This window comes from Barbus barbus, assembly GCF_936440315.1.
Source record: "Barbus barbus genome assembly, chromosome: 50".
NCBI classification, from domain to species: Eukaryota; Metazoa; Chordata; class Actinopteri; order Cypriniformes; family Cyprinidae; genus Barbus; species Barbus barbus.
Genome location: NC_136728.1, coordinates 16797710 through 16869798, shown reverse-complemented (window position 1 = coordinate 16869798; position 72089 = coordinate 16797710). Strand labels below are relative to the sequence as shown.

Genomic DNA, 72089 nt, shown 5'->3' with positions numbered 1-72089 from the left:
CACCTGAGTCAACAGAAACTACACCTGTGACTAGTACGAGTACAACAACTACTCCTATGCCACCTGAGTCAACAGAAACGCCACCTGTAACTAGTACAAGTACTAGCACAACACCTTCGACATTTACAACCACCTCCACTACTACAACTACTCCCATGCCACCTGAGTCAACAGAAACACCACCTGTAACTAGTACAAGTACTAGCACAACACCTTTGACATTTACAACCACCTCCACTACTACAACTACTCCTATGCCACCTAAGTCAACAGAAACGCAACCTGTAACTAGTACAAGTACAACAACTACTCCTATACCACCTGAGTCAACAGAAACGCCACCTGTAACTAGTACAAGTACTAGCACAACACCTTCGACATTTACAACCACCTCCACTACTACAACTACTCCCATGCCACCTGAGTCAACAGAAACACCACCTGTAACTAGTACAAGTACTAGCACAACACCTTCGACATTTACTACCACCTCCACTACTACAACTACTCCCATGCCACCTGAGTCAACAGAAACACCACCTGTAACTAGTACAAGTACTAGCACAACACCATTGACATTTACAACCTCCTCCACTACTACAACTACTCCTATGCCGCCTGTGTCAACAGAAACGCCACCTGTAACTAGTACAAGTACTAGCACAACACCTGTGATATTTACAACCACCTCCACTACTACAACTACTCCTATGCCACCTGTGTCAACAGAAACGCCACCTGTAACTGGTACAAGTACTAGCACAACACCTTCAACATTTACAACCACCTCCACTACTACAACTACTCCTACGCCACCTGAGTCAACAGAAACTCCACCTGTGACTAGTACGAGTACAACAACTACTCCTATGCCACCTGAGTCAACAGAAACGCCACCTGTAACTAGTACAAGTACTAGCACAACACCTTCGACATTTACAACCACCTCCACTACTACAACTACTCCTATGCCACCTGTGTCAACAGAAACGCCGCCTGTTACAAGTACAAGCACAACACCTTCGACATTTACAACCTCCTCCACTACTACAACTACTCCTATGCCATCTGTGTCAACAGAAACACCCCCTGTAACTAGTACAAGTACTAGCTCAACACCTTCAACATTTACAAACACTTCCACTACTACAAAACCTCCCCCTTTGGAATATCAAAAAGTTAAAACAACTGTTCCTACACCATTTGTACCTACACCTATAAGTACTCCACTATGTTTTTGTGTAGTTCAAGGAAGACAATATAAGCCTGGTTAGTAACTGTACATTGAACTTATCAAACCATTAATATTTTCTACAATTGTCTGAAATTCTCCAACAGTTCTGTTGCAGAAGTATTTTGATTACTTTCCCTTTTTTATAGGAGAGTCAATATTGGATCAGAAGCCCATTGGCTCAGGGATTTGTCTGACCATGATCTGCTCCATAAGCTGTGCAATTCAGAACAGCACTGAGCCATGTCCGTCACCTATATCACCTAGACCTGCTCCACAATATGACTGTCCTAAATGGAACAAAAATGTAAAATATACATATACATTTAACATATATATTCATTTTGTTTTGATTACACAAATATGGTGTAATTTCATAGTATACTGTAAAAAATGTTAACCTGCAATTATTACGTTAATGAACTATTCCTATCTGATCTTAGCCTTAAATGTAGTTTTGCTGGTGTAACCTAATATATTTAGGTTGATTCAGTTACTACATGAAGCACATTTTTAGGTTATCTTTTTTTCAGTGTAAGAATTTATAAGTACAAAGTATGATGTATTTACAAGAATAATTTTTATGAATGTTATTCATGGCAATTTTGAAATACCCCAAGGTATCAACAAATGAATACAATTCAATTTGCCTTTAATCAGATTATCTAATTCTAGTACTTTCTCCAATGTTTCCAGACTAACGAGACCTTCAGCATATCTGACTGCTCTATGGCAAAGTGCATAAAGGGAGACGTCATCGAGATTGTACCATTGCAATGTCCTCTGCTCCAGAACATCACCTGTGAAAATCATCAGCCGACAGTACTGGTCTATGATAAGTGTTGCCAGAAATATGCCTGTGATTGTAAGTAAACTGTTCCTTCTCTAGTTCTAACTTTGAGGTTGTCATCAGGAGTCACTGAAATGTATAATAATGTTTTATTTTATGGCTCATTGTATGCATGTATACTGTACATAAGGTGAAGTGGATGCTATTTATGCCACCAAAGCATACACTATTCACTACTCCACCAAAGGGTCTGCTCAGTCCTATGGTATTCCATTCTAAATTTTGTTACTATTCTAATCTAACTCAACTGATGATATCTGGAACTGTAAATGTACTTTTCAACCAAATTCAAGACCCTGATCCTGCATTGACAGCAAGACAAAACATTATAAACATTGTAAGAAATATAATTATACTGTGCTAATGGTAGTGCTAGAGGGTTTGATTGTGAAACCTCAGATGGGTCTGAGGACAAGTGTTCGGTTCATAACCTGTTTTATTTTTCACCCTCTCCTAATTGTAGGTTTTTGTCAAGGCTGGGGTAACTCACATTACATCACATTTGATGGACTCTTCTACAGTTATCAAGGAAATTGCACTTATATATTAATGGAGGAAATTAGGCCTCGATACCATTTGAAGATCTACATTGACAATATCTATTGTGACATTGGTGAGCGTGCGTCTTGTCCCAAATCCATTACTGTGTCTTACAATGATCAAGTCATCACACTTAGGAATCACGTTGGAGGTGCAGATTTAGAGGTGAGACCTAAAGTAAGATTGCAAAAAGACTTTCAGTGTGTGTTTGGTCTGCACTGTATTGAAAATGTGTTGGTTTTCTGTGTGGTTGCCTGTTTTTCTATAAGGCTCTGAAGGACAATGTTAAGCTAACACTGCCATATGCTCACAATGGTGTGAAAGTAACAAGCTCAGGACTAGATGACTTGTTCCTGAGTATTCCTGAGCTGAATGTTGATTTAACATTCAGAGCCCTTGGCTTTAGCATCAATCTGCCATTCCAGCATTTTGGAAACAACACACAAGGCCACTGTGGTAAGTCAGCACATTAAAAAAATGTTTAAAGGGTCAAGGTGGTCATATCAGGAAGATGTTTGTTTTTGTGCATTATTAATCAAAATTATTCCAAATAATTCTCACTAAGGAACATGCAACAACAACCAGGCTGATGACTGCATGATTCCTGGAGGGATCTTAGTCAATGACTGTGAAGTGATGGCGGATTACTGGCCAGCCAGTGGTGTGAATGGCAAAAATTGCCAACCAACTCCAAAACCCCCAATCTTTAATATATCCCCACCCACGCCAAAGACACCATGCCCAGCACAATCCGAATGCAAACTTCTCGAAAGCAAGTGAGTACATGCTATGAGGTGTAATTTAAAAAAAGTGCAACAAACTTTGCGTGATTGCTTCTATAGTAATATTTGTACTTCCTCAGGCTGTTCGAAGCGTGCCATTCCCACGTGCCCCCTAAAAACTTCTTTTTAGCTTGCCAGTTGGATAGTTGTAATATGAACAACCCCACCGTGATGTGTGACACTCTTCAGAGCTACGCAAGTGCTTGCTCCCAGGTCGGAGTCTGCATACACTGGAGAAACTACACTAAACATTGCAGTAAGTTCATTGCTATACCAATCTGATTTAACTGAATCTGTATAAATATATTTTATCAAATGAAATACGTTTTGATTAAAGACTAAAGTGAAATATTGTGTAGGAGCTATAGAGATTTGAATTAAGAAATTTTAACTTTTCTTCCTCAGACATTAAATGTCCAGAAGATAAAATATTTTTACCTTGTGGTCCATCTGAACCACCAACGTGTAGAGATGGGTATGTCCCTTTTTCATAATTCTGAAATAATTTAGACCATTGTGGAAAAACACAATTCAGTGCTGATTAATGACAAATATACATGGGTAGGAGATAGGAGCACTATTGTACAGTTTAAGAGCTAAACAAGCCTTTTTTTTAAAGCCAGATTTGTTCTAAAAAAATCTGCTGAAATTGTTTGCTACTTCTTAATGTTTACTTCTCATGAACATGGCAAAATATTTTACACATTATGCATGTAATTTAGTTTAGGTGAGTCAAAAGTTTCAATGAGTGCTTAAAAATACTGACACCCTCCTTGGACTGCAGTGTTAAAATAGCCTAGAATGCAATTTTAATATAATAAAAATATACTGTGTGTAATAAGCTGTAAATAATATTTGAATTCCAGGCCTATGCAGAGCACCAAAACAGTGCCCACAGAAGGCTGCTTCTGCCCTGAGAACACAATACTCTTCAACAAGGAGTCAGGATTATGTGTGCCAAAATGTGGTGAGAGGCCATTACAGTGTGTGTGTGTGTGTGCGCGCGCGCGTTTTTGAGACAAATGAGGACATAAATTTGTATAATGACACAGGTATGACATATGTATTACTAGGTGAAGGTTACTTTTCAGGACATTGACCCATGTCCCTTATTTTTCAAAACGCTTATAAATCATACAGAGTGAGTTTTTTCATCTATGGGATGTACCCACTTTTCACAAAATAAACCCGTGTGTGTGTGTGTGTCAGGTGGAGCCTTGGTCTTAATACTGTACCTGCATCAAACACATCAACATGCATGTCATAACCATTTTTTTAGAAAGTTTCTGTTTTTGATCTTTTCTTGTAGGATGCTTGGACCCGTCTGGGACACCACGTGAGGTACAGAAAGGTTTAAACTGTTCATTTAATAGCCACTTGTTGAAGACGCATACCATGGCTGTTCATTTTTGGTTTCTGTTGCAGTATGATGAGCGTTTTAGGTACAACTGTGAGGACTGTGTCTGTGATAGGGCAAGCCAATCAGTGTTCTGTAAACCCAAGAAGTGTCCTGATGTAAATCCTGAGATCTGCACTAAGCCCGGCTTTGTGCTGGTCAACGTCACTGATCCCTCAGACCCATGCTGCAGGAAACAATTTTGCCGTAAGATTACTTTGTTTCTTTTTTCAAATAGGTTTTCCTTCAAGATTGCAGTGCCGTTTTTTTTAAGTCCCCTCTCACTGTTGTAGATTGTGCCATTGACATGTGCCCAAGTGGATCATGTACACCGGGGTCCTGCATTTATGATGCACCAGACAAAACCAAACATATTCTCAAGGTACATTTGAAAACATTCTCTATCTTTTCAATTCACCAGACAAAGAATCTGCTCTGTTCCTCAATCTTCATGCAGTCTGGTTATCTTTTTGTAGGGTGGAGAGGAGTACAAGTACAAATGTGAAACTGTTACCTGCCGTCAAATGAATGGCTCATTTGTGATTGAGAAGAGCAACACAGAATGTCCTTACTTCAGTTCAAAGGACTGTGGGCCTGTAAGTAGAATCTCTAGCCTCGACTGCACATACAAAACACTAGTTCTGGATGTATTTTGGTTGTTGCTTATTTCAGAAAATGTTTGCACATTTTTCCATCTATTATGAAAGTTTACACAGCTTTTTTGTTGTTGTTTGTTTATTAGGATAAGATTAAGTACAATATTTAGAAGCAAAGTATGAGAGAAAGGGGGACGAGATCAGAAAGGAATTTTAAAAATAAATATTGTATATTTTTACATCTCATTTTTAACATCATTTGTAAAGTATTAGCCTACTTAAAACATCTGAAAATGCAATAAAAGGTGCCACTGGATTATTAAAACCACCGTATACAATTATTTATCACTCCAAGGGGTTTAAATACGAGGAAAAAAACGGAGAGTGCTGTGGAACATGTACACAAGTTGCCTGTATTTATGATGCACCAGACAAAACCAGACATGTTCTCAAGGTGAAACTGTTACCTGTCGTAAATTTAATGGCTCGTTTGTGACTGAGAAGACCAAAACAGAATGTCCTTACTTGAGTTCATTTGATTGTGGGCCTGTAAGTAGAATCTCTAGCTTCTACTCCGCATCAGACACTTCAGGATGTTTTTGGTTGTTGCTTTTTTGAAAGTTTTGCACATTTTTCCAACTATTGAGGATGTTTGTACAGCCTCAGTGCAGCATTGTGTGCAGTATTAAAACTATCATGTTAACTTGTTTGTTTCAAGGGGTTTGAATATGTGAAAAAAGAAGGAGAGTGCTGTGGATCATGTAAACAAGTGGCGTGTATTTATGATGCACCAGACAAAACCAGACATGTTCTCAAGGTACATTTTAAAATATTCTCAAACTTTTCTTCATTATTTCAGTTCATCGTCTGCTCTGTTCTTCAGTCTTCATGTTTCAGTCTTCTTTTTGTTTAGGATGGAAAGGAGTACAATTTTAAATGCATGAATGCTACCTGTCTGAAAAGGAATGGCATGTTTATGACAATGGAGAGCTATAAGCAATGCCCGCTCTTTAATCCAGATGACTGTGTGCCTGTAAGTACAACATCTGAACTCGAGGAGCACAGATTACATCCTTGTTCTGCTTGTTTTAATATGTCTGGCATCATTTACTCACCTCCATATTGTTCCAAGCAATGAAAGTGGACTAAAATGGCTCAAAAATTGACAAAAAATGCCCTACAAAAATTCATAGAAGTAGTTTTCTAGATTCTTTGTGTAAGGGATACAATCTCAGTTATTCACTAAAAATAAAAAAGCCACTTTGACATTCTTCTGCAGTATAAATAACTCATTTTGTCAAAAAGTTGAACAAAAAAGTCTAAATGGCAGTGTTAACCATTTGAACCTTGGATTAGAGAGTTGCATAGTAGTGTTTAAAGAAAATAAAACATGCAAATTGTAGTAAATCAATGAAAATGTACAATATGTTAGGAAAAGTAATTTTGTTCAAATGTATGTGATTATTGTTTTGTATGGAATCCTGTTTCGGCCCCAGGTAGAAGACGTTAAAAAATATAATTGTGACTTTTTATCTCACAATTCAGACAGAATTTCACCATACTACAAAATTCTAAGCAATGGTTTCCTTTCTATTTTTTTGTGTTCTTATAGGGAACAGTGCGATTTGACAAAGACGGATGCTGCCAGATCTGTAAGATATTGTTTCCTTAAAGTCTGTCAAAAATGTTTTAATTGTTTTTTCCACCCTATTATATTTATGCAGATCATTTAATTGATGTTAAGTAAATTTAAAAATAACATGCTGGGTACAACATAAAATGTATAGCATATGTTGTTCACAAGAGTTAAGGCTTACCAGCCTCTGTTATCTCTCAGGTGAAACCAGCAACTGTGTTCTTGAGAAGAACGTCATCCGTTTGGATGTGAAAGACTGCACTTCCATCGAGGATGTAGAAGTGGCATCCTGCACTGGCCACTGTGACGATGGATCCAAGTGAGAGCATTGCACACCTATTTATGACACATAATTATTTTTTCTTTCGAATTCTCAGAAGAACCGTAAATGTCTTAGTTACAGAGAAACTTTAATGACAAAAAAAAAAAAAAAACAGTTATAGAAAGGTGCAATAAAATGAAGGCAGCTCATTTGTTAGGTATTTTATCATGTATTCATCAAAATTCACACATTCTTAAGTGCGCCTTTATGTATTATTAGGATAATCTCACATCCAGCTATACTGTAGCCATCTGACTGGTGTTTTCTTGTAAATCCGAGCAGGTATTCGATGGAAAAGAATATCATGATGCACAACTGTTCCTGCTGCCAGGAGGAGAAATTCAGCCAACGACAGGTGATGCTGAAATGTGCCAACAGCAGCGAGATCCTTCATAACTACATTTATGTTGAGAGCTGCAGATGCACTCCTACCAAGTGTGAAGAAGACACTGAAAAAAAGAACCCTGTACAGTCCCTGGAACACTTCTGGGAACATCCGAATTTGAGAGAAAAGATAGCAATACCGTACCATGAAGAATACCATTCAAGGGGAAAATTTAGGGGACGGCACTAAAATGATGGTAAAATCTGTTCATTTCATTAACTGACATAATGCTAATATTCCACCTAAAGTAATGCAATCTATTTTGTACCTGTGTAATATACTGATAGCCACAATAATGATACAGGTAACAGGCAAAATGCAAGTTATGGGAATGTCAGTTTATGGTTTTTCACTGTAAATGATAAAAAGACCATAGTTTTCACATACATTTAAAGTATTTTACTGTAAAAAAAAAAAAAGATGATCCAGTACAGTTTTTCGCCATTTATAGTAAAGAAACATTTATCAATTACCTGGTTTTACCATATCATTTTACCATATCTCACCAAGAAAGCAAAAAATTTAAAATATATAACCAAAATTGACAATGATGATTTATGATGATTGTTGTAGCGCATTAATGGCTTTTGTTTTCTCTCTTTTTACATTTTTTTTTATTGGCAAATATTGCACTGTGGATTGATTTAGGGTTATAGTTATGATAATCAATGTATTTATTTCTTAAAGGGGCCATTAAAAATATTTAGACTTTTTAGTAATGCATGATATAAAGTATTTTTCCTTTCAATGAAATGAATTAAAATCACAATAAAGCATAATAAAGAGCATCAATTACAGTCTCCTGGATTCCCACCGACCCCCCCCCCCCCCCCCCCCTGTTTTTCTGTGAGGAACTCATTTTGACTGTGCATATTTTACGTAAGGTATTTTTCATTGGTATCGTAATTTATAATTTTCAACTATTTAGAATAGCATACATAAATGTAATCTCCAGCATCAGTAGCGTCATCCTCTGAAGTACCTACATCTCGCCATAAGAAGTCACTGTAATAAACCTAATGAAAGGTAGTTTTCCTCAGTCATTCTGTTGACACGCAGTTCTCATGAAACAAATCCATGCATGTTCTTAGTATTACAGAAAATGTAATATATATAAAATGTGTGCCATGTAATGAAACAAATTAAATTTTCATGTCCAAGAGCTGTGTAATTAGGTACATTATTTAAAAATAAAACCCCTTTAAACTTTACATTATTCCTTAATTAAAATATTATTTATTTTTCAGGTTACATTTATTAAAGTACAACAAAACATTGATGTTTTGGTTCTCTATCGATTGCATAAAGACTTACCACTTTCTTAACATTTATGTAGATTTATGAAAATTGAACACGACTCTCACTTCAAAATCTCCAGCCAGACATTTTGATCCATATCACATTTCTCAAGCTTGTAAGTGTGAATGCTGACGTCAAACCAACAGAATCTCTGGAGGCTTCTTCTACTGCTTGAAGAAGACTCACTTTGTCCGAGGTCATGCTTTCATCATGGAGACAACATCCATCCTCAAAAGCAGAGCAGTCTGAGCACTTGTTCTTTTATAGTGTCTTTGAGGCAATGCAGTCTGAGCAGAAGGTGGAAACCAGGCTTAATCTTTCAGTCTAATCAACATAATGTTCTAGGGGTGTTTGAGAATAAACAGGATTAATAGAATTCCTGATGGGGAAAAAACTTTGTTACGCACATTCATCGCAGATATCATCTCTAACCAAACAAGGATGTGAGTTCTGAGAAAACTGTGATGAGAAGATACACGCTACAGAATGACGCACTAAGCCAAAAGTTACACTCTAAATGTGTACTTTGGTCGTATGAATTTAAGATTGGCAAAATAAGTCATTTTACCCAAAATAAAAATTAATTCATTCATCCTCAAGTTGAATATATGTGAATCTATACATACATACACACACCCATATATACACACAATCATTCAGGATCTTCTAGAGGCGACAGCAAACAAAGATTATCAAACATTTGAGCGTTTAAACATCTTTCTTTATAACTGATGGAATTTCGATAGCTTATTTTTTAGATTTGTATTTCCTGAAGGAAGTACTGTACCTTCTCGGAAGGCAGAAAATATTTGTATTTAATAATCTTTGTAGGTTTTTGTGCCATAAATGCATGGTACTTTTGTCTACTTTGTAGCTTTTAAATAATTATAAAAAATCTTTCCCTTTTGCTTGAACCTACAGTATAGGTAGGCCTACACTGTCTTTTAAATGTAATTTAATTGTTATATGCATTCAGAGAGTATCAGAATTTAATCCCCTTACATCACTTTAAATATAAGTAGCACGCTGACAGAGAATCAACAAGGTAATGGTAAAGAAATGTTTAAATATTTAAACGTCTCAACTGGAGGCAATGACAAACAAAGATTATATCCTCAATCAATCATAACAGGTTTCAAGCATGTCAAACAGACCGAGACGAGGGTTTATAGTGTGCATACCTCTGCTGTGCTAGTGGATCAAATGATGGTCCTATAAATGTTTGGGTAGCTTATAGAAGTTTTTGTATTGATGGCTTATATTGTAGCCTAGCTTATATTTTGAAGTAATCAAATAGCCCCTGTTCAAACTTTCCTACAATAGCATTTATTTGACTTTCCAAAAGAGGAATAAAATATTGAAAGATTTATTACAGGTAAGAGAGAAAAGGTCAGAAGAGAAAGATGTCAAATTTGTCATCACTCCCTCAACACACACATCAGCGTTAACCAGTTTTCTGTCATTTAATGCCAAAGTTATAAAACACAAATTATTATAAATATACATTATATTGAAAAAATCAAGAAAATAATAGCACCCTTTTTTTGCCAGTCATGTAACCAAAAAGCACACAATGCTTGTGATGTGAAACAAGAATATTTGCTTAACACTTACTCACCCTCAGGCCAACCAAGATATACAGTGGTGTGAAAAAGTGTTGGCCCCCTTCCTGATTTTTTTTTTTTTTTTGCATGTTTGTCACACTTTAATGTTTCAGATCATCAAACAAATTTACATATTAATCAAAGATAACACAAGTAAACACAACATGCAGTTTTTGAATGAAGTTTTTTATTATGAAGGGAAAACAATCCAAACCCACATGGCTCTGTGTGAAAAAGTGCTTGCCCCCTAAACCTAATAACTGGTTGGGCCACCCTTAGCCAACAACTGCAATCAAGCGTTTGCGATAACTTGCAATGAGTCTATTACAGCGCTGTGGAGGAATTTTGGCCCACTCATCTTGGCAGAATTGTTGAATTGGAGGGTTTGAGCATGAACCGGCTTTTTAAGGCCATGCCACAGCATCTCAATAGGATTCAGGTCAGGACTTTGACTAGGCCACTCCAAAGTCTTAATTTTGTTTTTCTTCAGCCATTCAAAGGTGGATTTGCTGGTGTGTTCTAGATCATTGTCCTGCTGAAGAACCCAAGTTCGCTTCAGTTTGAGGTCACGAACAGATGGCCGGACATTGTCCTTCAGGATTTTTTGGTAGACAGCTGAATTCATGGTTCCATTTATCACAGCAAGGTCCTAAAGCAGCAAAACAGCCCCAGACCATCACACTACCACCATCCACAGAGTGGATGTCCACAGAGTATTTTCCCAAAAGTCTTGGGGATCATCAAGATGTTTTCTGGCAAAACTGAGATGAGCCTTTATGTTCTTTTTGCTCAGCAGCGGTTTTCATCTTGGAACTCTGCCATGCAGGCCATGCATGCCCAGTCTCTTTCTTATGGTGGAGTCATGAACACTGACTTTAACTGAGGCAAGTGAGGCCTGCAGTTCTTTAGATGTCGTTGTGGGGTCTTTTGTGACCTCTTGGATGAGTCGTCGCTGCGCTCTTGGGGTAATTTTGGTCGGCCTGGGAAGGTTCACCACTGTTTCATGTTTTTGCCATTTGTGGATAATGGCTCTCACAGCTTTAGAAATGGCTTTATAACCTTTTCCAGACTGATAGATCTCAATTACTTTCTTTCTCATTTGTTCCTGAATTTCTTTGGATCTCAACATGATGTGTCGCTTTTGAGGATCTTTTGGTCTACTTCACTTTGTCAGGCAGGTCCTATTTAAGTGATTTCTTGAATGTGGCTAGAGAAACTGAACTCAGGTGTGATAAGCCACAGTTATGTTTTAACGTGGGGTGGGGGGGTTAGGCAGTCTAGAGGCAATTGGTTCCATAGACGAGGGGCATTGACTGAAAAGGCTCTGTCGCCCTTGGTTTTCAAATGGGAACGAGGGACAGATAAAAGAGCCCTGTCTGTGGATCTTAAATGTCTGGTAGTTGACAAAGGGATAAGAAGAACTTTAGGATAAGACGGAGCTTGATTGTTAAGAGCTTTGAAGACAAACAGCAGAATCTTAAACTGAAATCTAAAATGGACCGGAAGCCAGTGTAGTGAGGCTACAAATGGAGTGACGTGGTCATATTTCTTTGCCCCAGTCAGCAGTCTTGCAGCTGCATTTTGTACCAACTGGAGACGTTAAAGCGATGACTGAGGAAGACCTGAGTACAGAGAATTACAGTAATCTAAACGTGAGGTAATAAAAGCATGAAGAACTTTCTCCAAATCTTGAAAAGACAAAAACGATTTAAGTTTGGAAATGACCCGTAATTGATAAAAAACGGTTCCTAACGACCGAATTAACTTGTTTGGATAAACATAATTCTGAGTCTATAATAACACCCAGGTTTCTAACCTGTGAGGAAATGAAGGCGAAATGGTTGCCCAGCTCCTCAATGATATTCATTCTCATTTTTTGGGGACAAAAAACAATAATTTCTCTTTTGTTCACATTTAGTTGGAGAAAGTTATTCGAAAACCATTTTTTAATATCTGAGATACATTCCAGCAATGGTTGAATGGACTCACCAACTTTTAGTGGGAGGTGCAACTGTGTATCATCAGCATACAGATGAAAAGAAACATTGTGCTTCCTGATAATATCCCCCAGAGGGTGCATGTATAAGTTAAAAAGAAGTGGTCCCAAAATAGAGCCACGAGGTACTCCACTAATAATTGGGGCAGGTGATGAGGAAAACTTGCCTAGCTCTACAGAAAAAGACCTGTCTTTGAGATAAGAGTTGAACCATTGTAAAGCTGTACCCCTGATACCGATCAGATGTTCTAACCGCCCAATAAGAACATTATGATCCACGGTATCAAAGGCAGCTGTAAGATCAAGTAGAATCAGTACCGCATTTTTAACGGCATCTACTGCAACCAAAATATCATTGAACACTTTAAGCAAAGCAGACTCCATACTGTGATAAGCAGTGAAACCAGATTGAAAAGGTTCTAATAAATTAGCTGTATTTAAGAATGCAATCAACTGTAATTGGACAACTTTTTCTAAAAGCTTTGACAAAAAGGATAATTTCAAGACAGGTCGAAAATTGTAAAAACAACCTTCATCCAAACCTTGCTTCATAAGCAAAGGCTGAACAACTACATGCTTAAAGAAATTAGCAACCACACCAGTATCCAAGGATGAGTTAACCAACACTTGGATACTGGGTCCAATTACTGGAAAGGCTGCTTTTATGATCTCAGGGTGAGGAGTTAGTAGTCTTCATTTTGTTGATGAGATCAGAGAGTTCGATTAAAGAGACATGTTGAAAATGAGAAAAGAAAAATGGACTAGCAGGCAAATTTAAAGACAGGTCTGAGAGCTGTGAAGTAAAAGATAAGCGAATGTCACTCACTTTATCAACAAAAAAACTTAAAAGATTTCTCACAGAGTTTTAGTTTTAGTTTTAAAGGTTAACACAGAAAAGCTACGAAAATATTATTATTATTTTTGAAGTAATAAAGTTGATAAAACATTGAAGCCACTTGGTGTTAATAAATATATTTTTAATATATACATATTAGATATAGACATAAATATTTAAAAATATAGAATAGGTTGCTTGTTGGTGCAGTGTAAGTTTTCCATCAAAGTATCTCTTTAAAAAATAAATAATAAATAAAACACGCAGATAACATTAAAACCTATACAAGATCTCTCGGTAACACTTTAGAATACTGATCCTTTGTTAATGAATAACTACACAGGGACAAGTCACTAATGCACTATTAACATTGTAGTAACTACTAGTAACTAACAAGAAACTCTGATTAATTCATTAGTAAGTAATAGTGCTTAGTATTATTTTTTCATACCTCCCTAAGAACTACTAAGAACTACTTTATACAGGTTCATAATTAATATGAATAATACATAATGTATAATTAATTCTAAAGTAAAGATCATGGTAACCCACTAGTAATGACTCAAGTATTACCAAATTCTTCTAAAGGAATTGCTAATTATTTGGATCAGTATTCTAAAGTGAAGATCATGATAACTCCCTAGTAATGACTGAAATCATTGTAAGCTTTTGAGAGTTTTGTAAAGTATTGGAAGATAGTAACTATTCAGGTGGTACTACATCCTTCTAAAGGAATTATTAATTATTTGGATCAGTATTCTAAAGTGAAGATCGTGATAACTCCCTAGTAATTACTGACGTTATTGTAAACTTTTGAGGTTTTTGTAAGGTTCTGGTTAGTAATTAATTTTGCTAACACTTAAATCATTACTAGTGGATTACCGTGATCTTCACTTTAGAATACTGATCCAAATAATTAGTAGTTTCTTCAGAAGGATGTAGTAACACTTTAGTCATTACTATCCAAAACCTTACATATATCTCAAAAGCTTAAAATTATGTCAGTCAATATTAGGGAGTTATGATGCTTTTCACTTTAGAATACTGATCCAAGTAATTATTAGTTCTTAGAAGATCTATTTGATCATTCTTGAGTCATTACTAGTGAGTTACCATGATCTTCGTTTTAGAATTAATTATACATTATGTATAATTCACATTAATTATGAACCTGTATACAGTAGTTCTTAGTAGTTCTCCAGGATATATATAAAAAATAGTAGTTATTGATTAGCTAATAGTGAACTACCAGTTTCAACTGAGCGCTATTACTTACTAAATCAATAATCATAGTTTCTTGTTAGGTAATAGTAGTTACCACAATGTTAATAGTGCATTAGTGACTTCTTCCTGTCTAGTTATTCATTAACAAAGGATCAGTATTATAAAGTGTTACCGATCTCTCAAATGCTTGAATTGAATGCTTGAAAAAAAAAAAAAAAAAAAAAAAAAGATCATCGAGGTAAACATTTAGGGTGTGGATTTTACAGCATGTCGTGTAAATTCTATACATGTTAGTTGAACCTCCAAGTTAGGATCAAATCAACCATCACATCCTTGTTTACATTGAGATGATAACAGAGATAGAAAACATATATTTTTTTTTCTCAAGATTTGCATAAACCGTGTTTAATCTTCAAACACAGCTAGACTAAATGTAAAAATAACAATAATGCATAAGCCAGGGATCCACCTTCTGACCACAGAATAGATGGTCCAAAAGCAAACTAAGATCTAGTATAAAAGAGCAAGTCATGACAGATAGCTCACATTAGTTCTTGAGGATGGCTGTTGCTTCCATGGGGGCTGTGAAGATGTCCCAAATGTGGATGCTGAGATGGGTCGTCCTGCTGATGGGGCTACAGCTGATACAAGCAGGTTAGAAAAATAAAAATGATCAATAACTGCAAGAAACACACAGTACCAGCTACACAATATGACTATATCTGTCTTTCTATGTTTATAGACTTCATGAATGATTTTGCAGTAATGGATGAAATTTGGCCGACAACAACAGGTGAATATGTTAATGTGTTTATGGATTATACTTTATAGTTTCTTTGTGAATCAATATGATTAGTACATCTCATGAAGTAACAAATTTATTAACAGATGTCAAGTAAAACTACTGTTTTATGTATTTCAAAATGGAACTTTAAACATATGTTCAGGTTTTGATCGGTTAATTATTCAAACAGCCAAATCATTACAATTTTACAAAGATTTTTATTTTTTTTAATTAGATTTACAAAGAGTATTGTAGAATTATTCTAAGCTATCAGTAAACATGTAGCCAACTTTATTTCTATTTTAAAGTATGTGGCAAAAATAATGATAGGTCTGTCTTTTTCTGTTCTCAGCATTCTCTTTGACAAATGTGCCAGTAACTACGGGTATGAAGCTTCTTTTTTTCTTCTTTTTAATGTTACATACATTTAATGTTTCATTTTTTTTAATGTTGAAACTAAAATTTTACACTTCAGCGGATTTAAAGATGAAGCGTGTAAGTCTTTACACTATAAATTAACTGTAAATTATTCATAAATTTATTCCCCCCAAAAGTATAAACACTATGGCTCTGTGGTGCAATCAAAACATTGCTTAGTATGTTTGAGCAACTGTTTGCTCAAATGAAGTATTTAATACATATCACATGTTTATAACCTTATAACCTTTCTATCTTGGTTTAGTTGTACCGAATCCTGATCATCAGTCCACGATCTGCAGCACATGGGGAAATTTCCACTTCAAGACCTTTGATGGACATTTCTTTCAAGCGCCAGACACGTGCAACTATGTTATGGCAGTGATGTGTGACATCTCCACATCTGATTTTAACATCCAAATGCAAAGAGAGACTGTGAATGGTTCAATCACTTTTAGCACAGTCACAATAAAGCTGGAAGGAACAATCATCAAAATCACTAATGGAGACATCACCATGGAGGAAGAAAAGTGAGTTTTTACACTGCAGCAAATGTCCATCCTTAAAAACAATATTTTTTTTATATTTTTTCTTTGGCTTTCCTGTTTTAATAAAATATATTTATTTAAGATGAATTTGAAAAGAAAAAAGTGCAAGATATTGTTTTTTTTTTTCTAATTTTAGCATAAATCTATTTTTATTTTTTTTTCGAGAGTTTATGCTTTTAAACAATTGAAATATTCAAACAGTGGGGTTACGAAAATAAACCTAATAAAATATTTATTATTACATAGTTGCACTATGTTTTCAACCAAATTTATTTTAGTTTAATGAAATATCTGACTGAAAAACAAGAAAAATCAGAAAATGTTTTCTTTTCTTTTTTTTCATTAATGTTGACTTTTTTTTTTTTTTTTTAATTGCTCTAACAGGGTGTCTGTTCCGAGTTATATGAATGGAATTAAAATTGAGGGAAGTACAACAAGTGTGAAGATCTCTAACAAACATGGAGTGACTGTCTTCTGGGAAGAAGACAACTCTCTAACAGTATGATTCAATATTATCTCTGAGCACACATTATTTCATCTTGGAGCTTGATCTCTGACTTCTGATTAGACTTCTGATCAGTGCTGCATATCATAAGACAAACATGTAATATGCCTAAATAAGCAACAGTGAATCAACCAGTTTTTTTAAGTCAAATAAATAAACAAACGGATGGATGGGTGGATGGGTGGATGGATGGGTGGATGGGTGGATGGATGGCTGGATGGATGGATGGATGGATGGATGGATGGATGGATGGATGGATGGATGGATGGATGGATGGATGGATGGATGGATGGATGGATGGATGGATGGATGGATGGATGGATGGATGGATGGATGGATGGATGGATGGATGGATGGATGGATGGATGGATGGATAGATAGATAGATAGATAGATAGATAGATAGATAGATAGATAGATAGATAGATAGATAGATAGATGGATAGATAGATAGATAGATAGATAGATAGATAGATAGATAGATAAAAAAGTGTTTTAGATTAAAAAAGTGATTTAAAAGCATGTCTGTCTCTCCTCTGATATTATTATTTTGTTATATGATGTTCCCCAGATTGAACTTCCTGAGAAGTACAAAGGTCTGACCTGTGGACTCTGTGGAGACTTTAATGGCAACAAGCATGACGATGTCACTGTTAGCGGTAAACATGATGTTTTTAACTCATTAATGATTAGATTTTCATTTAAGATTGAAATACAGCAAGTGGAGTGACCTCTCGACACATACTGATTTTAATCACTCAGGTTCAGTGTAATATGTTTATCTGAATCCTTCTTAGGTCCAGCCACATGGAAAGTTTCAACACCAACTGAAACCTGTGAGGACGTTACACTTCCTCCCATCGATCAGTGCGACCAGGTAGAGTATGAGACTAAATCTAATTTTGGGGGCACTCTTGAAATAAAACAATGAGAAATGTTTAATTAAATTGCTTAATCTTGTCGACAGATTGTTTCCAATGAGACAATCCTCTTAAATAATCTATTTATTCCACCCTAGACAAGTGTTTGCCAGCAGTATCTCAGCAGTCCGGGGTTTAGTGACTGTTACAGGGTGATGGACATGAGTTCATTTGAAAAAGCCTGTGTAGACGACCTGTGTCAGTGTTACGGCAATCACGACTGTCTCTGCAACACACTCACAGAGATTTCACGACAGTGCACTCATGCTGGAGGAATACCAGGAACATGGAGAACAAAACAGCTCTGTCGTGAGTATCAGAAATGATGGCGAGAAAAAAATTAAAGGGGTCCTATTACACTCTTTTACAAAGTCTTGATTTTGTTTTGGGGGTGTACTAGAACATGCTCTCATGCTTGGTGGTTCGAAAATCGCATTATTTTTCACATAATTTACATTATTACAATACCTTTCTCCCCAGCCTGACACAAACAACTCGATTAGTTCCGGGTTTCATGAAGGCCCGCCTTCCGAAAAACAAAATGTGTTGTAATTGGTTAGCTGTCCCAGTGCGTTGTGATTGGTAAACAGCTTAGACGGCGTTTCAGTATTGCCCCTCCCCTTGCCAGAACAGCAAGTTCGTCAATATTGCTATATCAGTTTAGACCCCGAGAATATTGAACAAGAGGATCGTGCATAACCTTTGCATGCACGGATATTGCAAGACATATTAAAGCAGTAATGTTATAGTTGTTGTTTTTTTTTTTTTTTTGCTAAATCACGTTTTAGATGGGATGTCAACAACATGTTAAAAATAACTGCATTGAGTATGTACAGATAAGTGCAACGGTAATATGTAGCTCAACCAAGCGTTCTTCCCCAGACCCCCCAACCATTCAAATTTCTGTAGGCGGGATTTACAATTTGTGATGTCATAAATACAAGGAAACAACTTTGTAGTCCAAACGAGCCGTTCGTTGTAGTTCTTGAAAAGGGATTTTTTTTAAACGAAATATCTCCCTTTGGAGTGGACTTTGAGATTTGTAACTTTTTAGATCGTTTTATACCCAAACATACGCACTACACACTGACTAAAATTCAAAAAGTGAAAAAGCATAATAGGACCCCTTTAACTTTTTCTAACTCCCATGATGTTGCAATATACTGTACGAATCTACAGTTTTAGAAGAATTGCTACGCAGCTGTTGCCATACGAAGTTCATAGTGTCAAGGTCCGAAGAAGACAAATAAATACTAAAAAATTACCCAAATATTTTACCCATAACCTACATTAATACAGTAAATAAATAAAGATTTTGAAAACACAGTCATCTAAAACTACCAACAATCAACACTTACTATTTTAAAAGGACCACTGTGAAGAAAATACGATGCAGTAGTATTGATACATTTGTGACATGCAATGTCTTGTTTTGTGGAGCAGCAAAGACATGTCCTCCGAACTTGCAATACATGGAGTGTGGGAGTCCATGCAAGAACACCTGCTCAGATCCAGATGCAAATTTAATGTGTAAAGAACACTGTGTGGATGGCTGTTTCTGCCCTAACGGTAATTTCACGCAATATCCAAAGTCAAGTGCTTGCATATTTAAATCTGTTCAATTAAAGCCTTTTTTTTTTTATTAAATGGTATCATGCCTACTTTTTCTAAAGGCACTGTGGAAAATGACATTGGTCAGAGTGGCTGTGTTTCCGTGAGCGAGTGCCCTTGTGTGCATGACGGCACAGTATATCAATCAGGAGAGTCTTACAAACAAGCTTGCAAAAAATGGTAACTTTTTTTATTATTATTTTATATTTAAATTAACCTTCCCCATGCTAACACTGCTGCTGTACTGTGTCAGTGTGTGCGCTGCGGGACACTGGACTTGTACATACCTGGAATGTCCCGGAATCTGCTCTGTTGTTGGAGGGTCTCACATCACCACTTATGATGGAAAGACCTTCACCTTCAGTGGCAACTGTGACTACATCCTCACTAAGGTCTGTCAGTACAGCAGATGATTCAGATGTTTTCTGTCAGGAATTTGGAGGTTCTTACAATCTTTTTTTTCCAGCACTCTAATGACAGTGATATTGCAGTTGTGGGAAATCTGGCAAAGTGTGATCCGGCCCGAACAGACACGTGTCTAAATTCAGTTACCCTTGTCATCTCAGGGACCACTGTAAGCGCTAGGTTTAAATAATTGTATTATTTTATGATTATTAATAATAATAATACTTATACTGACTACTACTACTAAGATAATCATATTAATAGTAATGTCTTTTTGTTGATGTTTTCCTTATAAAACAGATTAGTTTTTCCTCGGGTGGATCTGTGGCAGTGAATGGAATCAGTCCATATGTGCTTCCTTTCACCACAGGTTTGTTGTCAAATATAAGAAACTTTTGTTTATTTTTTTCATTATTATTACATTTAAAAAAATATGGTAATTTCCTTTTTCAAAAATTTAATTGTCCCAGGTCCTGTGAGCATCTTCCAGCCCACTTCCTCTTTCATCATCGCTGATATGAAGAGTCTTCGTCTAGAGATCCAGTTGGCTCCAGTCATGCAGTTGTATATTGTAGCCAGCACTGAAGAGAAAGGGAAGATGAGTGGTGAGTTTATAAAAACTTTAAATAGTGTGGAATTTTTTGTTTTGTTTTGTTTTTGTAGCACATATATGCTAAAAGTTAATTGTTATGGTCTAAAATCCACACAATTTAGATTTTATGGGTATTGATTGAATCACTTTTTACCTTGCTTCTCTCAGGTCTATGTGGGAACTATAACGATGTCCAATCAGATGACTTTAAAACAGCATCGGGTATCATAGAGGGCACACCAACATCCTTTGTCAACTTTTGGAAACAAAATTGCCCAGATCTTGAAATCACATTTGACAACCCCTGCAGCTTGAATATAGAAACAGGTACCTAACATGCTCACAATATCCATGTTCTTGACTTGAAATGACTTGATGCGCTAAACAAAGTAAGCAAGCAAATCTCCTATGATTTTTGTCCTCATAGAGCAACTTGCAAAAGACTGGTGTTCCCGTCTCACTAACCCAAATGGCAGCTTTGCTGCATGTCACTCAGAAATATGTCCTGAGATGTACTACCAAGTAAGTCTTTTTGCAGAAAACACTCAATTGAGCTGACCATTTTTTATGATATATTGCAGTATTTATTATAGATGATATATCGGTGCATAATCTATCTTTTAAATCCATGTGTCCTTAATCAAAGGCTAAGTTCACACTGTCAGTGTTTGGGATTGACAACTGCATTTACTTATACACTCACCGGACAGTTTATTAGGTACACATATTCAACTGCTTGTTAAGACTGCTAGATATGAAATACTCTAGGCTTGCCAGACCGACTAGTCTGAAGTATTTTATAAACTGCTGGTCTGCTGGGATTTTCATGTACAACCATGTCTAGTGTTTGCAGAGAATAGTCTGAAAAGAAAAAAAATATATAAAGTGAGGGGCAGTTCTTAGGGGGCTAAAATGCCTTGTTGAACCCAGAAGTCAAGGGAGAATGGCAAGACTGGTTTGAGCTGATTGAAAGGCAACAGTAACTCAGATAACCACTCATTACAACAGAGGTTTGCAGAAGAGCATCTCTGAAAGCACAACACATCAAACCTTGAAGCAGATGGGCTACAGCAGCAGAAGACCATACCGGTGCCATTCCTGTCAGCTAAGAACAGAAAACTGAAGCTACAATTTGCACAGACTCACTAAAACTGGACTATTGAAGATTGGAAAAAGGTTGCCCAGGCTAATGAGTCTCGATTTCTGCTGCAAAATTTGGATGGTCAGAATTTGGCGTAAACAACATGAAAGCATGGATCCATCATGCCTTGTATCAATGGATCAGGCAATCAGTTCACTATACTCAAATGGCGTACAGAGTCACCAGATCTCATTCCAATTGAGCACCTTTGGGATTTGGTGAAACGGGTGATTCGCATTATCGATGTGTATCCAAAAATCTGCAGTAACGGCATCATTTTATTGTATCAATATAGACCAAATCTCTGAGGAATGTTTGAATAGCACCTTGTTGAATCTATGTCACAAAGAATTAAGGCAGTTCTGAAGGTAAAAGGACATTCAACCTGTTACTATCAAGGAGTTTCTAATAAAGAGGCCGGTAAGTGTAGGTGTGAGTCTCGAAATGTCCAGTTCACAGAAGCTTATGATAAAAGCTCAAATAGTCTCTGCATGAATGTGCAACTGAAGTACAGCCTATATTCTATATGTGACTGCCACAATGTGATATTATAAAACTTAGTCAAAAGATGATAAATGTTATACATCAGTAAAGAGTTGAGAATTTTGATTTGTGCATGGACAAGAGATGTGACCAGTACTGGTAGAGGACAGTGACTAGATCTAGAACTTCAGATGATACAATCAGTTCCTGATGGACAAAATCAAGTCCTGCCCTACATTTTTCCTTGTTCGAATAGCTGCTTAACTCAGGATTCAATCTGTTTTCTCTGCAGTGGTGTGTCTATGACACATGCAAATGTGCAGATATTAGGAAGTGTATGTGTGCGGCCGTGTCCAACTATGCCCATGCCTGTGCTGCCAGAGGAGTCATTCTCCAGGGCTGGATGGATTCTGACCCCTGTGGTGAGAACTTTATAAAGTACACATACAAACAAATAGTTATACTGTATGTGCACTCTGATACAAATCTGCCTCTGTCTGTCTCTGGCTACACAGACACAATTTCGAAGTGTACAGGCAACATGAAGTACTCCTATGGTGTGACCAGCTGTGGCAGCAATTGCCGCTCACTCAGTGAACAAGACAACACCTGCCAAGGGTCCTTCACACCTGTAGATGGTTGCACCTGTTCTGAGGGAACCTACCACAATGAAGGCGGTAGCTGTGTACATGCTGACCAGTGTCCTTGTTACTATGGCAACCAGGTCATAGAGCCATCAGCAGTGTTCCACAAAGATGGTGCTAAATGGTATAAAGTGCAGCTTAACATATGGGTAGTTGATGCACAATGTATCTATTAAGTTTTTTCTAAACCATTTTTAACATTTTTTTTTCAATAGCTCTTCACTGCCAACTGGCAAACAATTTAACAATACTTACATGCATTGTTAATGCATTGTTAACTATTAATAGTAGATTTAGTAATTATTTGCACTGTTTTGTCGAATTACAGCACCTGTAACCTTGGCAAACTGCACTGCTCCAATCAAAAAGGTGATCTGCAACTAGCTTTTCCACAATACTACCTATTAAATTCAAACTTGAATCACCACTGTTATGATGTGTGCTAATTTTCTCCACCTCATTCCATGTGCCTTTTGTGTTTTCAGACTGTGTGGCTCCAATGACATTTTTTAAATGCTCAAATCATGGAGAAAAAGGAACGGAGTGTCAGAGGACATGTGAGAAACAAGACCCAAACAACTGTGTAAGTTGGAAAGAATGGATAGTTGAATGGAATACATGAATAACTGAGTGAATGAAATGATCAGTTACAGCAATTTTATGCATTTCATAAAATCCCTTTTGCTTACTCAATTTAAAATGCAACAATTCAGAAGCAATCTGATGCCAGTTCTAAATCACGCCCACCCCTGATACATGCAATAAAAATCTGAAAGATGAAAATAGAAAGATACTGAAGAAGTTTGCAGGGAAATGCTGGCTTACCAATTTTTTCTTGGCAATAGGTGAGCATGGGGTGTGTATCAGGGTGTATATGTCCAGATGACCTTCTGGCTGATGGAAAAGGTGGTTGTGTGAAGAGGGAAAAATGTTCATGTACCCATAATGGAGTCACCTATTCACCTGGAGAGCAAGTTCTACAGGACTGTAACACCTGGTGAGCTACTCACAGTTGTTATAAACCATGTTATCCCATGCCATCGTTGTACTATCATTTAACATCTCCACTACTAGTCAAACATTTGAACATACTTGAGGCACATGTCTTCAACTATAGAGTAAAGATGTGGATGTACAATTATTTTAAATTTACAGAAAACAGATTATATATGAAATAATTATTATACATGAAAGTTTAGGCCCATGCCAACCTTCAGCAACAAGTAAAAAATCTGGTTGTAGTCTTTTATTTTGTTAATTTACTCTATATTTCAGCACATGCACAAATGGGATATGGACTTGTACTGCAAAGGCCTGCTATGGCACCTGTACCATCTACGGAGAAGGTCATTTCAGGACTTTTGATGGCAGAAGATATTCGTTCCACGGAGACTGTGAACACACTATAGCCCATGTATGTTTGCCTGTCCCAATGGGAAAAAGAAAAAAGTCAATATACAGATATCTGACACATACCTGTCACTATTATGTCTGCAAAAGCACCAAACACTTCAATAAATGGGCTTGCAATTTTTTTTTGAAAAACATATTTTATATAGGAGGTTTTAGGAGTTAATTATCTGGGGCATTATAATCTGGAATATCTCTGATGTGTGTAACCCCTCTAGGATTTTTGCGATGCGAACCCCAGTCCCTCCTTCCGCCTCGTCACTGAGAACATCCCCTGTGCCACAACCAGCTCCATTTGCTCCAAGTCCATCAATCTGTTCTTTGGGGTGAGGTTATTTCATAGCTCAGAGTCAGCACAGGTGCATTAGTAAAGCTAAAATGTGCAATACACAACGTGTTATGCCACTTTTTATATCCCACAGAAATACGAGATGATTTTATCTGAGAAGGAAGATGTGAAGGTTGTTGAAAGCAACGGCACGGAGTACAGATATCAAATCAGTACTGCAGGCATATATGTCGTCATAGAGGTTGAAGGTCTTTTGAACTTAATTTGGGATAAAAAAACAAGTGTGATGTTCCAACTCAACCACAAATTAAAGGTATGCATTCCTTAAAGTTACACCCATAGACAAGAATTTTGTTCATCTCACCTAAACATCTACATGATCTCTATGGCAGGGCAAGGTCTGTGGACTGTGTGGAAACTTTGATGGTAATGCGAACAATGACTTTATGAAGCACAATGGAGAAGTGGTAACAGATTCAGAAGATTTTGGGAATAGTTGGAAGGTGAATCCCAGCTGCCCTGATGTGACAAATGTGATGCATCCTTGTGACGCAAAACCACATCGACGTGCCTGGGCTATCAGACAATGCCAAAACATCATAAACCCTGTATTTACAGACTGCCATTCGCTTGTAAGCAATATGATCATTTAGCAACTTTTGTCCACAAATTGAGAATACAATTATCAATCATCACTGAAATGGAATGAATGTGCGTTGTTTAATACGTTACAATTGAATGCATGGTAACCCTTACAGTCATGTGTCTGATTTTCCTGTCTCTAGGTGGATTCTGGTCCATACTATGATGCCTGTGTAAGGGACACCTGTGCATGTGACAGTGGGGGTGACTGTGATTGTCTCTGTACTGCAGTGGCAGCTTACGCTGCTGAATGCCGTAAAAGAGGAGCTTGTGTGGCATGGCGAAGACCAGACTTTTGCCGTGAGTCCTAATATTTATATGGTTTATTTTGCCTATGAACTGCAACTAATTAACTTGGGTGAGGAATGCATTTATTGTACTCCACTGAATTATGATCACAATCACATGTCATGTCATCCACTATAAATGTTTTTTTTTACTATGGGTACCTTTGACCCTTCTAGAAAATGGCAGAGCCTTTGGTTTTGCAAAGGCTAATTTCATAGCTACCTCTGTATCTAAATATACAAATAAGTAATAATTTGAAATTATTGACACTTTATTTTCCTTTTTTTTTGATATTGTGCAGTGCTTTGACACAATTTGCATTGTAAAAAGCGCTATATAAGTAAAGGTGACTTGACTTGACTTGACACACACACACACACACATATATATATATATATATATATATATATATATATATATATATATATATATATATATATATATATAGTACCTTGCAAAAGTATTCAAAGCCCTTAATTTTTTTCACGTTTTGTTGTTGCAACCTTATGTTAACCTGCTTTGATGTGAGAGAAAAAATAAGTAATTTAATCTACAGTACACTCCATACACCATAATGGCAAAGCAAAATCAGAACTGTCAGAACTTTGTAAATTTATAAAAAATAATAATAATAATAATAAAATGAAATAAGTACATTGCATAAGTATTCAAACCCTTAACTCAGTACTTAGCTGAAGAACCTTTATGGCCTCAAGTATTTTGGGGTATGATGCGACAAGCTTTGCACATCAGCATTTGGCAATTATCTGCCATTCTTTGAACATCAGCTTCTTGTTCACCACTGTAACCAAAGCCCTTCTCCATCAATTGCTCAGTTTGGCCTGGAGGCCAGCTCAAGAATAGTCCTGGTTGTTCCAAACGTCTTCCATTATGGATAATGGAGGCTACATGCTTCTGGTGTATGGAGACTGATATGGGGGGGGGGGGGGGGGGGGGGGGGGTCATTTAAAGCAGTTTAACAATAGACTGCCCCGTGTGAAAAAGAAGTGCACTTAAGTATACTTTTATAAAGTGGACTTATTGCAGAAATAACATACTTTAAAAGAACACACATAAGTACAAATTAAATGTTATTTTCAACGCTTAAATACATTTTATTTGTAATTAACTTCAAATGTATCACATTTTAAAATGATATTAAATGCTATAAGTTGAACTTTTGAGTGATTTTTTTAAACCACTTAAGTGGGACGTTTTAGTACATCTTTATATGTACTTTCATAATTGTTTCTAGTGTCTTTAAAATATGGTTAAAGTGTACTACTAATGTACTAACAAGCAATTAATGTTAACTAAAATATACTTTAATGTCAGTTAACAATACACTTAACCATGAATTAAATCTAATATTTTCGACCACCTAAATGCATGTTATTTCTAATTGATTGCAAATATATTACAGTTTAAATTTACATTAAATGCAATTAGTTGAACTTTTGAGTGATATTTTTCAACCACTTAAGTGGGACTTTAGTATATTTTATATGTACTTTGAAATATGGTAAATATGTACTTCTCAATAAGCAATTAATGTGAACTAAAATATACTTAAATGTCATTTCAATGTACTTCAATGTTATATATCTCTGGCAATGAAGTTGAATTTTAGTATAGGCTATTTAAAATTTTATTTTAAAAAATCTCTTAATTAACTAGTTACACAAACACAAACACAAAATGAAAACCCACTACATTTATTGACAAAACAATCCCTAAAACATATACACAAACATGCGTTTTGCTGATCCACAAGAAAAACCCAATACTATACACAGCTGCAACACTTTAACTCACTTATTAGAAAGAGTCTGGAGAACAATGCAAAATCACTTACATACAAAAGTACCTAATCTCACCATCATAGAAAACATAATTCTGTATGATGTATAAGAATTTGATGCATATATATATATATATATGGGTATGTATGGGTATATAGAGGGATGTATGGGTGTATATAATATATATATACTGTATATATATATGGGTGTAATGGTATTCGAAAATTTACGGAACGGGTCTTTCGGTTCTGTACGCATGTGTAACAAACAAGTCATTAAATTTTTTCAGGAGATTCAGACAATGCATGCTGTTTTGGCCCTCTTTGATGTGGCATGCTGTAAATGCCTCAGTTCTGACGGCAGCAGACTTCCTCTTTACTTCTTGTTTTAACACACAACAAACATGAATTAACATCTCAAGCCTCATGTAATCGCATGTTTCACTCACAGAAAGATGTGATTAAAATGTCTTGTAAACAAAATGTCATGTAGGCTAGCATTTCATTTACCTTAAGTCATCAGTGTCCACAGCTCGTCAGTTCACCAAGTCAAGTCACCTTTATTTATATAGGCTAGCGCGTTTAACAATACAGGTTAAGCAGCTTTACAAAATCAAATAGGAAAATAGTGTGTTGGTAATGCAAAAAGACAGTCATAAACATTCAATTTTCAGAGAACTTTTCATTTCTCACCAGAGAAATTTCGCGAAATATTAGACTATAGGCTATACTCATTATATTTTACTTTTACCTGTTAGTGATGTCTAAATTATTTAATGTAGGCTATATTTAAAAAAAAAATTTATGAAACAAGTTATGACAGCCACTGTGTAAATGATTATATTTAAACAACAAAAGAAGCATAGGCTAATTTAGAAGTTAATTTAATAACTGCGTTGAGTGCAATTTACATGTTTGCATACCTTTTTTTATTTGAGTGTTTATTATTATTCTAGTTAAAAATAAATAGTAATTAAATTTAAGTTTGGGCTCTGCTAACTGTAACCTTAAAGTAGGCCTAATGTAAAAGGGCTCCCTATTGTTTAGAGCAGAGGTAGATTTTTATAGCTTTTTTTAAAAGGATTTAAAGAAAATTCTAATTGAATTTATTTAAAGAAAGAGCAATTGTTCAGTAAAACATAGTTTAATTAAATAAATTTTAAAATAGTATTTTTTCCACCTGCTGTACCGAAACCTACCAAAGCCCATAAAATGACCATGGTGGTGGAAAAAAATTTGGAATGGGAGGAAAAAATATTTTTCAGATTCTTTGCGTTCTCTAGCAGAACTTTTGCGTTCCCTCGCAAAACTCTTGCGTTCTCTCGCAAAGATATTTGCGTTCCCTCAAAAAACATTTGCGTTTTCTCGCAAAACCAGTTGAGTTCGGACAAAAACGTCTCAGGTTACGCATGTAACCATGGTTCCCCAAAGGGAACTCAAGCTGCGTCGGAAAACGCTATGGGAATGCCTCCAGTGTGACTGCGCTCTGAATCATGTGTGTAATCTTTCCAATGGATGGGCGAGACGTCACCTGATCCACCACATAGCATAAGCCTGCTGGCCGGAGGCCTCAGCCTCTGGAGGAAACATGTAACTAGGGGGTGTCTACCCACTGAAAAGCCACCGAGAGACGTAGATCCTCAGGGTGAAGTGGATTATCCCTGCGGAGGAACAGGCCTGCACAAACTCCAAAACCAATCAGGCAGTTGGCTGGGTCGAGCTGGCAACCTCCGCACCATGAAGTGACCCTTCATTTCAGGGTGTACAGTTTCCTCGTACTAGCGGAGGTCTCTAAAACTCTCTGTAGCGAGAGGAGACCTGACGAAAGCAATGCAAGTGAAATGTCCACCAAAAACCTCCCCGGACATCTTAGCACAAACCATGATAAGATCGTAAGTAACACTGTTTGTCTTGCTTCCGTTTAACCGAACATAAGACTGATGTCATCCATTGTGCAAACAAATGATCCCAACTTTTCCACTAAGGAGTTAATTGTAAGCATCCAGACTGCGATAACGTTATGCATTTACCGCCATCTCTCGTGTACACGTACGCAGCATCAATCAGAGCCGTCCGGAACACTACTTTTAATGTTCTTTGTAAGTTTGCACCTCAGTCATATTTAAAGAGTAATTCTATTGTTTTTTTTAAATACCTAACTTGCATTTTCGCTAGATTTAAAAAGTATGTGCTGTAGGTTTTGATAGATTTAAAAATGGCGCTACCGGAAATGCTTCAGGACCAGACATGCACAATAGCATTCCAACGCCTTTGTTGTTGTTTACATCCTTGAAATGGTCTATAATGATGGTATTATAACATACAATTTAGGTCTGCTGGTAGTATTATTTCTGAATGTAATAAAATGTGACTAATAGGCTACGTGAATTATTTGATTATTTTTCCTTTCAAAAACTTAAAATTATATATAGCGTGTTTTTTTTTAAACATGCAGCAAACGAAAGTAGTCTAAGCAATTAATTGGTTAAAAATTCTTATATTTTATATATATAAATACACACACACACACACACACAAGAGTGTGGGCCTAATCCGGCACATTCTCACAGTCTTGTAGTTTGTGATTTTTGTTATGAATGATAGGTTAGATTCTGTCAATTAAAACAAAAATCAGATTGTGTATTTATGACACCAATTTGTTCAGAAATGGAAGTAACTTAAAATGTTATTTGCGTGTTGTAGGCTACTTTTCATATTTTTAGGCTAGCTATAAAGCTACAGAGCTTCCTTTAGGCTATTTTATGGTGCGATTAACACTGATAGCATGCAATTATTTGATGAACACCCTATTCATATAAAACCAGTCTATGTTATTAAATTGTATAAAATTATTTTGTTTACAAGTTTCATATTTGTGTTTTTTCCATTTTAATTGTTGCATTCATTGCATCTGAAATTAACTTTATCTACACATCTAGTCTGAATAATTTATATAAATCAGTATGCAGAAACAGGTGCTGTTTTTTTTTTTTTTTTTTTTTTAAAGTGAATCCCAACTCCCCCAAAGAATTAAGCCACCTTAAGAATTTATAATGTTTTTGCCACAGGGGAGAAAACACCTGAATTGCACATTCCGTTCATATTCTGGTCTTGTCTGCTTTCCTGTGCATAATAGGCTATATTTTATTACGTGTAGATTTTGGTTTAATACCATCTTCGTCCATTAGCCTCCCTTAAGCGTTTTCTATAACCTAATGGTTTTATGGGGGAGAAAAAGCTTAACGTGCATTAGCACGTTGCATTCATGGCTATCTGCTTTACTGATAGTAATGCTATTAATACGGTTATTAATATTGCAATTGTTATTAGTATTAATAGTATTTATTAATACCGAATTGGGCCTCTAGTGTCACTGTTATAGTACATTAAGCCACATTAAGCATTTTAGAATGTCCCAAAACCGTGCCTTATACTGTAAACAAAGCTGACTGTATTTGAACTTGAATCCAAGTTTAAAATAAAACTCTATGAACAGCTCCATTGTGAATGTACCAGCTGTATGAACCACAAACTTACAAGCTGTAAAGTAAACAGGAAGTGTTTGTCTGAACTCAACTGGTATCAAATATCAAATATCTTTTGTGAGGGAACGCAAACGTTTTGCGAGGGAATGCTAAGGTTCTTGAGGAAATACAATAAGTATTTTTTGCGAGAAGAAAACGAAAAAAAAAAAAAAAATTCCTCCCTTCCCGATTTTTTTTTACACCACCATGGCCCTTTAGGGGCTCCATAGAAACCATACCGAACCGTGATGTCAAAACCGAGGTACATACTGAACCATATGTATGTATGTAACCATATGTATATATACTTTTTTGGAAATAAGACACAATAGAAATGTAAATGATATTTTGCTTGTTTTTTTCTTTTCCTCAACACGTCTTATACTATATTTCCTTGGAAACCAAGTACAATAACATTCGACAGGGGCAAAATTGTTGGTCATGGTGGACCCCTGTGCTCACCTTTTTCCAAATTTTTACACAATAAATATTGATATGTATTCAATTATTTATTCATGTATTTTATGGTGAATTTTGAAAAAACAAATTGTGTCAATAAAAAAATTTAACATATAAGTAATATTCATTTAATAGAAAAAGGTTAAATCTGTTAGCTTTAATGAAAATAAACATTTGGGACATAAATGTGCCCATAGCTGAAATAACACTGAAACAAAACCATTGTACTGACGTTGTTCTTGCAGCTTTATTCTGTGACTACTACAACACTCCAGATGAATGTGAGTGGCGCTATAAAACCTGTGGATCAACCTGCATGAAAACCTGCAAAAACCCCTCAGGAACTTGCTCTGATCAAATCCCCCCCCTTGAGGGTAAGAATTAGGCATTTTAGCATATTTGAAAATCTGTGAACATATACTTTAATGCTGAATAAGATGACGTTGACAGTATTTGAATACTACTAAGTACTTTACATACCACAGTGTCAAAAACAAATTCTTTTTAATACCCATGTCTCATCTACATTATTTATTCTTTTAGGCTGTTTTCTTCAGTGCCCTTCAGAGAGGCCATATTTCAGGGAAGAGACTATGAAGTGTGTCACAGAGGAAGGATGTAAAGACTGTTTCTATGATGGGAAGGTATTTCCACGTGGATCAGTCATTTATGAAACCACAGATGGGAATGGTGCATGTTTCACTGCTATGTGTGACTCAAATGGGGAAATAATAAGAATTATTACTGAATCCTGTATAGCTTCAACTACAACACCTTTCACTTTCACAACTACACCTGAAACTACTAAAACAACAACCATATCCCCAAGTACATCTACACAAACTTACACCATCTCAACAACTACTGTCACATCAACACCTACAACTCTAATAACAACAATATCAACAGAGACATCCACAATCACACCAACTACTGGCACAACAGAAACAACAACACCTACAACTGTTACAATTACACCTACGTCAACAGAAACACCATCTACAACTACTGGCACAACAACAACATCAACAGAGACATCCACAATAACACCAACTACTGTAACAACAACACCTACAACTGTTACAATAACACCTACGTCAACAGAAACACCATCTACAACTACTGGCACAACATCAACAGAGACATCCACAATCACACCAACTACTGTAACAACACCTACATCAACAGAAACAACAACATCTACAACTGTTACAATAACACCTACGTCAACAGAAACACCATCTACAACTACTGCCACAACAACAACATCAACAGAGACATCCACAATCACATCCATGACTACCACACCAATTACTGTAACGACAACACCTACATCAACAGAAACAACACCATCTACAACTGTTACAATAACACCTACATCAACAGAAACACCATCTACAACTAGTACTACTACAGTTACAACAACACCTTACACCTGTATTCGTTGCGAATGGTCAAGCTGGATTAATAGCAACACACCCAGTACAGAGCCAGAAGGATTCGAAACTGAACCCATTGATACATTGTGGAATTCTGGAAAGATAACCTGTCAGAACCCAGAAGAGATTAAATGTAGGGCAGTGGATTATCCACAAAAATCCCTGCAAGATTTGAGACAAATAGTATATTGCAATACATCATTTGGACTGTCATGTTCAAATGAAGACAATGCAGATGGCATGCCACCACTTTGTTATAATTATGAAATAAGTGTAAAATGTTGTGAAGACATTTGTATTACCTCTACAATGTCCCCAAGTACACCAACACCAACTACAGTTACATCTACATCAACATCAACAGAGACATCCACAATCACACCAACTACTGTAACAACAACACCTACAACTGTTACAATTACACCTTCGTCAACAGAAACACCATCTACAACTACTGGCACAACAACAACATCAACAGAGACATCCACAATAACACCAACTACTATAACAACAACACCTACAACTGTTACAATAACACCTACGTCAACAGAAACACCATCTACAACTACTGGCACAACATCAACAGAGACATCCACAATCACACCAACTACTGTAACAACACCTACATCAACAGAAACAACAACATCTACAACTGTTACAATAACACCTACATCAACAGAAACACCATCTACAACTAGTACTACTACAGTTACAACAACCCCTTACACCTGTATTCGTTGTGAATGGTCAAGCTGGATTAATAGCAACACACCCAGTACAGAGCCAGAAGGATTTGAAACTGAACCCATTGATACATTGTGGAATTCTGGAAAGATAACCTGTCAGAACCCAGAAGAGATTAAATGTAGGGCAGTGGATTATCCACAAAAATCCCTGCAAGATTTGAGACAAATAGTATATTGCAATACATCATTTGGACTGTCATGTTCAAATGAAGACAATGCAGATGGCATGCCACCACTTTGTTATAATTATGAAATAAGTGTAAAATGTTGTGAAGACATTTGTATTACCTCTACAATGTCCCCAAGTACACCAACACCAACACCAACTACAGTTACATCTACATCAACAGAGACATCCACAATCACACCAACTACTGTAACAACAACACCTACAACTGTTACAATAACACCTACGTCAACAGAAACACCATCTACAACTACTGGCACAACAACAACATCAACAGAGACATCCACAATCACATCCATGACTACCACACCAATTACTGTAACAACAACACCTACATCAACAGAAACAACACCATCTACAACTGTTACAATAACACCCACGTCAACAGAAACAACATCTACAACTAGTACTACTACAGTTACAACAACACCTTACACCTGTATTCGTTGCGAATGGTCAAGCTGGATTAATAGCAACATACCCAGTACAGAGCCAGAAGGATTCGAAACTGAACCCATTGATACATTGTGGAATTCTGGAAAGATAACCTGTCAGAACCCAGAAGAGATTAAATGTAGGGCAGTGGATTATCCACAAAAATCCCTGCAAGATTTGAGACAAATAGTATATTGCAATACATCATTTGGACTGTCATGTTCAAATGAAGACAATGCAGATGGCATGCCACCACTTTGTTATAATTATGAAATAAGTGTAAAATGTTGTGAAGACATTTGTATTACCTCTACAATGTCCCCAAGTACACCAACACCAACTACAGTTACATCTACATCAACATCAACAGAGACATCCACAATCACACCAACTACTGTAACAACAACACCTACAACTGTTACAATTACACCTTCGTCAACAGAAACACCATCTACAACTACTGGCACAACAACAACATCAACAGAGACATCCACAATAACACCAACTACTATAACAACAACACCTACAACTGTTACAATAACACCTACGTCAACAGAAACACCATCTACAACTACTGGCACAACATCAACAGAGACATCCACAATCACACCAACTACTGTAACAACACCTACATCAACAGAAACAACAACATCTACAACTGTTACAATAACACCTACATCAACAGAAACACCATCTACAACTAGTACTACTACAGTTACAACAACACCTTACACCTGTATTCGTTGCGAATGGTCAAGCTGGATTAATAGCAACACACCCAGTACAGAGCCAGAAGGATTTGAAACTGAACCCATTGATACATTGTGGAATTCTGGAAAGATAACCTGTCAGAACCCAGAAGAGATTAAATGTAGGGCAGTGGATTATCCACAAAAATCCCTGCAAGATTTGAGACAAATAGTATATTGCAATACATCATTTGGACTGTCATGTTCAAATGAAGACAATGCAGATGGCATGCCACCACTTTGTTATAATTATGAAATAAGTGTAAAATGTTGTGAAGACATTTGTATTACCTCTACAATGTCCCCAAGTACACCAACACCAACTACAGTTACATCTACATCAACAGAGACATCCACAATCACACCAACTACTGTAACAACAACACCTACAACTGTTACAATAACACCTACGTCAACAGAAACACCATCTACAACTACTGGCACAACAACAACATCAACAGAGACATCCACAATAACACCAACTACTGTAACAACAACACCTACAACTGTTACAATAACACCTACGGCAACAGAAACACCATCTACAACTACTGGCACAACATCAACAGAGACATCCACAATCACACCAACTACTGTAACAACACCTACATCAACAGAAACAACCACATCTACAACTGTTACAATAACACCTACATCAACAGAAACACCATCTACAACTAGTACTACTACAGTTACAACAACCCCTTACACCTGTATTCGTTGTGAATGGTCAAGCTGGATTAATAGCAACACACCCAGTACAGAGCCAGAAGGATTTGAAACTGAACCCATTGATACATTGTGGAATTCTGGAAAGATAACCTGTCAGAACCCAGAAGAGATTAAATGTAGGGCAGTGGATTATCCACAAAAATCCCTGCAAGATTTGAGACAAATAGTATATTGCAATACATCATTTGGACTGTCATGTTCAAATGAAGACAATGCAGATGGCATGCCACCACTTTGTTATAATTATGAAATAAGTGTAAAATGTTGTGAAGACATTTGTATTACCTCTACAATGTCCCCAAGTACACCAACACCAACACCAACTACAGTTACATCTACATCAACAGAGACATCCACAATCACACCAACTACTGTAACAACAACACCTACAACTGTTACAATAACACCCACGTCAACAGAAACACCATCTACAACTACTGGCACAACAACAACATCAACAGAGACATCCACAATAACACCAACTACTGTAACAACAACACCTACAACTGTTACAATAACACCTACGTCAACAGAAACACCATCTACAACTACTGGCACAACATCAACAGAGACATCCACAATCACACCAACTACTGTAACAACACCTACATCAACAGAAACAACAACATCTACAACTGTTACAATAACACCTACATCAACAGAAACACCATCTACAACTAGTACTACTACAGTTACAACAACCCCTTACACCTGTATTCGTTGTGAATGGTCAAGCTGGATTAATAGCAACACACCCAGTACAGAGCCAGAAGGATTTGAAACTGAACCCATTGATACATTGTGGAATTCTGGAAAGATAACCTGTCAGAACCCAGAAGAGATTAAATGTAGGGCAGTGGATTATCCACAAAAATCCCTGCAAGATTTGAGACAAATAGTATATTGCAATACATCATTTGGACTGTCATGTTCAAATGAAGACAATGCAGATGGCATGCCACCACTTTGTTATAATTATGAAATAAGTGTAAAATGTTGTGAAGACATTTGTATTACCTCTACAATGTCCCCAAGTACACCAACTACAGTTACATCTACATCAACAGAGACATCCACAATCACACCAACTACTGTATCAACAACACCTACAACTGTTACAATAACACCTTCGTCAACAGAAACACCATCTACAACTACTGGCACAACAACAACATCAACAGAGACATCCACAATAACACCAACTACTATAACAACAACACCTACAACTGTTACAATAACACCTACGTCAACAGAAACACCATCTACAACTACTGGCACAACATCAACAGAGACATCCACAATTACACCAACTACTGTAACAACACCTACATCAACAGAAACAACAACATCTACAACTGTTACAATAACACCTACATCAACAGAAACACCATCTACAACTAGTACTACTACAGTTACAACAACCCCTTACACCTGTATTCGTTGCGAATGGTCAAACTGGATTAATAGCAACACACCCAGTACAGAGCCAGAAGGATTTGAAACTGAACCCATTGATACATTGTGGAATTCTGGAAAGATAACCTGTCAGAACCCAGAAGAGATTAAATGTAGGGCAGTGGATTATCCACAAAAATCCCTGCAAGATTTGAGACAAATAGTATATTGCAATACATCATTTGGACTGTCATGTTCAAATGAAGACAATGCAGATGGCATGCCACCACTTTGTTATAATTATGAAATAAGTGTAAAATGTTGTGAAGACATTTGTATTACCTCTACAATGTCCCCAAGTACACCAACACCAACACCAACTACAGTTACATCTACATCAACAGAGACATCCACAATCACACCAACTACTGTAACAACAACACCTACAACTGTTACAATAACACCTACGTCAACAGAAACACCATCTACAACTACTGGCACAACAACAACATCAACAGAGACATCCACAATAACACCAACTACTGTAACAACAACACCTACAACTGTTACAATAACACCTACGTCAACAGAAACACCATCTACAACTACTGGCACAACATCAACAGAGACATCCACAATCACACCAACTACTGTAACAACACCTACATCAACAGAAACAACAACATCTACAACTGTTACAATAACACCTACATCAACAGAAACACCATCTACAACTAGTACAGTTACAACAACCCCTTACACCTGTATTCGTTGTGAATGGTCAAGCTGGATTAATAGCAACACACCCAGTACAGAGCCAGAAGGATTAGAAACTGAACCCATTGATACATTGTGGAATTCTGGAAAGATAACCTGTCAGAACCCAGAAGAGATTAAATGTAGGGCAGTGGATTATCCACAAACATCCCTGCAAGATTTGAGACAAATAGTATATTGCAATACATCATTTGGACTGTCATGTTCAAATGAAGACAATGCAGATGGCATGCCACCACTTTGTTATAATTATGAAATAAGTGTAAAATGTTGTGAAGACATTTGTATTACCTCTACAATGTCCCCAAGTACACCAACTACAGTTACATCTACATCAACAGAGACATCCACAATCACACCAACTACTGTATCAACAACACCTACAACTGTTACAATAACACCTACGTCAACAGAAACACCATCTACAACTACTGGCACAACAACAACATCAACAGAGACATCCACAATAACACCAACTACTGTAACAACAACACCTACAACTGTTACAATAACACCTACGTCAACAGAAACACCATCTACAACTACTGGCACAACATCAACAGAGACATCCACAATCACACCAACTACTGTAGCAACACCTACATCAACAGAAACAACAACATCTACAACTGTTACAATAACACCTACGTCAACAGAAACACCATCTACAACTACTGGCACAACAACAACATCAACAGAGACATCCACAATCACATCCATGACTACCACACCAATTACTGTAACGACAACACCTACATCAACAGAAACAACACCATCTACAACTGTTACAATAACACCTACATCAACAGAAACAACATCTACAACTAGTACTACTATAGTTACAACAACACCTTACACCTGTATTCGTTGCGAGTGGTCAAGCTGGATTAATAGCAACACACCCAGTACAGAGCCAGAAGGATTAGAAACTGAACCCATTGATACATTGTGGAATTCTGGAAAGATAACCTGTCAGAACCCAGAAGAGATTAAATGTAGGGCAGTGGATTATCCACAAAAATCCCTGCAAGATTTGAGACAAATAGTATATTGCAATACATCATTTGGACTGTCATGTTCAAATGAAGACAATGCAGATGGCATGCCACCACTTTGTTATAATTATGAAATAAGTGTAAAATGTTGTGAAGACATTTGTATTACCTCTACAATGTCCCCAAGTACACCAACACCAACACCAACTACAGTTACATCTACATCAACAGAGACATCCACAATCACACCAACTACTGTAATAACAACACCTACAACTGTTACAATAACACCTACGTCAACAGAAACACCATCTACAACTACTGGCACAACAACAACATCAACAGAGACATCCACAATCACATCCATGACTACCACACCAATTACTGTAACGACAACACCTACATCAACAGAAACAACAGCATCTACAACTGTTACAATAACACCCACGTCAACAGAAACAACATCTACAACTAGTACTACTACAGTTACAACAACACCTTACACCTGTATTCATTGCGAATGGTCAAGCTGGATTAATAGCAACACACCCAGTACAGAGCCAGAAGGATTCGAAACTGAACCCATTGATACATTGTGGAATTCTGGAAAGATAACCTGTCAGAACCCAGAAGAGATTAAATGTAGGGCAGTGGATTATCCACAAAAATCCCTGCAAGATTTGGGACAAATAGTATATTGCAATACATCATTTGGACTGTCATGTTCAAATGAAGACAATGCAGATGGCATGCCACAACTTTGTTACAATTATGAAATAAGTGTAAAATGTTGTGAAGACATTTGTATTACCTCTACAATGTCCGCAAGTACACCAACACCAACTACAGTTACATCAACGTCAACATCAACAGAGACATCCACAATCACACCAACTACTGTAACAACAACACCTACAACTGTTACAATTACACCTACGTCAACAGAAACACTATCTACAACTACTGGCACAACAACAACATCAACAGAGACATCCACAATCACACCAACTACTGTAACAACAACACCTACATCAACAGAAACAACAACATCTACAACTGTTACAATAACACCAACGTCAACAGAAACACCATCTACAACTACTGGCACAACAACAACATCAACAGAGACATCCACAATCACATCCATGACTACCACACCAATTACTGTAACGACAACACCTACATCAACAGAAACAACACCATCTACAACTGTTACAATAACACCTACATCAACAGAAACACCATCTACAACTAGTATTACTACAGTTACAACAACACCTTACACCTGTATTCGTTGCGAATGGTCAAGCTGGATTAATAGCAACACACCCAGTACAGAGCCAGAAGGATTTGAAACTGAACCCATTGATACATTGTGGAATTCTGGAAAGATAACTTGTCAGAACCCAGAAGAGATTAAATGTAGGGCAGTGGATTATCCACAAAAATCCCTGCAAGATTTGGGACAAATAGTATATTGCAATACATCATTTGGACTGTCATGTTCAAATGAAGACAATGCAGATGGCATGCCACAACTTTGTTATAATTATGAAATACGTGTAAAATGTTGTGAAGACATTTGTATTACTTCTACAATGTCCCCAAGTACACCATCACCAACTACAGTTACATCTACATCAACAGAGACATCCACAATCACACCAACTACTGTAACAACAACACCTACAACTGTTACAATAACACATACGTCAACAGAAACACCATCTACAACTACTAGCACAACAACAACAACAACAACATCAACAGAGACATCCACAATCACATCGATGACTACCACACCAATTACTGTAACAACAACACCTACATCAACAGAAACAACACCATCTACAACTGTTACAATAACACCTACATCAACAGAAACACCATCTACAACTACCGGTACAACAACAACTACATCAACAGAGACATCCACAGTCACATCCATTACAACAAGTACTGGGACATTGACATCTACACCAACGGAAACCACACCAACTACAACTGTTACAATAACGCCTATATCAACAGAGACATTCACAACCACTACTGTCACACCAACTACTGTAACAATGACACCTACGTCAACAGAAATATTATCTTCAACTAGTACAATCACTGGCACAACACCCACATCAACAAAGTTCACTGTGGAAACAGGGACAACTCTCAACATCACCTCAATAACTCGTCACACACCCCAGATATGTGAGTGCACATATTTAAATGCAACATACTCAGCGGGTAAGTGCTATTTAACAATTATCTTTTAAAGTTTTCCAAATTTACAGTGTTTAAATCTTTCATATGTGTACATTACCTTGACCCTACATTAAATTCAAGTTCCACTTTTTAAAAAAAAAAAGTATCTTATTGTTTACCTTCCTTACACATCCTTTTATTATAATTAAAGAGTCAACAATCTACAATCGAACAGATAAAGCAGGTTGGTGCTATACTGCCTACTGCAACTCCACCTGCGATATAGTGAAACAGTCTCAGCAATGCTTAACACCTCCAACAAATGACTGTCCACAATTTAAAAGAAAGGTAATTTCATAAGAGTACAGTAGCAGTACACACGTATACTGCAACACTTACAATTTCTACAAATTTTGTATTTTTTGTATTATTTTTTTTAAATGAACAATACAAAAATAGCCTAGAATGATTATTTGTTATTAATGCAACACTAAATTAATTACGTATTGCATAACTACTAGATGACTGGAGTACTAATTGTTAAGAAAATCATTTAAAAAAATACCTGAAATTAATTATAATTCATTTTTTGATTAATCTCTCTTTATCGATCCAATTGTGTCATACAGCATAAGGAGTCCTGGATTGAAGACTGCAAAAACAAAACATGCATAAATGGCAATGTCACCTCAAGACCTCTACAGTGTGAAAAATCTGACATACCTACATGTACTAATGGAATTAAACCTAAGAAGGTGTTATATAACAATGGCTGCTGCTTTAAGTATGAGTGTGAATGTGAGTTTATGCCATGCTCAAGGACATTTCATTAATATGAAATATTATCAAGTAAATGTCATTAATATAAAAAAAAATTGTCCTAGCCAGTGCCTTACATTTACTTTTAGTGTAATTTGTTTTGGCAGGTAAATGCAGTGCTTGGGGTGACCCACATTACAAAACATTTGATGGAACATACTATGCTTTCCAGGGAAACTGCACTTATGTTTTGTTCCAAGAAATCATCCCAAGATACAATATCAGTGTCCATGTTAAAAACTATTATTGTGATGTTATAAATAATCTCGCCTGCCCTGAGTATGTGGTTGTGAACTACAAATCTTATCAAATCAAGCTGACAAGCAACACTAAAGAGATCCAGGTAAGTCTTAGGACTACAGCAAAACATTCACAGGTTTCTTATTGAATATAAAAATAGCTAAAAATGTACTCTAGAGAAAAATTGTCATGATAATACAGAAAGCCCTTGTTACCCTCAGGTCTATGTTAATGATGAAATGAAACAACTAACTTACATAAATAATGACTTCTTCATCACCACCTCTGGCATGGTAGTAATTGTGAACATCACTGAAATCAAAGTAGACATTTCTGTGAATCATCAAGGCGTTGAGATCAATCTCCCATTCTCCTACTTCCATGGTAATACAGAGGGACAGTGCGGTGAGTACAGATAGAAAAATATCTGTGAGATGTGTACAAAGTAGAATACTGTATGTGTCAGTTTCATTTTACATTTGCCAGTGCAAAAAAAAAAGAAAAGAATTCTCTCTACCTGAATGTTAATTATAAATTTATTTTGAATTGTCATGTTGTCAATGTTTGAATTCAGATTAACTATAATTAAAACTAAATTTTTTAGGGGTTTGTGACAACAACCGTAAAAATGACTGCAGACGTCCTGATGGACAAGTTGACCCATCATGTGTGAACATGGCACAGCTTTGGATGGTCCCCCCAGGATGCAAAATACCTCTACCTCCATCTCCAACTCCAACTACAACTCTGAAACCATGCAATCCAATGATTTGTGATCTCATCAAAAGCGAGTAAGGAAAAGCAAAAAATGTTAATGACTTCTGTTAACTGATTATTACAAAGTGTTTTTTCCTTTTAAAGGTAAATGCAAGTAAACTGTCATCATTTACTTACCCTCAAGTTGTTCCAAATGTGTTTGCCTTTCTTAATTCGGTACAAAAATAGAATAAACAAAGTCATACAGGTTTGAAAGAACATCATGTTGGAATTTTAATTTTTGGCTGCACTGTCCCTTTAAGATGCCTGAAATCAAAGGTATATGTTTCTTCACAGTATGTTTATGAAATGCCATGAGGTCATTCCTTATGAAAGTTATTATGAGGCATGCAAATATGATGTGTGCCACATGGGAAAGACCTCTATTGGCTGTACCAGTCTGGAGGCATATGCTCTGCTATGTGGCAAAGAAGGTATCTGTGTAGACTGGAGAACATCAAATGAACTCACGAAAAAGTGTGGTAAGCAGAATGAGCCTAACCATTTGAGTGTTTTTTTTTATATTTTGTACTTGAGAGGACCCTGACGCGTAATTGTCATTGATTTCTGTAACAGAATACAAGTGCCCCAGTCACAAAGTCTATAAGGCATGTGGTCCTAAAGTTGAAAAAACCTGCAGTACAAGGTAATCTCCCATCTCATATCTACAAAACAAGTCCTTAGTAAGTGCAGCAATTGTAATACTTAATTATCTGATGTGCTTTTGTTTACTCGCAACTAGGTACAATGATATATTTGTGGAGAAAGACTGTCAAGACAATGACTGTCATCAAACAGTTATGGAAGGCTGTTACTGTCCTGACGACAAATATCGAGTTAGTTCAACGACAGATACCTGTACATCTTATTGCGGTAAGCCATGTTGCTTCATTTACGTACTGTAGTTACTTATTTTCTCTGTTTGCTAGATTAATGCACTTTCACGTCTTATTTCCACTTATTTTGTTTTCATTCCCTCCATGTAGATTGCATCGGCCCTGATGGATTACCTAGACAAGTAGGTATAGGCAAAACAAGATATTTTAAAAAAGAAAATCAATGTTGTTCAAAACATTTCAATAAGCATTTGCAATTCATAATCATCAAAAATTCCTAACTATCATCTATTTGCTTTTCCTTCTGCAGCCTGGGGATACATGGACCATGAGCTGTCATGAATACACATGCTCCAATGAGACCTTTGGTATTAAAACTGCGCCTGTCGGGTGTCCAGCTGAAAGGCCCTGTGAACCAGAACAAAAGAAAGTGATTGAAAACTGCTGCCCAACTTGTGGTGAGTCAAGAATAAACTTGTTTGATGGTGCATCATAACAAGCAAGATAATACATTTGAAGCAAATAAATATTCACAATTACTGCCACCACTGAACTATCTGTACATGAATGCATTCAAAAGTCAATTATAAGGACTCCCCATTTCTCAACCCATTTAGTATGTGATCTTGAGCTGTGTCTTCAGAAGAAATGTGATGTGGGATATGAGTTGGCAGCAAACAAATCTGAAGACAGTTGCTGTCCACCCTGTGGTAATTCTTGCATATTATTCTGTATTATTTAAATGTTAAACAATTAGAAAGTGAGTCATTCCTATCAGCAGCAGTAGCTTTTGAGTCCATGTATTTCTATAAAAATGCAATCTGGAATATAAAATGTTCTATTTTTTACATGGCAAAAATAGCAACAGCCACTCAAAGCAGTAGTGTAATTATTTAAAAAGCAAATTACTATCATTTCCATCTTTACACAATGTGAGTTTAATATTTTATTAAGATATGTGACGAAGACATGAAAATGTACTGCATAACACAAATGACACTTCTTAAATTGACTTTATTTTTTGCTATAAAAAAAATCTAAAGTAGCAGAAATTGTTATTGAACCGATTTAATGGCTTATAAATATTTTTTTTTCTGATTTTCAGTGCCCAAAGACGTATGCGTGTACAATAACACTGAGTACCAGGTGAGCTGCTTCATTTGTTTAGTCTAGTGCTTTCAAACGATTAATCGCGATTAATCGCATCCAAATTAACGTATTTGTTTACATAATAAATGTGTATACTGTGTATATTTATTACGTATATATAAATACACACACATACAGTATATATTTTGAAATTATTTCCATGTATTTCCATGAATATATTTATATTCATATAATTGATATTATATAAAATATTTTAAATGTATAAACTTAACATATTTTTCTTAAATATATACATGCATGTGTGTGTATTTATATATACATAATAAATATATACAGTACACACACATATATTATGTAAACAAAAACTTTTATTTTGGATGCTATTAATCGCGATCAATCGTTTTGAAATCACTACTTTAGACTAATAAATAAATCCTCATATTTAAAATGGAACAAAAGAAAATACTGTTAAATAGTGTTAATATTTTATTATTATCTCTGTTTTCTTTCTAGCCTGGAGTTCAAATCCCAACAGATCCTTGTGTCGAATGTAACTGTCTAATGGATAAAGACTCACAGACTCAACTACATCTCGTCACGTGCGCTTCTATAGCCTGTGCACCTTGCCCTGATGTAATAATTACAATTTATTCTTGTGAACCATTATATCAACTCATTCATATAACTGAACTTCTAAACTATAGGTATATAAACATCTAAATAATAAAATGGCTTTTTGTACTCCAAGGGCTTTCTGCCTGTCAAACAAGAAGGAGAATGCTGTGAAACATGCAGGCCAAATAGCTGTTTTTATACTGCGCCAGACGACACCACACATACTCTCAAGGTGCATATTCTCAAACTTTTCTTCACACTTTCAGTTCACCAGATCTGTTCAGCAATTCGATCCTTTTTTTGTTTGTTTGTTTGTTTTTTGTAGATTGGAGACACGTACAACTACAAATGTGAGACTGTGACCTGTCAACAAATTAATGACACATTCGTGATAGAGAAGACCATACCAAACTGTCCTGAGATCAATCCATATGAGTGTGTGCCTGTGAGTTTAATATCTTTAGCTCAAGTTGCAAACATGACACACTTGTTCCGTTTGTTTCTATCTTCCAACACTGAAAGGTAAAGCATAGTTGTTCTGTAGTGCTTAAATAATTCAGCTTAAAAGGTGTTGTAACTTCTGTCAACATTTACTCACCCATAAAAGAAGATATTTTGATGTTGCTTCGAACACCATTGACTCTGTACAGACAAAACCATTTGGATAATATTTTGCTTTATCATAATTGCACAGGTTTGGAACAACACAAATTATGAGTGAACTATCCCTTTAATTATGAATATGATGTTTAAACAAAGCCCTATTTGTTCATACAGGGAACGCTGAGACTTGATGCAGATGGATGTTGCAATACCTGTAAGAAATTGTTCCATTGTTAAAACTTTCTTATGGTCCTGCTTTTTATAAACAAGTCCCAGTATTTTGAATTGTTAAAAAAAAAAAATTATATTACCTCTAATATCTCAGGTGAGATCAAGAACTGTGTTCGTGTGAAGAACACCACAGATGTTACTGTAAATGACTGCAAGTCCATCCACCCCATAGAAGTGACTTCCTGCAGTGGTCACTGTGACACAGAATCAATGTGAGAGCACACTAACATGGGATTTCTTGTTAAATATACTTCATACTTACATACTCATATTGAATGATTGTTAATTCCAGCTGTAAACAGGGCTATTACATCTTTATCACAGACTTGTATATTAGAAGTGGTTTTTATACTCGGTTTTTATACTCATCTGACTGGTGTTTTTCTTGGAAATCCACATAGGTATTCAATGGGTGCCAACATCATGATGCACAGCTGTTCTTGCTGTCAGGAGATGAAAACCAGCATTAAAAAAGTGCAGCTGAAGTGTTCTAATGACAGTGTGATCGATCATGACTACGTCTACATAGAGAGCTGCAAATGCACTCCAGTTACGTGTGAAAACCAGAAGACCCGTGGATAAAAGATCCCGTTCAGTCTGTCTGCTATACTGCTACAATTCCAGATAAACTGCAAAACACACATATATATATATATTGGTTATATTGGTGAAAGATGGGACTATTCAGCTTTTTGTTCTATAACTATTATCTCTCAGGGCATTTTCGGGGCATTTTGTTTCTTCTTTAGCAATGCAAAATAAAATTCTTTACATTTCATTCTTGTGAAATGAATGATGACTATAATAAAGCAAAATAAATGGCAAAAAACAGTATAATGGACTTTTTTTTCTCCCAAAATGATCAGGAAATAAAAACTGGCATCAGCACTTAGCATCAGCTAACATAAAACATGTTTTTTTAAATTGTAATGTTTCATGTAATTCCAAAAAAACTTCAAAGTGAACAAACCTAAATGAACAATGAACAATAGTTTATTTATGAAGTAACATTAAAGGGGTCATATGATGCTTTTTTAAAGATCATTATTTTGTGTATTTGGTGTAACAGAATATGTTGACATGCTTTAATGTTCAAAATACAAATTATTTTTAAAATACTGTACATTATTGTAAGTCCTCTATGCCCTGCCTCTCTCAAACTTCTACAAAGCCCCTCCTTCCGACAAGCACAGCCTGCTCTGATTGGCCAACTGACCCAGAGCATTGTGATTGGCCGTACACCACAAGCATGAGTCGGAAATGTAACACCCCTTTCCATAATCATTTAATAATGTCCTTAGTTTTACCATCAGTTCAAGCCCGAGAGGGGAACAGAGTCGCATGACAGACACACTGATGATGCTCATATGTATTTGCACACACAAGCCGCGGTTGTGATGTGACCGTGTCTCCCTCTCTCTCTCTCTCACACACACACACACGACGCTGCGCTGTGACCCTCTCAATTCAATTCTATTCATAATAGCAAATACTTAAACTAATAACAAAAAATACAGGTGCTAGTTCAGAAGCGCCAGATTGTCATAGCAAAGTCAGAATTACCTTCTCTTAAGAAGGTAAAATGACGTCAAAAATATTTGCATGTGCAGGGTAAGATTTGTGAAAGTGCAATTCGCATTTCAAGCATAAGAAAAAAAAAGATTTTTGTAAGTGTAATTCATGTATTGTGAAACTGCAACTTCATGCAAAGGCAAAATAAATATGATCTGTATTCTTCTGACTTCCATTTTTCCACACTTTTGGCACTGTTGTTTCGCCCAAATACAGCCAAAAGTATTGAAAGCCTGTGCGCAGTGTTTTGCAAGCGAAAAACAACCGCATCAAAAGCTGTAAAACGGATTGACAGCGTAAAACCAATATGTGTGGAGAAAAAAAATCGTTGCAATTGTCTAAATTGTCAAAATGTTTAATAGCGCTTTGTCTCCATATTTGACTATAATGCAAACACTGACACTTCAAATCAAATCAATATTTAAAAAACTACAACTACTTTGACAAAATTTAGTCTTTAATAATGTCTAAATATATGCATCTAAATGAAAAAAAAATAAAATGCAAAGTAACTATATCTGAATCAAATGTTCCCAGAAACCATGAAATACACAGTAATGTTGATATTTTTATATGGTTATACAGCCATCTAGTGGTTACACATTTCATTACAGATGGTAAATGCATAATTTAGAGGTAAATATTTAGTACAGTAAAATCTCCTTTAAAAAGTAGTTGAGGGAAAAACAAAAATCTGGCATCAACCCTGATCAGGAGACATGGTAAAATTATGCATAGTAGTGCAGATACTTTCAGTAGCATCAACATTAAGATTAGCATCAAGGGACGTGCTTTTACATCAGTGAGAGGTGGTGTACAGATGTAACTCCTCAGGGCTGCGTTCTCTCCCCACTGCTCTTCTCCCTCTACACCAACGACTGCACATCTAAAGACCACTCTGTCAAGCTCCTGAAGTTTGCAGACTGATCGGCCTCATTCAGAATGGTGACGAGTCTGCTTACAGACAGGAGGTTAAGGAGCTGGCTGTATGGTGCAGTCTTAACAACCTGGTGCTCAAAACTGTGGAGATGATCGTGGACTTCAGGAGAAACCCCCCTGCACTCCCCCCACTCACCATCATGAACAGCACTGTGACTGCAGTGGAGTCATTCAGATTCCTGGGCACCACCATCTCTCAGGACCTGAAGTGGGACAATGGCTGTGTTCGAAATGCCATACTATCATACTACTCTTACTATTTCTGCAGCATCCAGTATGTATGCTGCTCATAGTATGCACATTTTCTGTATGCATGAAATGCCCGGATGACCTACTATATTTGCCAGAATCTGCTAAATATAACTATAAGTATACTGAAATCAGTACAGAAGCTGTGTTCCGAATGGCATACTATCATACAACTCCTACTATACTGCAGTATGCTGTGTGAATACTGTGAATAGTATGGGAATTTTCTGTATGCATGGAATGCCCGGATTACCTGCTACATTTGCTGAAATTTGATGTATGCATCTGAAGACGCTGCGTGGGGTACTGTTTCCCAGAATGCAACGCGCTACATGTGACCTTTCATCTTCAAACGCGTGAGTGAACTGGAGGCGGGGAATAATAATTATAAATGTTACACTTGTATATGCACATTTATACACATACATGTAAACTACAAACTATCGCTGTGCATTTAAAAACAATATCATTTGTAGGACATAAATTGTACTTTAATCACTTTTCCGATCAAGTCAGATGACGTCACCTTTATCTCTATAGCGCTTTATACATTGTTTCAAAGATATTACATAATAATATTAATATTGCAGTAATATAATATATAAATATATTATATAACTAGAATTAATATTTCAATTAAGCAAACAGAATTAAATTCCGATGCAAACAGCTATAAAAAGAAAAGGAGTGTATTTACTCTAAGGACAAATAGACCAATTTGTTAGCAGAGGCTATTTACATGAACTCCGCCCACCAATGCCTGCCTGTGATAAACAGCTCTGCAAAAGACATGTGTCTTCCTGTAGAATCAGTGGCGCAGAGAGTAAAAGATACGAGCTGTGTGCTGCTGATACGAGCTGTGTGCTGCTGATACGAGCGATTCGAGTTCGATTTCGGCTTTTGTCAAACTCGTGCAACTCCTTTTCCCATCACATACCAGATCAGAAAGGCATTTATTTTCAATAAAAAACTAAGTAAATATTTGAAAAGTGGATATTAAACACCTCATTAATAATACAGTGTGCTTAGCTGTTAGTAGGTTTTTGTCCCAATAAAGTGGCGTTCATCAAATAAAATTTATGATCATTTACATTTTTGAAAAGTGGATATTAAACACCTCATTAATAATACAGTGTGCTTAGCTGTTAGTAGGTTTTTGTCCCAATAAAGTGGCGTTCATCAAATAAAATTTATGATCATTTACAATTAAAATGTTATTGTCTAATATGTTATGGCATACTGTTTTATAATGTACTACAGTATAAATATCTGCCACCTAACTACTATTTACACACCTCTCTTGCTAAAGAAAATGCTGCTATTTTAGTGTAAACTTAATTTATCATTATTTGCACTTAGTGTAACTGCCAAAAATATTGTTCAGTTAAAGACAGCTCATTCAGTTCAGTCCATAGCCTATGTAAAGTTATTCAATTATGAAATGAGTTCAATTGGCCAATATTGTTTACTAGTATGAAGCCTTAATAACAAGCCTTTGTAAAAGGAATAGTTAGCACATTTGTTTGTAAGGTAACAACCTTCACAGCTGAGCTGAATTAATGTTTGTGTTTGTCATGTGACAATTAAGCATACTACTCTGAAACATTTGTTGCTTATTGTATACTGTTTCACACACTATTCTTTAAAAAATAGTAGGCAGTATGCACTGTGTACTGGGCAGTAAGCAGTATGCAGTAAGCAAGTATGCCATTTCGAACACAGCCAATCACATTGACTCTATTGTGAAAAAGGCCCAGCAGAGGTTGTACTTCCTTCGCCAGCTGAGAAACTTCAACCTGTCACAGGAGCTGCTGAAACAATTCTACTCTGCCATCATTGAATCCGTCCTCTGTACTTCAATAACTGTCTGGTTCAGCTCAGCTACCAAATCTGACCTCAGAAGACTATGGAGAGTAGTCCGGACTGCTGAGCGAATCATTGGTACAACCCTCCCCACTCTCCAAGAACTGTACTTATCCAGAGTGAGCAAAAGGGCTGATAAAAAACTTGTTAGCGCCAACTAGTGGCCGATTTCTTTCAAAATTCTTACAGACCTTTAGGGGCATGAGTCGAACAGGCCCACCGAGTTTCGTTCCGATCGACCTCCGTTAACCTTGTCTAATAAGTGCTCAAATTTCATTGGCCGATGGCGGCCATGTTTTTTTAGATACGTCAATGGCCTCATACACTCTTATGGCACATCGGACAAAGACACTGAATCCCAATTTTCAAGTCTTATCGGACTAACGGTTACCCAGTTATAGTTTTTTCATTCTTATAGTGCCACCAAGTGGCAGAGCTCCGGATATTTTTTTATTTGACCAAAGATTGAGCTCTTACATATGTACCGAGTTTGGTGAAGATATCTCATTTCGCTCACGAGTTATAGGCTTTTTCGCAAAATTGGCCTGCGACTTTTAAACGTTTTGGGGCACCATTGCAACATTAATTTTAAATTTCAAGATTTTTTTTGATAATTATTGATGATCACTGTCCAGAGAACATTTCTGCAGTGGTTTTGTTCCGATTGGGTGAAAAACCTAGGACTACTTCGCAAAAGTAGGTTTTGAACATAATTGAGTAATATTTAAATAACACTTTGATTGATGGCATTACTCCTAGAGATAAAGTTGTTCAGAATGAGGAGATCTATCATGAGATATGAATAACTAGTGTATGTGGCAATATATGAACTTTTTTTTACAGTTAAGGTTCATGTACAATTGAAATATTGAGTTTTTGAAGGCTTTTTTTACTGTTATAGCGCCATCTATGGTCCGATCTCCATGAAACTTTTCGTGCTTGTTAACAGTCATCTGACACACGTTTTCACCAACTTTCGTAAAGTTGAACATGCCTACCGAGTTTCTTTCCAATCGACCTCCGTTAACCTTGTCAAAGAGGTGTTTATAATTATTTGGCCAATGGCGGCCATGTTTTTTGAGATAAGCAAATGTCCTCATATTGATTTGTGCCACTTCGGAAAAAGACACTTCATACCAAATTTCATGTCGATAAGACCAACGCTTACCCATTTATAGTTTTGTCGATCTTATAGCGCCCCCAAGTGGCAGATCTGTGCAATTTTTTTTTGGACCAAAGATTGATCTGCTACGGTTAGGTACCAAGTTTGGTGAAGATATCTCATGTCGTTCACGAGTTATAGCCTTTTCCGTAAAATTGGCCCACGACTTTTAAACGTTTTGGGGCCCCATTGCAACAGTGAGTCGAAATTTTAACTTTTTTTTTTATAATTATTGATATTCACTGTCCAGAGAATATTTCTGCTGTGGTTTGGTTCCAATCGGGCGAAAAATCTAGGGCTAGTTCGCAAAAGTAGGTTTCAGATATCACTCAATTTTGTGCAAAAACGGGACCTCTTAGACCCAAATTCACAGAGACCGTTTTTGATTGGCATTGACCCAAGGGTTCTAAAAATTTTGAGTCTACGACAATCGGTTTGGGAGCTATGAGCAATTACGCCTTTTTGATCGCTGTAGCGCCCCCAATAGGCCGATTGGGGCGAGTCTTTGAATCTGAGTAGCGAGCAATACTACTATGTTCTGACCAAGTTTCAGCTCTCTAGGCCTTACGGTTTGGTCTGCATGATTAGTTTTACCGGAGAAGAATAATAATAAAAAAAAAATTTAAAAATCCTAACAATTACAATAGGGTTTCAGCACTACTTGCTTGAACCCCTAATAATAATAAATGTTTAACAGCTTATTAGAATGATTTATGAAGGATAATGTGACACTGAAGACTGGAGTAATTTAGTTTTGATCACAGGAATAAATTACATTTTAAAATAATTCAAATAGAAAGCTGTTATTTTAAATAGTAAAAATATTTCACAGTATTACTGCTTTTGCAGTATTTTGGTTCAAATAAATGCAGGCTTGGTGAGCAGAAGATAATTCTTTAAAAACATCAAAAATCTAACTGTTCAAAAAATTTTGACTGTTAGTGTACTTACTTGTTTTTGATTTTCAGTATGTGTATGTTTTGCCATGATACAAAGTGCCCATGGGACTGTGATGATGCCCTTTTTTCAAACAAATTACCATCAAACCTGTATGCAAAGCACTCAATGAATAATTACAAGGAAACACACGAGAAACTGAAATTGGAAAAAAAAATGGTGAAACTAAAGAGAATTTAGACTTCCCTACTTTAATTTTTAGATTATGCAATACATTTAAGTAACATATATTGGATCCTTTTTGTTTTAAAACACAACTTTAAGACCTGAGCATATTAGGGGTTGCACCGACTAATCGACTAGTCGACTTCAGTGCTCTGCCATGACGCTTTAAGCTTGACGTCGATTAGTTGCTGGTCCTATAGAGGGCGCAACAGGATAAGAAATCCACATTTACGCTCCGTTTCCAAACTGTTAAAATTACAATTTCTGAAAGCGCTCTACAAGACGTGTTATTATATTACTGGATGCTCGAAATTGAACGGAAGAATGCACGTTTTAAACAGCTTATTGTATAGGTAAGTTAATTGCCGTTTTAATCTAGTGCGCTGCTGCACTGTAAAACACACATAGGCTACAGACAGTAGCGCATAAAATACATCAGGCGCAGATCGCGCACACAGAATCATTCAGCGCGGAAATGTCAACACTGTTCTGTGATTTCTCAATAAAATAGCTTAGAAACTGAAAAGTTCAAGCATATATTTCTTAATAACTAAATCCCACAGCTTCACTAATAGTAGAGAGACGCTGCCAGGTACAATTAATTCACACACGCAGTCATTCTCACTAATGCATTCATTCATATGAATGTAATTTTTACTGTGCTACTTATCTGCATCTGATTTAGAAAGAGCAGACATCTGTGAGAAATATAACGAACCAAAGATGAAAGAACTAATAAAAATAAGCTGTTATAGGAGCTATTTGTTCATTAATGACGTCATCAGCAACTAGTCGACTTTGACTCGACTTTCATCACATAAATGTCGACTTTAAAAAATCAGAAGTCATATATTTGCACACCAAACTGCAGTTAATCATATGTGACCCTGGACCACGAAATCAGTCTTAAGTAGCAGGGGTATATTTGTAGCAATAGCCAAAAATACATTGTATAGGTCAAAATTATTGATTCCCTTCCAGGAACTTCGAGCTGCGTCCGAAAACGCTATGGGAACGCCTTCAGCGTCACCACGCTCTGAATATCATGTGTAATCAGTCCAATAGAAGGGCGAGGCGTCACGGGCGGGGTGACGTCACGACCAGGAAGTATATAAGCACGTGCCGCACGAGCCGGTGTCAGCTTTTTGTCATTCAGCAAGCGCTCTGTGTGTTGTCAGTCCGTTTTTCTGTATTGTGAGTCTTATTTAGTGTTGTCTGTCCTTGAAAAAGAGTGAGAGATGCCTAAAGCTAAGACTAAAACAGGGCAATTCCGGATCGCGTTTCAGATTGTGTGTTAGTCCCTGCCCGCGCTACATTACGAGTGGACACACACACGATCTGTGCGTGGTCTGCCTGGGTGCGGAGCATGCGGCAGCGGCTCTTGAGGGAGCCGATTGCCCGCATTGTGAGCAGCTCTCGCTGCGCACACTCCACACCCGGAGGGCTCTCTTCGAGAAGGGAGCCTTTGTGAGCACTCCATGCGGTGCTGGTCCCGCTTTTGCCGAGGCAGAGCGGCGGCTGCACTCGTGGGGCTCGCAGGCTGATCTGACTGGCGAGAGTGAGACGGGCATGTCCCTATCTCCTCCCGTATCTGGCGTCCTGTCTCTCGGGGAAGCGGTTCCTTCCTCCCGAGACGAGGACTCAGCGTTTCATCTCTCTTCCTCCGAGGAGGTTGATGTGACGAGCGTTGACGAGGGTTCGCTGCCTCTCTCGCCCCAGTATGAGGAGCTCTTAGAGGTGGTTACTCGGGCTGTGGCCAAGCTCAACATTAGTTGGCCACCCGAAAAGACATCTGTGCCGCATTCTAGCCTCCTTGATGAGCGTTTTCTACGCTCGCGGCCGCCACCTCTTCGCAGGAGCCTTCTGTTTTTCCCCGATCTCCACACCGAGGTGTCGAGATCGTGGGTTAAACCCTTCTCGTCCCGCCCATTCATTCCCGCTTCTGATTACTATGGAAATGTGCGGGAACTGGATGCGCGCGGGTACAGGGCGATGCCCCGGATCGAACAGACGCTTGCGAGCTATCTGTCCCCCTTGGCGGCATCGTCTCTGAAGGCTCCTACGCTGCCCACTAAACCTCTGCGCACCACCTCATCTTTAGGCAGGGGGTATGCGGCAGCAGGTCAGGCCGGTGCGTGTCTGCACACTATGGCGGTGTTGCAGGCGTACCAGGCCGAACTGCTGAAGGAGTTAGATGAGGGCGGGGATATTAGAGCTGATGATATCTCTGAGCTTAGGAGGACCGCTGATCTTGCCCTCCGCGCCACAAAGGAGTCGGCCCGTGCCATCGGCCGCTCCATGGCAGCTATGGTGGCAGCGGAGAGGCATTTATGGCTGACCCTGTCAGATATTAAGGAGAAGGACAGGGTCTGCCTTCTGGATGCCCCGCTTCAGCCTTCTGGCCTGTTCGGCGATGCTGCGAGTTCTGTCGTCGACAGGTTTCAGGAGGCTCATAAGCAAGCGGAGGCGTTCCGGCGGTTCCTCCCCCGCCACTCTCTAACTTTGGGGGCTGCTGGGCGGGAGCAGCCTCCCACGCATGCCAGCTCCTCATACAGGGCTGCGCAGAAGCAGAGTGTCGCCTCTCGTGCTCCCCCGCGGCGGAGCCGAGAACGGCAGCGCTCTGCGCCGGGGGCTTCGCGGTCGAAGACAGATCTGAGGGATGTCTTGTCGGCCAAGAGGTCCTGAGGTGACGGGCGAGCCCCAGGACTACGGAGGGCGACCCCTACTGGGGTGGAGCGGCTTACACCGCGGTACTCGGTGACCGTCTCCCCTCGGTGCCCTCCGGGGACCTGTCTACCAACCCTGCTGTTGCTCCAGGGCGCAGCGGGTCCCAGCAAGTGCCTTTCTCAGGTTTCTCTGCCGGTGAATATAGCGGGCCTGAGAGACTCGCCTCAAAGTCGTGGGGAAGTCGTGGCCTAATGGTTAGAGAGTCGGACTCGTAATTGAAAGGTTGCGGGTTCGAGTCCCCGGCCGGCAGGAATTGTAGGTGGGGGGAGTGAATGTACAGTGCTCTCTCCACCCTCAATACCACGACTGAGGTGCCCTTGAGCAAGGCACCGAACCCCCAATTGCTCCCCGGGCGCCGCAGCATGGCTGCCCACTGCTCCGGGTGTGTGTTCACGGTGTGTGTGTGTGTGTGTGTGTGCGTGCGTGTGTGTGTGTGCATTTGTTCACTACTCACTGCTGTGTGTGTGTGCACCTGGATGGGTTAAACGCAGAGCACCAATTTCGAGTATGGGTCACCATACTTGACAATACGTCACGACTGACAATACGTCACGACTAGAACCGCCAGATCTCGCTTCTACAGCCGGTACTTCATTGTTCCAAAGAAGGATGGGGGGCTGAGGCCCATACTGGACTTACGTCTGTTGAACCGCTCAGTCAGAAAGCTGAAGTTCAAGATGCTCACTGTCAGGCAGATCGTGTCCCAAATCAGGTCCGAGGACTGGTTTGTCACGATAGACCTCAAAGATGCCTATTTCCATGTACCCATCCTTCCCTCTCACAGGGATTTCCTGAGGTTCGCTTTCGGGGACAAAGCGTACCAGTATCAGGTTCTTCCCTTCGGCCTAGCACTCTCACCCCGCACTTTCACCAAGTGTGTGGATGCGGCACTGGTCCCGTTGCGACTGCAGGGCATCCGCATACTCAATTATATCGATGATTGGTTGATCCTCGCTCGATCAGAGCGGTTGGCGATTCGGCATCGAGATGTCGTTCTCGCCCATATGAAAGACTTGGGGTTAAGACTGAACGCCAAGAAGAGTGTGCTTTCTCCAGCTCAGAGAACCACTTATCTAGGCGTGGTGTGGGATTCAACCACGATGCGGGCACGGTTGTCCCCTGCTCGGATCGAGTCGATCCTCACGGCAGTCAAGAGAGTGCGAGAAGGCCAGCCATTCACTGTCAAGCAGTTTCATAGGCTGCTTGGGCTTATGGCAGCTGCGTCCAACGTGATTCCGTTCAGCCTGCTGTGCATGAGACCCCTACAGTGGTGGCTCAAGACCAAGGGGGTCTCCCTGAGGGGAGACTCGCTCCGTGCTGTCAAAGTGTCACGCCGTTGTGTCCGTGCCTTAGACATGTGGAGGGATCCTTGGTTCTTGTCCCAGGGCCCGGTGCTGGGAGCTCCTTGTCACCGAGTCTCACTTGCGACGGACGCTTCCCTCACCGGTTGGGGTGCGGTCATGAGTGGCCACCCTGCCCGCGGTCTGTGGAGCGGTCGCCACCTGACGTGGCATATCAACCAGCTAGAGATCCTAGCTGTGTTCCGTGTGCTCAAGCACTTCCTCCCGGACCTGAGAGATCACCACGTGCTGGTCCGCACCGACAGCACGGCAGTGGTCTATTACATCAACCACCAAGGAGGTCTGCGGTCGCGCCCCTTGTACAAGCTGGCACACCAGATCCTTGTGTGGTCCCAGGGCAAGCTCCTATCACTAAGAGCTGTGCACATTCCTGGGTATCTCAATGTGGGAGCAGACGTCCTGTCGAGACAGGGGCTGAGGCCCGGGGAATGGATGCTTCACCCCGAGGTGGTGGAGCAGATTTGGAAGGTTTTTGGCCAGGCGCAGGTGGACCTCTTTGCGACTCGAGAGTCAGCACAATGTTCCCTCTGGTTCTCTCTAGCTCCTCCAGCTCCTCTGGGACTGGACGCTATGGTACAGACGTGGCCGAGTCTTCATCTGTACGCCTTCCCCTGATCGCTCTGCTCCCGGGAGTTCTGGCGAGAGTGCACCGGGACGAGGTCAGTCTACTGTTAGTAGCGCCGTTCTGGCTGGGCCGAGTATGGTTCTCGGACCTGATTTCTCTCCTCGACGGCACCCCGTGAGAAGTGCCCGTCAGGAGGGATCTCCTCTCACAGGCCAGGGGCACTATTGTGCACCCTCACCCGGAGTTGTGGAAGCTGTGGGTGTGGCCTCTGAGGGGGCACAACTCATAGCTTCCGGTCTGTCAACCGAGGTTGTCGAGACCATCCTCCAATCCAGAACTCCCTCCACAAGGAAACTGTACGCCTTGAAGTGGAAGCTCTTCACTTCCTGGTGCGGAGACCGCCAGCTCGACCCAGTCAACTGCCCGATTCGCGCAGTTCTGGAGTTCCTGCAGGCCCGTTTCTGCAGGCGAGCACTGGGCACATACATCCACAGAGCTGCCCTGTGGAGAAAATCGGACCAACTGCTTGTGTGCTATGGTCCCCCTAAGAGGGGTCTTCCTGCTACGAAGCCCACTCTTAGCAGGTGGATAGTGGATGCCATCAATCTTGCTTACGAGGCCTCTGAGCGTCCCCCGCCACTGGGAGTCAGAGCGCACTCGACTCGAGGTGTGGGGGCCTCCAAGGCCTTCTGGGCAGGTGTTTCTATGCAGGACATCTGCAACGCTGCTGGGTGGTCCACGCCCCTGACATTTGCCAGGTTCTATAACCTTGACGTTCGAGCCACTCCAGGCTCCTCCGTCCTTTCGTCCTGACACCAGGTAGGGACTTGTCAGTCTGGCGGCGTTGGTATATCGTTCCCATAGCGTTTTCGGACGCAGCTCGAAGTTCCTGGAAGGGAACGACCCAGGTTGCGTATGTAACCCAGGTTCCCTGAAGGGAACGAGAGCTGCGTCTCGTGGCCACACTTCCGGCATCCCTGCCAGCGCTTGCTTCATGACTTGAAGCTGACGCCGGCTCCGCCGCACGTGCTTATATACTTCCTGGTCGTGACGTCACCCCGCCCCTGACGCCTCCCCCTTCTATTGGACTGATTACATATGATATTCAGAGTGTGGTGACGCTGAAGGCGTTCCCATAGCGTTTTCAGACGCAGCTCGAAGTTCCCTTCAGGGAACCTGGGTTACATACGTAACCTGGGTCGTTTTTCTTTTATGCCGAAAATCATTAGGATATTAAGTAAAGATCATGTTCAATTAAGATATTTTGAAAATTTTCTACCATAAATATATCAAAACTTAATTTTTTATTAGTAATATGCATTGCTAAGGACTTCATTTAGACAGACTTCATTTAGAAGGCAATTTTCACAATATTTAGATTTTTTTTGCACCCTCAGATTCCAGATTTTCAAACAGTTGTATCTCAGACAAATATTGTCCTATCCTAACAAACCATACATCAACGGAAAGCTTATTTATTCAGCTTCCATGTGATGTATAAATCTCAATTGGAAAAATTGACCCTTATGACGCTTATGGTTTTGTGGTCCAGGGTCACATATTATGCTAAATACATATCAAATTATTTTTCAGATATGTAATACCAACACACACCCATTATATTGACCAAAAAGCGTAGTATGTTGTTTAAGGAACCTTTTGAATAATTCAATAATGCTTTTGACGTACTTTAATACGAGGTCAATTTCATCCATCAATACAAGGACTCTGACACTTAGCAAACAGTGAGAAAGATAATGTTTACACATTTAAATACTTCCCATATATTTGATGTTGCATCCAGAAAGATCTACAGCCGTAAAAGGTTTCAAAGTATTAACCCTCAAACATGTCAAACTGGGCGAGATGAAGTGCTGAGTACACAACTCTGTTGAAAGGTTATTGAATCAAGTACTGTTCCTATTTGCCTTTGGATTATGCCATAGTATTGATTTAATATGCAAGAATTAGTTGACTGTCAATTGATTAAAATGTTAAATCTAATTAATCACATTTTAGATGATTAATTAATCAAAATATATAAAAATTAAACAAAATATGAAGGTGGTACTTCAAGCTTGGAAAAAAATGTATCACGGAAACACAGAATGCACTGAATGATACCCAGTGTTCCATTACTCGTTGACCATTTTGAATTTTGCCATGCAAAGTGCTGTGTTTTACCAACCTTTTGGTGAATTGAGACAAAAAATGGTACAGATAATCTAAATCATGCCTCAAACATACCTGTGAAGAATTGGCACAGTGCCACCTAGAAGTTACATGTATAAAAATACAAATGTATTATATTGTTGTGAGCCTTGGCCCTTTAGATTCTTTAGAATCATGGAGAGTCAATGAATTTGAAAATGTTTTCAGGCAATACTTTGGCATTTTGACATATTTGTCAAAGTAATTGATATTTGAAACAATGCCTTGATAATACTACATTAATTTAGTGGTAGCATAACCAGTTGGTTAAAAGTTATATTTATAAATAACAATTATATGATGTTGTAAGTAACTGTAGTTATGGATTTTAATCCTGCTAGATTAAAATAATTACCGGGGATGCTATATTTAATGCATTAATACATTTATGGAGTTTGTGTGCTTGGTTCCATAATTATTTTTTGCAGCTATACGATTTACTAATAAATTCTCATAATTTATTTTAAATAAACACCAAAATATAAACGTCTCATTAAGCATGATTCATTAACAATAATTCTGATAGCTATTAGTTTATTAGTTGAGCAGAAAGACTGAATTTGCTTTGCCAATTTGCCCAAAAATTGTAACATGTTCAGTAGTGCTAGCAAAGACAATTTGACAATTACAAAAATTACATTGCTAAATAAAATATATTTTACATTGTGGAGGAGTCAAGAGCTACATCCTTGTTCATCCTTGTAATTCAAACAAGCGGAAAATGAATCATTGTGTGACCGAACGTTCTCATCATTTAAATACAGTTTATTTAATATCACCAACGAAGACATTAAATATTTGTTTGTATCAAGTATCTACCAAGCCCGAGGCCAAATTCAAGCAACGGGTCCACCCTCTGATCACAAACTACATTCCTCCAAAGCAAACTAATAGCAATTATAAAAGGACAAGTGCTGACAGATAGCTCACATTAGCTCTTGAGGATGGATGTTATCTCCATGGGGACTGTGAGGATGTCCCAGATGTGGATGCTGAGATGGGTCTTCCTGCTGATGGGGCTGCAGTCGGTACAAACAGGTAAGCAGACTAAAACTGAAAAAAAAGAAGCAAAAAACCTTGAAATCCTTGAAATGATATTCAAAATATCATTTAAAACCCTCTTTCTATGTTAAAGACTTCTTGGGGGATTTTGGGGATGAAATGAAGGATCCTATGGACTTTACAGCCTGGCCATCAACAACAACAGGTGAATATTTAATTGTAGTTATGAATTATATGAGATGTACTGACCAAGATCCATCAGATCAATCAGAAGTAAACCTTAAATCTTTGAAACGTAAACTCAAATATATTTAATCATAGTATTTCAGTTTAAATTTCTCATCAATCAAAAAATAGATAGACTGATGTCCTTTTATTCTGAAAAATTCAGATTGTTGATAAAAAATTTACATAGATGGCAATAATCCTAATATGATAAAACAGTTATATAAACGAACTTACAAGATTTTAGCCATTTTTGTAAGGTCAAAGACAACCGTAACACTAATTATGAAATAATAAACTGAATGAACTGAAAATTTCAATCGTTGAAATACACTCTTTCAGCCAAGTTTCTACTTATGAATAAAGTAAAGTAAAAGTTCCATGCGCATTATAATTGTAAAACATTATTCAGGACATACAAAGTTCAGTAACAATATGTTCAGAAATATTCATAAATATTACAGCAAAGATATTACTTTGAGGTGTACTATTATTTGAGTGGGTAAATATGACTTTTGTAACACTGTGACACTATATCTGTCTTCGTAATAACATTTTTAGAGAGAAAGTTCTCTTTTCTTTTGCAAACAAATGTTTCATAAAAACTGACAACAGTTTTTCTTTTTGTCTGTTATATTTAGTGTTCCCATTGACGACTGTGATGGTAACAAAAGGTATTAAACAATAATTTAAACTGCATATTTAGCAACAGTTCTTACATTTTAGGGAACTAAATTGCGTATTTTTGCTCACTGAAAGTACTTATCACAGGCTACATATTTAGAATCTGTCTCTCTTGGTTTAGTTCAACCAAATCCAGATCATCAGTCCACAATCTGCAGCACATGGGGAAATTTCCACTTCAAGACTTTTGATGGTCAATTCTTTCAAGTGCCAGACACGTGCAACTACGTTCTGACAGTGATGTGTGACATTGCGGTTTCTGATTTTAACATCCAAATGCAAAGAGAGACTGTGAATGGTTCAATCACTTTTAGCACAGTCACAATAAAGCTGGAAGGAACAATCATCAAAATCACTAATGGAGACATCACCATGGATGATAAAGCGTGAGTTGATTTTTACTTCATTTTTACATGATATATATTAGCTTCAACCTTTTTTAAACTTATATTAATTCAGAATATTAGTGCTTCTAAAATTAAAAACGTTGAAAATAGTACCTAAAATGATTCTACATTTATAAAATTGAACCTAAAATCTTAACAATGACAGTTACCCAATTATATGACTATATATTAAAATACGCAAGCATGTTCGGTTGAATTTTCTTACACTTACTCTTACAGGGTGTCGATTCCAATCAATCAGAATGGAATTAAAATTGAAGGAACCCCAACAAGTATTAAAGTCTCCAGATATGGAGTGACTGTCTTCTGGGAAGAAGACAACTCTATATTGGTATGATTGAATAAAATCTTGATGTTTAAATGTGGTTACTGTAATGCTTGTGATGAATCTGAGTTCAAAAGAAAACTGTAAAACTGATTTGATTAAATCTGTTGATAGCAGTAAAAAACTAAACATAACAAACCTGATAAAGTGCAGGAGAATTCCAGCACAGGTTCTTGTTTAGTATGTGTCATGATTAACCCATAACCCTACAATGAAATCACACACACCCTTTAAGCCATCATATTTGTTTACACACAATAAGTAAGACTAGGAAAACTATCCATCAAACAGGATATGAGTTCTACAAATCATAAAGCAAATATGAATAGTCTAAGTAAGCCATAGTTAACCGACAGGTTTTGCAGATGTTTCTGACAGCTCAGTGTTGATTTTATAAATTTGATATAAGTGTGTTTGCACTGTCATATATTTTAGCCATAAATAACAATTAGGACAGACTCACTTTGAGAAAATAAACTGTATTTGTATTGCTGACAGTATCTTATTATATGATGTTTCCTAGATTGAACTAGCAGAGAAGTACCAAGGTCTGACCTGTGGACTCTGTGGAAACTACAACGGCAACAAAAATGACGATATCCCTGAAACCGGTAAACCTGATGTTTCAATCAAAAAGCTTATGCTTTAGAGCTTCCTTCGAATGCCAGACAAAATATATACATAATTTCAGTATGATGTTTGAAAAATTAAATAAATCCTTCTCAGGCCCAGCCACCTGGAAGGTTTCTACACCAACTGAATCCTGCGAGGATGTTACACTTCCTCCTGGGGATCAGTGCGACCAGGTATGAGACAAAGTTTGGGGGGGCAATATTTTTGCACCAATTTCACTGAATTAAATTGACTGTTTCATTTAAATTTATGGTCCCACTTTATATTAGGTGGCCTTAACTACTGTGTACTTACATTTAAATTAATAATTTTGGTACAATGCACTTATTGTGTACATACATGTTTTTACATTGTACTTATATTTTTTTAAATACCTATATGTAATTACATGTTATTAATTTCTGTAATTGCATTTATAATTACACTGTTGACCCATCTCTTACACGTTAGCCCACCTTTAAACCTACCCATACTACCAAATCTGCCCCTAACCTTACCCAAATCCCACCTCAATAGCAACAAAAGTGTTTTGCAGTACAATATGACCACAATAAGTACATTGTACTTATTTTATATGCAAGTACATAGTAGTTAAGGCCACTTAATATAAAGTGTGACCAAATGTATTTAATTGATTGCCAACTGAAAAACTGTTTTAAATGTGTGTTTTTCTCTTTTTTAGCACATAAGTGTTTGCCAGCAGTATCTCAGCAGTCCAGGGTTTGCTGACTGTTACAGGGTGATGGACATGAGTTCATTTGAAAAAGCCTGTGTAGACGACCTGTGTCAGTGTTACGGCAATCACGACTGTCTCTGCAACACACTCACAGAGATTTCACGACAGTGCACTCATGCTGGAGGAACACCAGGAACATGGAGAACAGAACAGCTCTGTCGTGAGTATCATTTCTTAAAAAACGACTAAAAGAAATCAGTGGGAATAATATGGTAATACCACCAGAACACTCACAGCTCACTTGAACTTAATATTAGAACTTACAGACTATATGGGTATGATTCAAATAAATATATAAATAACAATGAGCATTATGAATAATGAGTTCATTTTTAAGAATCTGAAACAAGAATACAACAATTCTGTGGTATAAAAGTTGTGATATTGTGTGTTGTGTTTGATATACTAATTGTGTTTTTCCGTGGAGCAGCAAAGACATGTCCTCTGAACTTGCAATACCTTGAGTGTGGGAGTCCGTGCAAGAACACCTGCTCAGATCCAACCACAAGTCTACTGTGTAAAGAACACTGTTTGGATGGCTGTTTTTGCCCTGAAGGTAATTTCACACCATATCAAAAGCGCACTTGCATATTTAAATCTGCTATTTTAAATAAATATCATGCTTTTAATTTTCGTAAAGGCACTGTGGAAGATGACATTGGTCAGAGTGGCTGTGTTTCCGTGAGCGAGTGCCCTTGTGTGCATGACGGCACAGTATATCAATCAGGAGAGTCTTACAAACAAGCTTGCAAAAAATGGTAACTTTTTTTTTATTATTATTTTATATTTAAATTAACCTTCCCCATGCTAACACTGCTGCTGTACTGTGTCAGTGTGTGCGCTGCGGGACACTGGACTTGTACATACCTGGAATGTCCCGGAATCTGCTCTGTTGTTGGAGGGTCTCACATCACCACTTATGATGGAAAGACCTTCACCTTCAGTGGCAACTGTGACTACATCCTCACTAAGGTCTGTCAGTACAGCAGATGAGGCACATATTTTCTTTCAGGGCGAGATAAATGAAAGCCTTCACTTACACATGTATTCATATGGTTTATATAACAATTAGAAAAGTTCTGACATTATAAAGTTTGCCATTCCCCTGTATGTAATACACACTATATAACTTTAAGGTCCTTACAATCTTTTCTTGCATTCCAGCACTCTAATGACAGTGATATTGCTGTCGTGGGAAATCTGGCAAAGTGTGATCCGGCCCGAACAGACACGTGTCTAAATTCAGTTACCCTTGTCATCTCAGGGACCACTGTAAGAACTGAGTTTTCTATTGTCTATGATCAGAATGATACACTTGCTTTCGTGCAGATTACATAAAGCATACTTCACTACCATCTTTTTTACTGCAAAATCCTCCAAGATGCAATTACAGAATATATTTTGTTTTCTTTTTTTGTTGTTGCTGTTGTTTTACTTATTAAACAGATTAGTATTGCCTCCAATGGTATTACGGCACTGAATGGAAACAGTCCATATAAGCTTCCTGCCACCATAGGTGGGTTGACATCCTATAAGTATATTACCATTATAACAATAGGCACTGATGACTAGATGTTCTGTTTAACCCACCCATTTTGTTGTTCCAGGTCCTGTGAGCATCTTCCAGCCCACTTCCTCTTTCATCATTGCTGATATGAAGAGTCTTCGTCTAGAGATCCAGTTGGCTCCAGTCATGCAGTTGTATATTGTAGCCAGCACTGAAGAGAAAGGGAAAATGAGTGGTGAGTTTTGTCAATAAATACATTTTATTTATATATATATATATATATATATATATATATATATATATATATATATATATATATGCTGTCAGATGATTAATTGCATCCAAAATAAAAGTTTTTGTTTACATACTATATGCATATGTACTGTGTTTATTTATTATGTATATATAAATACAAACACATGCATGTATATATTTAAGAAAAATATGCTATTTTTATATATTGAATATATTTATTTACAATATAAATTATACTAATATAAATATATAAATGTATATACATGTAAATATTTTCAAAATATATACTGTATGTGTGTGTATTTATATATACATAATAAATAAACACAGTACACATACATATAGTATGTAAACAAAAACTTTTATTTTGGATGCAATTAATCATTTGACAGCACTAATATATATATATATATATATGACACATTTATAAACATTTTTTTTTTTTTAAACCTTTCAAAAATGCATCAGTGCACAGTGAATGAATTACAGGCATTGTATTTTTAATTCTACACCTTTCTTCTTTCAGGTCTGTGTGGAAACTATAATGATGTCCAATCAGACGACTTCAAAACAGAGTCGGGTATCATAGAGGGCACACCAATACCCTTTGTCAACTTTTGGAAGAAAAACCCATACAGTTGCCCAGATCTTGAAAACACATTTGACAACCCCTGTAGCTTGAGTGTGGACACAGGTACACAGTATTACAAACATTTAAATAAATACATAAATAAAAAAATAATAATAATTAATATATGCAATTATTTAACTTGCAAACTTTACAGAACTGTCTTTACTCTTTCCATTCAGAGAAACTTGCTAAAGACTGGTGTTCCCGTCTTACAAACCACAGCGGAGTCTTTTCCACATGTCATTCAGAAATAGATCCTGAGATTTACTACCAAGTGAGTATTTTTGCACTGAACACTCTTCTCTTTTAAAATTAACTGTATATATGTATGAATTACATGTAATTGCATCTGGGTTTCATTCTCTGCAGTGGTGTGTCTATGACACCTGCAAATGTGCAGATATTAGGAAGTGTATGTGTGCGGCCGTGTCCAACTATGCCCACGCCTGTGCTGCCAGAGGATTCATTCTCCAGGGCTGGATGGATTCTGACCCCTGTGGTGAGAATACTTGTTTGTAGAGTTCAATAGAATTAATGCATTTGAATCACATTCTGCAGATTTGGAATAAAATTAAACAATGAATCATAATAAAAAATGTGTTTATCTGTGCACAGTATCTGAGTGTTCAGAAAGCATGCAGTACTCCTACAGTGTGACCAGCTGTGGCAGCACCTGCCGCTCTCTCAGTGAACAAAGTAACACCTGCCCAGGGTCCTTCACACCTGTACACGGCTGCGTCTGTTCTGTGCAAACCTACCTTAACGAAGAGGGCAGTTGCGTGCCTGCCCACCAGTGTCCTTGTTACAAAGGAAACCAGGTCATAGAACCATCGGGAACATCCTACATAGACGGTGTAGCATGGTATGAGTTCCTCATTCCATAACCAATGTATTGTTGTTAGAATACCAATGATAACTCTTGACGACCATCAATAACTCCTGATTTTCCCTGTTTTGTCATATTATAGCACCTGTACCCTTGGAAAATTGCACTGCTCCAGTCAAGAAGGTAAGTTGGAACTTAATTCTGAAATTGCACTTGTCAAATTCAAACTTGAGTCATCAGTGTGGAAGTTTCCCACTTCTCATACATGTGACTGTTTTTAGACTGTAAGGCTCCAATGGTCTTCTTCAAATGCTCAAATTATGAACCTGGAACAAAAGGGACAGAGTGTCAGAGGACCTGTCAGAACCAAGACCTAAACAACTGCGTGAGTTTGGATGGAGAAAATACAAAAACATTACTTAGCAGTTAGCAGTTTCCAGTTTTACAGCAGTTATTGTATTTGTTGCCTCAAAAGGATTTTGTAAAAGCATAGCAAGGGTTACCAATGCTGGTCCTTCTTGGTTTGTTTTTTCTGTAGGTGAGTACAGGGTGTGTATCAGGGTGTATGTGTCCAGATGACCTTCTGGCTGATGGAAAAGGTGGGTGTGTGGAGAGGAAAAACTGCTCCTGTGTCCACAATGGACTCAGCTATTTACCTGGAGAGCAAGTTCAAGAGGACTGTAACACCTGGTGAGCTAACATTGATAGCAGTAAGAAAGAAAATACAGCTATACCATCACAACATATGCTCTGCTTTTTCTCCATTCCCCCAAAATAAGTCATTTTAAAAACATTACAAGATTCCTACTTTACAGTCTCGTTAAAAATGAGGGGTAAGAAACATATAACATTAAAGGGTTAATCTGTGAATTGTTGTCTATATTTCAGCACATGCACAAATGGAATGTGGACTTGTACAGATAAGGAGTGTTATGGCACCTGTACCATCTATGGTGAAGGTCATTTCATGACTTTTGATGGCAAGAAATATTCTTTCCATGGAGACTGTGAACACATCTTAGCCCATGTATGTTTTCCTTCCAATCTGGCTGTTTACCTAGTTAAAAAATAAAAACAATTCTGGTCTAACACACAATTCATGTGCAACCCCTTTAGGATAACTGCAATAATGAACAGAGTCCATATTCTCTACGCCTGGTCACAGAGAACATCCCCTGTGGCACCAGCGGCACCATTTGCTCCAAATCCATCAATCTTTTCTTTGGGGTGAGTTTATTTCATAGCTCGTAGTCAGATTGAGCATAGTTTAAAAGTATGTTAAAGTCTGAAATATAATAATATATTTATGCAGACATTGTTTGCTTAAGGATAATTGTATGTCACTGACTATTCATATCCTGCAGAGATACAAGATGATTTTATCGGAGGAGAATGGGATCAAAGTTGTTGAAAGCAATGGTACTGATTACCAATATCAAATCCATACTGCTGGAATATACAATGTCATAGAGGTCAAAGGTCTTTTGAACTTAATCTGGGACAATAAAACGAGTCTGATGCTCCAACTTCATCCTAAATTTAAGGTAAGCATTACCCCTACATACACAAAACACAAAACCATCCTCTACAACTTTGTGTTCATCCACTTACCTTAACACCCACATGATCTCTGTGGCAGGGCAAGGTGTGTGGACTCTGTGGAAACTTTGACGGTAATGCGAACAATGACTTTGTGAAGCATGATGGAGAAGAGGTCACTGATGCAGTGGCATTTGCAAACAGCTGGAAGGTGAATCCTAGCTGTCCAGAAATGACCGACTTGATGAATCCATGTGAAAAAAATCCACATCGGAGTGCCTGGGCTATCAAACAATGCAGCATCATCACAAGCCCTGTCTTTACAGACTGCCATTCACGTGTGAGTAAAAATTATAAACCTTGTGCATTCAGAAAGTTCTTGGTCTTCTGAAGTTTATATTTAAATGATTTCTTGTCTCTAGGTGGAATCTGGCCCATACTATGATGCCTGTGTAAGGGACACCTGTGCATGTGACAGTGGGGGTGACTGTGATTGTTTCTGTACTGCAGTGGCAGCTTACGCTGCTGAATGTCGTAAAAAAGGAGCTTGTGTGGCATGGCGGAGCCCAAGCATATGTCGTAAGTCCAGTACTGTTGTAAATTGTGTTCACTGCAGGCAGAATTCGCCAAATGCAGATCTACATGAAATGTGCAACTTAGAAGAATACGGATTTAAGCAGAAATAGTATATTGTATCAATATCCTCTATTATTTGACCTCATATAAACATGCTGACTGAAGTCATTGCTCTTGCAGCTTTATTCTGTGACTACTACAACAGCCCTACAGATGAATGTGAATGGCACTATAAAACCTGTGGATCCGCCTGCATGAAAACTTGCAGAAACACATCAGGAAATTGTTCTAATCAAATTCCTCTACTAGAGGGTATGAAGTAATCTTTAAATCTTTTACAGGGTAAATGTGGTCCAAACCACAGAGAACATTTTACATTAACATTTAACATTTTTTTGTGAATTATTAATACATTAATAATTTTTCTTTACATTCAAGAAACACTCAGTTAATTGAAATGTCTTTCTTGTTTATTCCTTCTTGGCTTTTATTATTACCCTAGGGTGTTTTCCTCAGTGCCCTTCAGACAGGCCATTTCTAAGGGAGGACACAATGAAATGTGTTACAGAGACAGAATGTCTTTCTCTGTGTACCTATGATGGGAAGACATACACTACTGGACAAGTGGTGTACGATACCACAGATGGAAATGGCACATGTTTTACTGCTGTGTGTGGTTCCAATGGCATGATAATAAGAAATATTAACAAATGCATAACCACAACTACGCCATTCACTTTCACAACTCCACCACAAACTACTAAAACAACAATAATAATTACAGTTACTAAGACTTCCACTTCAATACCTACTACAGTAACACTAACAACGCCAGAAATGCAATCAACGGCAACTACACCTGCTGGTCCAACATCACCAGAAGTTTTTACTACTACTTTTACTGAAACATTATCCACAGCTACTACAACTGCTGAACCACCAACACCTACATTACCAGGAGTTTCTACTACTGCTGTTACTACTCCTACTCCATCTCCAGAAACACCAACTCCCACAGGAACCGAAACACCATCCACAGCTACTACAACTGCTGGTCCACCAACAGCTGCAACATCAGGAGTTTCTACTACTACTGTTACTGCTCCAACACCATCTACAGAAACACCAACTCCCACAGGAACCGAAACACCACCCACAGCTACTACAACTACTGGTCCACCAACAGCTGCAACATCAGGAGTTTCTACTACTGCTGTTACTGCTCCAACACCATCTACAGAAACACCAACTCCCACAGGAACCGAAACACCACCCACAGCTACTACAACTGCTAGTCCACCAACAGCTGCAACATCAGGAGTTTCTACTACTGCTGTTACTGCTCCAACACCATCTACAGAAACACCAACTCCCACAGGAACCGAAACACCATCCACAGCTACTACAACTGCTGGTCCACCAACAGCTGCAACATCAGGAGTTTCTACTACTGCTGTTACTGCTCCAACACCATCTACAGAAACACCAACTCCCACAGGAACCGAAACACCACCCACAGCTACTACAACTGCTAGTCCACCAACAGCTGCAACATCAGGAGTTTCTACTACTGCTGTTACTGCTCCAACACCATCTACAGAAACACCAACTCCCACAGGAACCGAAACACCATCCACAGCTACTACAACTGCTGGTCCACCAACACCTACATCACCGCAAGTTTCTACAACTGCTGCTACTGCTCCATCACCATCTCCAGAAACACCAACTCCCACAGGAACTGAAACACCATCCACAGCTACTACAACTGCTGGTCCACCAACACCTACATCACCGCAAGTTTCTACGACTGCTGTTACTGCTCCATCACCATCTCCAGAAACACCAACTCCCACAGGAACCGAAACACCATCCACAGCTACTACAACTGCTGGTCCACCAACAGCTTCAACATCAGGAGTTTCTACTACTGCTGTTACTGCTCCAACACCATCTACAGAAACACCAACTCCCACAGGAACCGAAACACCATCCACAGCTACTACAACTTCTGGTCCACCAACACCTACATCACCGCAAGTTTCTACAACTGCTGTTACTGCTCCATCATCATCTCCAGAAACACCAACTCCCACAGGAACCGAAACACCATCCACAGCTACTACAACTGCTGGTCCACCAACAGCTTCAACATCAGGAGTTTCTACTACTGCTGTTACTGCTCCAACACCATCTACAGAAACACCAACTCCCACAGGAACCGAAACACCATCCACAGCTACTACAACTGCTGGTCCACCAACACCTACATCACCGCAAGTTTCTACTACTGCTGTTACTGCTCCATCATCATCTCCAGAAACACCAACTCCCACAGGACCAGAAACACCATCCACAGCTACTACAACTGCTGGTCCACCAACACCTACATCATCAGAAGTTTCTACTACTGCTGTTACTGCTCCAACACCATCTACGGAGACACCAACTCCCACAGGAACCGAAACACTATCCACAGCTACTACAACTGCTGGTCCACCAACACCTACATCACCACAAGTTTCTACAACTGCTGTTACTGCTCCATCACCATCTCCAGAAACACCAACTCCCACAGGACCCGAAACACCATCCACAGCTACTACAACTGCTGGTCCACCAACACCTACATCACCAGAAGTTTCTACTACTGCTGTTACTGCTCCATCACCATCTCCAGAAACACCAACTCCCACAGGAACCAAAACACCATCCACAGCTACTACAACTGCTAGTCCACCAACACCTACATCAGCAGAAATTTCTACTACTGCTGTTACTGCTCCATCACCATCTCCAGAAACACCAACTCCCACAGGAACCGAAACACCATCCACAGCTACTACAACTGCTGGTCCACCAACAGCTTCAACATCAGGAGTTTCTACTACTGCTGTTACTGCTCCAACACCATCTACAGAAACACCAACTCCCACAGGAACCGAAA

At 38.1% G+C, this 72089-nt stretch overlaps 1 protein-coding gene across 1 annotated transcript; it reads left to right on the top strand.

Annotated features, from left to right (window-relative positions):
* The first annotated feature begins 15208 nt into the window (after nt 1-15208).
* On the top strand, nt 15209-47147 carry LOC306867923 (uncharacterized protein). Its single transcript, XM_079413876.1, has 56 exons — nt 15209-15350; nt 15439-15489; nt 15833-15865; nt 16163-16427; nt 16830-16944; nt 17521-17608; nt 17747-17826; nt 17968-18178; nt 19313-19438; nt 19543-19660; nt 19734-19872; nt 19947-20054; nt 20186-20255; nt 20356-20490; nt 20646-20804; nt 20905-20999; nt 22394-22523; nt 22617-22910; nt 23628-23742; nt 24021-24159; nt 24374-24481; nt 24578-24685; nt 24837-24947; nt 25230-25386; nt 31404-31532; nt 31702-31802; nt 31988-32562; nt 32938-33294; nt 33676-33910; nt 34292-34668; nt 35044-35394; nt 35776-36126; nt 36496-36846; nt 37228-37578; nt 37942-38445; nt 38827-39061; nt 39443-39867; nt 40223-40857; nt 41027-41163; nt 41445-41613; nt 41742-41977; nt 42096-42279; nt 42479-42665; nt 42928-43112; nt 43207-43276; nt 43373-43503; nt 43617-43648; nt 43777-43924; nt 44084-44176; nt 44572-44612; nt 45090-45209; nt 45325-45423; nt 45517-45636; nt 45969-46008; nt 46120-46237; nt 46427-47147. The coding sequence occupies exons 1-56, from the start codon at nt 15257-15259 to the stop codon at nt 46605-46607; spliced, it is 10317 nt and encodes a 3438-aa protein (XP_079270002.1). The 5' UTR covers nt 15209-15256; the 3' UTR covers nt 46608-47147.
* The last annotated feature ends 24942 nt before the right edge of the window (nt 47148-72089 follow it).

What these genes read in the sequence shown, in the direction of transcription:
- LOC306867923 (XM_079413876.1), top strand. Translation starts at nt 15,257, where the DNA reads ATGGCTGTTGCTTCCATGGGGGCTGTGAAGATGTCCCAAATGTGGATG. An exon ending in AGAAACACCATCTACAACTA is followed by an intron (nt 36,847 to 37,227) that starts GTACTACTACAG and finishes CACCAACTACAG; the next exon opens with TTACATCTACATCAACAGAG. An exon ending in AGATGGATGTTGCAATACCT is followed by an intron (nt 46,009 to 46,119) that starts GTAAGAAATTGT and finishes CTAATATCTCAG; the next exon opens with GTGAGATCAAGAACTGTGTT.